The 71049-nt window shown below is 39.3% G+C and overlaps 8 protein-coding genes and 1 pseudogene across 8 annotated transcripts; 4 read left to right on the forward strand and 5 right to left on the reverse strand.

Moving 5' to 3' along the window:
* Nucleotides 1–887: 887 nt before the first annotated feature.
* Nucleotides 888–1399, forward strand: LOC148103898 (histone H4). The gene has a single exon (XM_087834846.1). It carries the CDS (start codon nt 918–920, stop codon nt 1227–1229), a length of 312 nt encoding a protein of 103 aa, XP_087690972.1. The 5' UTR covers nt 888–917; the 3' UTR covers nt 1230–1399.
* Nucleotides 1400–4424: 3025 nt separating this feature from the next.
* On the reverse strand, nt 4425–4924 carry LOC148103899 (histone H3). Its single transcript, XM_087834748.1, has one exon. The coding sequence runs from the start codon at nt 4902–4904 to the stop codon at nt 4494–4496; it is 411 nt and encodes a 136-aa protein (XP_087690874.1). The 5' UTR covers nt 4905–4924; the 3' UTR covers nt 4425–4493.
* A 230-nt stretch (nt 4925–5154) lies between these two features.
* On the forward strand, nt 5155–5830 carry LOC148103900 (histone H2A). Its single transcript, XM_087834768.1, has one exon. The coding sequence runs from the start codon at nt 5230–5232 to the stop codon at nt 5614–5616; it is 387 nt and encodes a 128-aa protein (XP_087690894.1). The 5' UTR covers nt 5155–5229; the 3' UTR covers nt 5617–5830.
* Nucleotides 5831–7352: 1522 nt separating this feature from the next.
* On the reverse strand, nt 7353–8259 carry LOC148103901 (histone H1 pseudogene; annotated as a pseudogene).
* Nucleotides 8260–9915: 1656 nt separating this feature from the next.
* LOC148103902 (histone H2B 1/2) lies at nt 9916–10597 on the reverse strand. The gene has a single exon (XM_087834791.1). The coding sequence runs from the start codon at nt 10582–10584 to the stop codon at nt 10210–10212; it is 375 nt and encodes a 124-aa protein (XP_087690917.1). The 5' UTR covers nt 10585–10597; the 3' UTR covers nt 9916–10209.
* A 4820-nt stretch (nt 10598–15417) lies between these two features.
* On the forward strand, nt 15418–18237 carry LOC148103903 (uncharacterized). The gene is made up of 6 exons (XM_087834571.1): nt 15418–15466; nt 15574–15933; nt 16376–16514; nt 16638–16695; nt 17446–17505; nt 18009–18237. The coding sequence occupies exons 1-5, from the start codon at nt 15418–15420 to the stop codon at nt 17491–17493; spliced, it is 654 nt and encodes a 217-aa protein (XP_087690697.1). The 3' UTR covers nt 17494–17505; nt 18009–18237.
* An 8323-nt stretch (nt 18238–26560) lies between these two features.
* Nucleotides 26561–29285, reverse strand: LOC148103904 (polymeric immunoglobulin receptor-like). The gene is made up of 5 exons (XM_087834462.1): nt 29180–29285; nt 28720–29055; nt 27656–27976; nt 26856–27121; nt 26561–26647 (listed from the first exon to the last, which is right to left on the reverse strand). Exons 1-5 carry the CDS (start codon nt 29217–29219, stop codon nt 26561–26563), a joined length of 1050 nt encoding a protein of 349 aa, XP_087690588.1. The 5' UTR covers nt 29220–29285.
* A 34087-nt stretch (nt 29286–63372) lies between these two features.
* On the forward strand, nt 63373–65999 carry LOC148103905 (tripartite motif-containing protein 16-like). Its single transcript, XM_087834121.1, has one exon. It carries the CDS (start codon nt 63475–63477, stop codon nt 65146–65148), a length of 1674 nt encoding a protein of 557 aa, XP_087690247.1. The 5' UTR covers nt 63373–63474; the 3' UTR covers nt 65149–65999.
* Nucleotides 66000–67955: 1956 nt separating this feature from the next.
* Nucleotides 67956–68862, reverse strand: LOC118455170 (uncharacterized). The gene is made up of 3 exons (XM_035913224.2): nt 68814–68862; nt 68347–68706; nt 67956–68176 (listed from the first exon to the last, which is right to left on the reverse strand). The coding sequence occupies exons 1-3, from the start codon at nt 68860–68862 to the stop codon at nt 67956–67958; spliced, it is 630 nt and encodes a 209-aa protein (XP_035769117.2).
* Nucleotides 68863–71049: the final 2187 nt, after the last annotated feature.

Here is a 71049-nt window from a genome sequence, read left to right on the forward strand (position 1 = left end):
ACACTTTATTAAAGTGGATGGAACAGAAATACACAAAACAACACTGCGGGACAGTCAATCAGTGAACTTGATTATGAATGCAATGCGAGGGGCTTTACAAAATCAACTGTGTACAAAAAGTCAAAAGTGCCTGTCAGCTATGTCTTTGTGAACAAAAGACTTAACTCTTCCACTCACTTTTGCTGTTAGGAAATGAATCTGAAGGGTTGCTTGATGGACTCCTAAATGTACATCTCATGTAAAAGAAGACATAAAAGAAAACAGGAGCGGCTAAAACTACCGCCATCTACTGGCCTTTGGCGGAAATGAGGAACAGCATGACTGTGACTGCGGGTGGAGTAGCTCTGGTTGTCCCCATCGCATTTTACTGTACACTGAATAAATACACTTGTAGATTTCTCAGAAATAAAATGACATGTGAAGAACAGCTTATAGCGCTCATCCTGGTGAAGCAAATATTTGGCTTCACATTACAATTCTGACTGTAAAGGACAGGCTTACAAATACAATAAATAAACGGGATTTGTTTTTGTACTTTTAGCCTTTAGTTTCATGTTTAATATTAATAATACATTTTAATTTAGCTTGAAAAGTTATGCTAGACTCTGGGTAAAACGTTAAGAGGGTGTCTGGTTTTTGTTACTAATGTGGACACTTGGGTTTAGTTTCAATTGATTAATTATGTGAAATAAAAATATGAACTCGACTCGATTTGGTGAGAGCCTCCCTTTGGTTAGACTTAATTTGTCATTAACAAAATACATTATTTCCACATAGAGAATAGAAGAGAGGGCGGAGCCACTGAGCTTCGAGCCGTCCCGCTGTTTTCTTTTACGTCCGCCGAGCACACATAATAAGATGGCTCCGTCGGGTTGAGGTTCATTCAACTTTGCTCGTACAAAGAAGAAACTGTAACCATGAGTGGACGAGGCAAGGGTGGCAAAGGACTCGGTAAAGGAGGCGCCAAGCGTCACCGTAAAGTTCTCCGTGATAACATCCAGGGAATCACCAAACCCGCCATCCGCCGTCTGGCTCGCCGTGGCGGAGTGAAGCGTATCTCCGGTCTCATCTACGAGGAGACCCGCGGTGTGCTCAAGGTGTTCCTGGAAAACGTCATCCGTGACGCCGTCACCTACACTGAGCACGCCAAGAGGAAGACTGTGACTGCCATGGATGTGGTGTACGCTCTGAAGAGGCAGGGCCGCACTCTGTACGGCTTCGGCGGTTAAACTCATTCACCCTAATCAACAAACGGCTCTTTTAAGAGCCACACACACCTCACTTAGAGCTTTGTTCTGCGATCTTGTTGGTTTGAGGGAAGTCCTGAAAAAATTGATAAAATGCATGCCAGTATCTCCCCAGCAACTTTTGAACTACTATGTTATAACTTTTATAACAAAGAATTACCTAACAAATTATTGGCTCTGCGTTTTTCTAAAGTGTATAAAATTAATCTGTTTGTCATGTGTGCTTTTCTTTCTTCTGAACTTGTGAGGTTACAGACCTATTCAATACCACTGTTTAATTGAACTCGCCTATAGGAGTGTGAACAGTAAGACCAAAAGAAAACTGAAAGATTTCACTGATTTATCTGTTTATTTGTAAATGTCTTCCTGTCACATATCTGCTTAAAGCAGACAAGAAGATGGGATTTCTGGCTCTTTTTAGAGAATCAGCTTGGCTCACTAAATAGAGCCAGGTCTTCAGGTTATTTTGTTGCTTTAATTAATTTATTATTAACCGTATAAAATTATGTACAAAAGGAATTACCAATGCAAAATAAAGTGTTTTTATCTATGTTTATATATAAATATATGCGGTGGCCCCTAGAGACAAAGCAGACAAACTCAAAACCACGTACAAACTCCAAAGCACATTTCTAGCGTTAACTGAACTTCCAAACCAGAGCTACCTAGATCACTTAAATTACACAATTGAAAGCATTTGTGTATTTATACACAAGCACTCATATATATATTCAAATAATTTAAAATGTTCATTCTCAGTAACAAAAGCTTAACACTGCGCCCTAGCATCCTGGAGCACTTCTGTTGTGTTTGTACGTGTTTTGGAGTTCGTACGTGCTTCCGAGTTTTTACGTGTTTTGGAGTTTGTACGTGCTTTGGGGTTTGTACGTGCTTTGTCTCTTGTGTCCACCGTAAATATACTTTTATTTATTCGCTCCACATAAAATGTAATAAATAAATCATATATTACAAAAACCAAGTATTCACAGTTCTGCTTTTAACTATTTACATTTTCATCTTTTTCCTTTTAAACAAATTTAAAGTGAAACAACACAAAACACTGCCAACCACAACACAATTAAATATAAATTAAAATATGAAAACAAAAAGAAGATGTACATTATCTGTCATATGGGCCTGCATGAATAAACTTTCTGAATCCTTTATCATCCGCAACTGAAAATAGTTGTAGAGAAAGAAAAAAAAACAACAACCCACGGCTCGCGATAATGAGCCGGCTCGCATCGTTCACGTCAAAGACTCGGCTCTAAGAGCCATTTCGTTTGCGACTGACACATCACTAGTGGTTATGTAGTAGGTCTAGATCTAGTACAGCGGAGGTCCCCAATCCCAGTCCATGAGGGCTGGTGTCCCTGCAGGTTTTAGATCTCGCCCTGGATCAACACACCTGAATCACATGATTAGTTCATTACCAGGCCTCTGGAGAACTTCAAGACATTTTGAGAAGGTAATGTATCCATTTAAATCAGCTGTGATAGATCAAGGACACATCTAAAACCTGCAGGGACACCGGCCCTCGTGAACTGGGATTGGGGACCGCTGTAGTAGAGGGTGGACATGAGTGGATGAAGCCCTATGAAGCTTTTGAAGCCTCTTCCTGCAACATGTCTGTTTAAACTGCAAACAAAGTATCAAAGGCAACTGTTAATGCTCTGTGATGAAATGACCTACATCGCAAACAAGAAGTTTTGCCAGGTTGTCTACGTTGACATGCTTCCAGGTAAAAAGAAAAAAATAGCTCCTTTGAGGGAGCAGATCAGAATTACAGAAAATACACCACACACAAAGTGTGTTTGCATGTAGCTCACAGCTGTGGCTCGCTGTCGGTCTAAATGAATCTCAGACCTAAATGAGAGTTTGTAGTGATTTATAATTATTATAAGTCTGAACCTCTTTAATCTGTTCAGCTGTCTTTTTTCTTAAGTTTTAGTGCAAGTACTTTAAGGAAAAAACAATGAGACAATGTTCATGTTCTTACTACACAGATTTCTGTTTTTACAACAAGTTTTTAAAAAGAAAAGTCTGGGTAATAACTTTACAATTTAACTCAGTCAGATTTTTATTCTTGCAGTAAAACAACTAAATGTGTTGCACATACTGATAGACTAACAGGGCTGGGCCACTTCAGTTCTAGTGTGAACATGAGTTTGACACCTATGGATTAAAGATTTAGTTTCATTACTTTAATCAAGTGTACTCTCAGAGGTTGTGAGTGGCTCTTACAAGAGCCGGTAGTTGGTTGAGGACAGTCGCAGGACTTTATTTAGCTTTCTCAGTCTTCTTGACCTGGATGTTGTGCAGCACACCACCCTGAGCGATCGTCACTCGGCCCAGCAGCTTGTTCAGCTCTTCGTCGTTTCGGACGGCCAGCTGCAGGTGGTGGGGGATGATCCTGACAAGGGCGTAGATTTGGTTTTGGCATTGGTGGGGACGGAAGATTCAACCACCGAACCCTGCCCTGCTTTTGTCTTTGTTTCTTGATAAAAAAAAAAAAAAAAAAAAAAAAAGGAGAAATATACTTGCCTACATATGCTATTCTACATGCTTTTAAACCATTTAAAATTAAAATTTATACAGTCATGAACCACCAAGTCATCATCCAACTTCACCTGTGATCTTGTATCACCATTACTCTGAGCTTTGTGTTGGTTCTTCTGTCACCTGACAATAGGACATACATGACAACAAGAATTAAATGTGTAGCTGCTTCAGGGTTTCTGTCAATTTGTGCAGATCTTGATATTTGTCTCAAAAATTAACCCTATGAATATGTCATTACCATTAGGATGAAATTGTGTCACCAACATGTTAACGTTAGATAACATTTTAACAGCCTCCGCAAACTAATATTAACATGTTTGCCTTACTGTCATGTCTATGGTATTTTATAGCACATTTAAACAATAGGAGTCTACGCTGGGTACTTCAGAGCACTTAGTCTATCATATTGTCTAGTGCAAAGCACTGAAATGTGATGAGGGAGCCATTTTAGCATACAACAATTTATGCTAAAAAAAAAAAAAAAAAAAAATGAATGAAGCAGTTTTGTAACGGAAGTTAGTGAATTCCATGCTCATGCCGACTATAGTTTCTAGAATAGAAAGAGCATGAAGATTTAAGTGAGAGTATGAGATTGATATAATACTACTGCTACCAAAGAAGCGAGCTCTTGGTGTGAGTGAGGTGGCTCTTAAAAGAGCCGTTGTTGGTAGGAGAGTGTGCAGCTTAAGCTCTCTCTCCGCGGATGCGGCGAGCCAGCTGTATGTCTTTGGGCATGATGGTGACCCTTTTGGCGTGGATGGCGCACAGGTTGGTGTCCTCGAAGAGTCCGACCAGGTAAGCCTCGCTGGCCTCCTGCAGAGCCATGACGGCAGAGCTCTGGAAGCGCAGGTCGGTCTTGAAGTCCTGAGCGATCTCGCGGACCAGGCGCTGGAAGGGCAGCTTGCGGATGAGCAGCTCGGTGGATTTCTGGTAACGGCGGATCTCTCGCAGAGCCACGGTACCGGGCCTATAACGGTGAGGCTTCTTGACGCCTCCGGTGGCCGGAGCGCTCTTGCGAGCAGCCTTGGTGGCCAGCTGCTTCCTGGGGGCTTTGCCGCCGGTGGACTTGCGAGCGGTCTGCTTGGTTCTTGCCATTTTTTTCTCAGTTTTCTTTCCCTGTGATAAGAGCAGAAAATGTAGCAAACAGGCGAGACTTGCCGCTCTTAAAGTGTGTGACTGGCTGTGACGCGGTGCCGCTCCGGCTCGTGATTGGTGACGGGCTCCACGTGGAGCACGGCCCCGCCTCGGTGTGTGCTGCTCATTGGAGAAACGTCCATTGATGTGCGCGCTGCCGCAAGCCTCTCTGCGATTGGTGCGTGACGAAGCTGCGCGCGCTCTGCGGAAATATAAGCGAAGCTTTCAGCTGATCGGGCCACATTTTTTCTTAGTCTTGATACTACGAAGAAAAGAACCTGTCAAAATGAGCGGCCGCGGCAAAACCGGAGGTAAAGCCAGAGCTAAGGCTAAGACCCGCTCATCCCGTGCCGGGCTTCAGTTCCCCGTGGGTCGTGTCCATAGACTGCTGCGCAAAGGCAACTATGCGGAGCGTGTGGGAGCCGGCGCCCCCGTTTACCTGGCAGCTGTGCTTGAGTACCTGACCGCTGAGATCCTGGAGCTGGCTGGCAACGCAGCCCGCGACAACAAGAAGACTCGTATCATCCCACGTCACCTGCAGCTGGCTGTGCGCAACGACGAGGAGCTCAACAAGCTCCTGGGGGGAGTCACCATCGCTCAGGGTGGTGTGCTGCCCAACATCCAGGCTGTGCTGCTGCCCAAGAAGACCGAGAAGCCCGCCAAGGCCAAGTAAGCGCAAAGCGCTCGGCTTCAACAAAAACAAAGGCTCTTTTAAGAGCCACACACTTCTCTCAAAGCAAACATTCCTGTCTGATACTGTGTTTGTAACAACTTGTGTACAGGGAAATGTAGATTATGCATCTTGATTTATTTTCAAATGTACGTTCATTCATGTCATCTTACATAGTCAGGGACTAAAATCCACCTTCAAAAAAACTACTTTTATTAACTCCAAAACTGTGTGTTTAGTCTATTCTTGTCTTGTGAATAAAGCAAACTTCAGGTCTTGATATAAAACGAGAGGTAAAAGCTCTCAGTCTCTCCTGCTTTATGGTAAGGCTCGTGCCTTGCTCATCTTACTAATTAAGAATAAATTGGATATCACTAATAGCTTAACTATGACTGTAGACACTCATCACGGTTCACTCACTTTATAATTAAAGTGGTTTCTAAACTCATGGAAACATGCTGTTCATGACACGTGGCAAGATCAAACCTTGTAAAACACAATAGGAAATCATAACCGAGAGGGACAGGTGGAGCTGCTTGCGACGTGTTTATTTATTTTATTTTTAGAAAGAGGGGCAATACATCTTAATGAACCTTTTCACAAATGTAAATATGCCAGATTATCGCCTTGGGCTAATTTCCATCTGCAGACCCTTTAGCAGGTTGGTGTTAAACACAAGTTAGTAAAAACATACAGAGACACTATTTACAGGTCATGTGACAAGGACAAAAACAGTGATCACATTATACTAGAACAAACAATGACAAGGAGAGTGTTCAGCACTGCTGCTGAATTTGGGACATTTTGCGTCTGTCGTGAGTAGAGTAAAACAATTCGAAGAATAGATGGAGTTTAGGTTTGCTTAGATAATAGGGGGCAGCTGGAAATCAGAACAACGGGAAATGATTCCTAAGTGTGGGTTTTGTTAGAATGACTTTGTCAACCCCTGTTTTAAAGACAATAGTGGATTTGTGTTCTCAAAGCATTTTATGCGACCTTAAAGTTCTCAAGAATGACATTAAGTTGCTGAACCCTGACCTCTGACATGCCAAATCAGTTGGTTCAGCTATAAGCTTTGGTGTGTAACTGTATAGTATGAAAAATGCATTGACAGTGGGGGTCTGCCTGTTATAAAATGAGTAAAACTCTGGGAAGAGGACAGCCCCCCCAGACTGAACAATAGAATTAGTGGAAAACTGTTGAGGAGGGGGACACAGGGCAGCCCCGGACTCTTCTTCAGCTGGGATATCCAAAGAATTGTTGAGGGCAAGAAGAAGTAAACCTCAAGACTATATTTTGAAATAATTTAATTCCCCTCATCCTTAACGCTACAGAACTCCATGGTAAAATAAATAGCAGTACGGGCTCAGCTTGGAGTAAAATGTGTGTCCTTGAAATCACACAATATCAATTCAACTGGACTAGATTTAGTCAGGTAAGGTTGTAGATTAGAGCATTTCAAGTGGATAATATTGGCTAGGTATCATTAAAATATACAGTGTACTTCCACTACAACAGCCAGTGTAGGCTTTCAAAAAATAGAACTCAATATTTCATACATGAATAATAACATGCATCTATGAATGCATTATGTGTTGTTTAATATAATATTTTAAAATGTAGATGATAACTTTTAACAGTTTATTCTTGTATGATAATGTTTCACAGTAAAAGAAGTGGTGTGATGGCTTGTATTACAAAGGTCTGATTGTAAATATTGAGTTAATATTTGCATTGTTGTCTTTTTCTGGAGTTGTAGACTTGCTTAGAGAGCACTAATGTGCACCATGATAGTAATTCAAGTTGTAATTGTAATGAGTAAAATGGGGGGAGTGGGGTTTTTAATAATAAGGACATTATTGTGAATGACAGAGTGGTGAGTGAGTGAGAGGAAGGAGCTCTTGTGTGTTGCTGTGGTGGCTCTGAGAAGAGCCGTTGTTGAGTGTGAGAGTGGTGTCAGCTCACTTCTTCTTGGCTGCTGTGGCCGCCTTCTTGACTTTGGGCTTTTGGGCCTTCTTGGCGGGGGACTTCTTTGCTGCTGCCGCCTTCTTAAGCACCTTCTTGGTGCTCTTTGCCGCCTTCTTGGGGCTTTTGGGCGCTTTCTTGGCCGCCGCTGCGGGCTTCTTGGCCTTCTTGGGCGACTTCTTAGCGGCTGCAGGCTTCTTGGCTGCTGCCTTCTTGGGCGACTTCTTAGCAGCTGCTGCCGGTTTCTTGGCTTTGGCCGCGGCGGGCTTCTTGGTTTTAGGAGCGGCTTTCTTTGCGGGCTTCTTGGCTTTGCTCTCAGTAACCTTCTTGTTCATCTTGAAGGATCCGGAGGCGCCGGTGCCCTTGGTCTGAACCAGAGTGCCCTTCGCCACCAGGCTCTTGATGGCGGTCTTGACGCGGGCCTTGTTCTTGTCCACATCGTAGCCTCCGGCAGCCAGAGCCTTCTTGAGCGCGGCTGCGGACACGCCGCTGCGCTCCTTGGAAGCGGCCACGGTTTTCACAATCAGCTCGCCCACGCTGGGGCCGACCTTCTTGGGCTTGGAAGCCGTCGTCTTCTTCTTCTTGGCCGCCTTGGCCGGGACGGCAGCAGGTGCGGGAGCTTCCTCGGACATTTTCCTCTTTCCTGTCTGATCGAGATTCACAGTACAGTGATGGCAAGTCGGAAGCGCCACGCTGCACTTAAACGCATCATGAGAACCGTTGAGAGTGAAGGCAGCGCGCGCAGCTCTCGCGTGTTGCGCAAAGCTTCATTTTGTGTTTTGTGTCTCGGGATCAAAGAGCTCAAAGTGAGTGTGTGAGCAGCACTGCAGGTCGACAGTGGAGCCGTCCACAGCGGGCTCGTGTCTCCTCGTGCAGGCCTCGTGTCGGGCTCTCGTGCTCTCTGCTCTCGGTTCGTGGAGCTTCCAAAGCTCAGCGACTCTGTGCGGAGCTCAGCGCTGCTCGGCGGCTTCTTGCACTCTTTTCTCTGCTAAAACCGATGGAGCCGCAGCAGAGCTCCGTAAAAAGCCTTTTCCAGCTAATACACATGTTTGTTCACGCACTCCGAGTTAAAAGCAGCATCTGGTGAGCGCAGCTGTGGGACAAAGTGATGCTGCGAGCTCCCAGCAAACACACCGATGCTGCTGGAGGCCCACGGAGCAGCGAGACTTGTGCGACAGCTGCTCACTTCTAACCAAAGCACAGTTTCACTCACATTGTTGTACATCAGAAGCTTCATTAGTGACCTTACAGCAGCTAGCTTCCACACTTTGGCTCTGATCTCTTAGTCTGCATTGACTCAGTTTCCTTCTACAGTTACTGACTCTACAATAAACAACAGCAGTGAATGAACACGTGATTACACACATCCACAAACTGAGTATCTCAATGTGTAATACTCAATACCTGCAAAACATCCAGTTTATCTCCCTGTTAAACCTCGTCTTGTTGACTCTACTAGTCAAACATGTTTAATCCTTCTATTCATAGTAATATTGTTGTAATTATTTTATCCTGCTCTGCCCATGTTGGTGAATTTCCCAGCTGTGGGACTAATAAAGCTTATTTCATGTCCTGGATAGCGACCTCAGTTTAATCTAGTGTCTTTAGTTATGCCCAGTATATCTCTGCTCTTCTTTCTGGAGGATTCTGTTATTCTTCCACCTACTGAAAAATGTGTAATCATAGATTTCTGTCCATGATAAGTAAAATGCTGAACAATACCTCCGACCCACTCCATATGCTGACCAGTCACAGGAGTGAGAGACTGAACCAAAATTCACCTCTGAACACCACAGGAAATCATTCCTACCGACATCCTGTACAACTCCATCTTATGCACAGCATTTACTACAATAGTTACATTATATAAAGGCAGATAAAAAGGTGGCTACGGAGCCATCAAATTAGGAGTTAGATTGAAGATAGCTTTGATGGAAATTCCTCTTCGGTTATAGCTAGAAAAACTTGACGTGAAGGACACAGCAGGGCCTGTGGCATAGGGAATATAGGCAAATGCTAAAGGTGTCATCCATTCAAGGTTGCCATGGGGGAATTACGAAAAAACTGATAACAATTTCTCTTTTTTTTTTTTTTTTTTTTTTTTTACATCTTTGCCTGTTGATAGTCCAACAAATCAGCCCTTTATGTATTAAAGTTGTTAGTCTAGTTTTGTTTGTAATGTTAGTGCGCATCATCAAGACAAGTGGGTTTGTCATTTCAACCATGTGCAGTGCTACAATACACAGTGAAGCGAGACAGCATTCCTCCAAGACCATGGTGCTCCATATAACAGACACATGACCACATCAATGTGCATGTGTGGGAGAAAAAAAAAAAAAAAAAAAACCTGCAACAAAAGACAGACGACCGAAAACGATACAGACACAAGACAGTGTAATAAAAGCAACCAGTGTCACAAAGTCATATCAATGCTGGATTTTTAGGGAGTTTCTTCCTAGAATCTAAAAAGTAAGGAAACATTTAAACAGCCTCAGTCAGTACAACAGATTATACCACTCAGTGAAACAAAGGTCCACAACATAGTAACGGTATGTATAGTAGGAAATATGCTCGTCAGTATGAAATGTGTGGCTCTGAAAAGAGCCGTTGTGTTGACGTCTGATAGCCAGTTTATTTGGAGCTCGTGTACTTGGTGACGGCCTTGGTGCCCTCAGACACGGCGTGCTTTGCCAGCTCACCGGGGAGGAGCAGGCGCACTGCGGTCTGGATCTCCCTGGAGGTGATGGTGGAGCGTTTGTTGTAGTGCGCCAGGCGAGATGCCTCAGCAGCGATGCGCTCGAAGATGTCGTTGACAAACGAGTTCATGATGCTCATGGCTTTGGAGGAGATGCCGGTGTCGGGGTGGACCTGCTTCAGCACCTTGTACACGTAGATGGCGTAGCTCTCCTTCCTGGTCTTTCTCTTCTTCTTGCCGCCCTTGCCGGCAGTCTTAGTCACGGCTTTTTTGGAGCCCTTCTTGGGCGCGGACTTGGCGGGTTCAGGCATTTTCTCTCCTCGATACTTTGCAGCAACGAATGAGCTCAGTCACTGAGAGCAGCGCTTTTTATACAGGCTGTATGCTAATACCACTGCGCGGGCCCTCGGATCTCATTGGTGGAGCCGCACAGTGGGCCGGACGTTGTGTTGGAGGGAGTTTGTGAATTTTGCTGAAACAGGCGCACATCTAACAAAGACAGTGGACTGTGTGATTTTGGCCTCGTTTGCTGAGACCGTCATTTGTTCTAAATGAGCAGTAAATGCAGAGCTCTGTGTGGCAGATATGGATGTGTTAGTATCAGTATTATCTTCAGCCAAAAATGAAATCATTTTAACTACAATTCCGCCTGATTTTGTGTCTCTGTGTTTCTGTAGTGTCCATGTAACGTGGTGATAGTCAGCACACAGCTTTAAAGCTTCACTGAGTTTTAGCTCTCAGTGGAGGTTAAACACTGGGCATAATTAGCTTCTGTCTGTCGGGTCACGTTTACTGCACTCTTATTTACAACTAAGCAAATCGCTTTGGCTCAGATTAAAGTTATGTTTCATAATTGCATAGTTTTAGTGAAGTTTAATGTCTCACTACAGCACACATTGGACTAAACCATTCACTTTTTTTAATTACAGGAGTGGGCCTCTCCAGGCCTCGAGAACCGATGTCCCGCAGGCTTCAGATCTCACGCTGGGTTAACACACCTGAATCAAATGATTACTTCATTACCAGGCCTCTGGAGAACTTCAATACATTTTGAGGAGGTAATTTAGCCATTTAAATCAGCTGTGTTGGATCAAGGACACATCTAAATCCTGCAGGTCACCGGCTCACGAGGCCTGGAGTTCCCCACTCCTGCTTTATTATCTAGTGTTCATATATATTTTTATGTACCGTCTATTTTGAATTTAAACTAACATTAAAAGTCTGTTTTATACAAGGATGAAAGAGAAGGTGCATTTCCACCGGGAGGATCAGTGTCTGAAGCAGCTTGTTGTTTGTGTATACTGAAAACTCCAGCCTCCAGAAATGATTACACCATCCATTTTTTTATATGTATTCAACTCGGGGTGTATATCCAGATTTCCGAGGACACAGCCACATCAGACAATTCTTTTGTAATGAAAAACATAAGCAATCATATCGCCGGTAAGTCATCGCAGTGCCAGCTGTTTAATTCACTGCACCTTCCACAGTAGCTTCGGTAACCGCGGCCCTGAGCAGATGGAGACGCAGTATAGTGAATAAATGTCCTGGTGGGGATTTGCTCCTACGTGATAGATACAATAAATCACAGGTTTACATGTACAGTATTACAAATACAGGAAATTACAGGATGTACGATTAATTAAATTGAGATGAACAAAGTTTCTTTTTTAGAAATTCTACATGTACATATTTTATTCCTGTTGGCAACTAAAGTTCCCGTCTTGCCCAGATGGCGGTGAAGCTTTTGAACAAACTGAGGATATATACTGTCTCTCTCCCTCTCAGCATACATATTAACTTCTACTGAATCAACTTACCAGTGACACTGACTTTAGAGCTGCCAGAGCTGAATCAGTGTTCACTACGAATCTGTTGTTGAGCTTTTGATTTACTCTCAAAACAGTGCACATGTTAAAGTCTTCACAGTTTTCATTGTGGTTTGTAAAAAAAAAAGTTTTCACGGCACACTCTGCACAGAAAGCGGCCAAAGCAGCCTTTGTCCCCAGTTTGACCTCTTAACGGATCATAGCTGACATCACCTTTGTAACATAAATACTTCACCTCAGTAAGTGTTAAAAACTAAAACAAATGTAGATGCACAGAATTGACCAAAAAACGTGCTGTTTGCACTTTAGTGATTTTAGTTACCGCCTAAACACCAAAAGTTTGAGAAGCTGTTTCGTCTTTGATGGTGCAGAAATGTTTACGTCACACGATGGCGCCACTTCATCAGATAAACTAAAGGGAAAACCCTGATGTTGGTTAAACCACATTGTTTTAAAAGCATTTATAACTATTATCATGTTTACAGCGTGTAGAAGATTAGTTAGTTAAAATGCTATGATAATATTTCATAACTTTATTAATATATTAAGTTAATATATTAACAAAGTCTCTGTCCTGGGCATTGTGTCCTTGGGCAAGACACTTTACCCTACCGCCTACTGGTGTTGGCCAGAGAAGAAGCCTCTGCCCCAGAGCAGCTGTTGCTACAACCATAACTTGCCTCCACCAGTGTGTGAATGTAAAGTGCTTTGGGTGCCTTGAAAAGCGCTATATAAGTCCAATCCATTGTTATTATTATTATCAGGTGAGGAGACTTGCAACCAAGGAGGATCATGTAAGGAAAACTGGAGCTGTCTGATAAGTCTTATGTCAAAAATGTGTTCACGATGAAGGGTGGAACATTGGAGATGATGACTTTCTTTGTAGGATTTCCCAGCGAGAGAACAGTAGTTGGAGTGCTCTTAGTCACTACTCACTCAGCTGATGCACCTTATGCTGTTAACAAAGATGTACCCGCATGGTTCACAACCATGCTGGTAGAGGTTAGTTAACCCCAACCTTTAACAGAAACCCTAATACCAAACAGAAAACAGTTTGAAACTATTCATTCATTCATCCACCACAAACGCTCAGACAGAGAGTTTGTGCACATATCATTGGTCATCGTTGCTGCCATAAAACAGCTGGATGAAGAAAGTCAGTCATCTGCCAACTAAGTGAGAAGAGACAATAGCAGTATGTATTTGATCTTTCTTATATTTTCTCCATTATAAAAACGATCCACAGAGTTAAAGTCAGCTCTAACATTTCAGACACAGTCTATGGTATTACTATATAAAAGTTGTTTGGTAAACACTTCTAGCTGCCCTGTCAGAGGACATGACCTATCTTTTCACTTGAATACCGAGAAAGCCCTGGCATGCCAGGGACTGGGACTTCCTGGAATCACTAAGAGGAGGGACGTGCCACAGAGAAGGTGCCTGGCTTTCTACGAGTTTTAAATCCAAATGAAAACCCCTCCTTCTCTAGCTTCATGTCTGCCAGTTAAAAGTAGAAATAACAACAGTAAGTATTTTAACAGTTTTTATGGCTTACTGCATGCATGTGTTGCTTTGCATTTTTAAGTAAACTGTAAATGGTCTGAGTGTTTTTAAAAATAAAATATATGGCCGAATTATCATTAGCTGTGATATTTTTATTTAATAATTGTACCAGATAATGTTAATATTCAATCCAGACTGTTGGCTTTGTTTGATTTCAGAAAGATAGTCCTACTCCTTTTCTCTTGTCTTTTTACTGTTATTTTATACAAAGCTGTGATTATGTCATTTCTGATTTCACTGTAATGTGAGAACTCAGAGGCACATTTTATGAGTTGCACTTTATATTTTGCTGTCACCAATGGAGAAAACTTGTGTTTCCCTTTGTCAGTCTCTGCATTCTTGAAATGAAACTTCTGCAGCAGAAAAGTGGCATGATTTTTTTTTTTTACTCCATTAACAAATCACAAGGTTATTATAACAACTGTACCGTCTGAAGACTTTGTTTACAATACAAAACACCAACACGTTAGCATGAAGGAATTGACTGGGGAGCAGCTCTCAGTTGAGCTGGTCACCATAGACTCTGTAAACACTCAGTGCCCAGAACATAAAATCTAACTAAATACAAGTTAATGTCCGGTTATTCTTCAAAGACTCTGTTTTATTCATTGCTCTGTTTAATGATTTGTATGAAACAAAGGGGTGTCATAGTTTCTGGGATGATCTGACCAAGTCTTGATGTGGAGGACCCAAATGAAGACACTTGGAGACAGTTTTATGTTCTTGGAGATAATTTTAAGCATGAAATACAAAAAGAACCAAAATCCACAACTTCCACAAAAAAAACTGTGAAAGGCACAAGAAGCTTTATAACACTGGGGACATGAGATGGACAGAAAAAGGACAAAGCAACACTGGCACAATATATAGACAGGAGGAAGATTTAGGGGAGTGGAGACAGCTGGGAAACAGAGCATGAACAAATGAAACATGATGAGACAGGGGAAGGCAACCCAACCATATTCCATGAGACAAAGGACTATCAAAATAAAACAGTAAGCTATTAACACAGAGAGTAGTAAGTAATAGGCTAAACAGACATGGGCCCAAGACAGAGTGGGAAGAGAAAACGATGAAACAGATGAATATATTGACAGGAAGAGAGACAACACATAGAGCAAGTAGTACAAACATATTAACTTCAATCAGACAGCCACAGAGACAAAATTCGGACAGACTGGAGACGAAGGGAGCCAACATAAATAGAAAGGAACAAAGAACCATAAATAAAAAACTCAGGAAACAGACCATAAATCTTCTTATCATTTTACTTTTAAAGAAATATATAAACTCCAATGTCACGGGTTACATGTATCCCACCTAGTTAACTGAACATAAATGTATACTTCTTCCTCTTCCTCGCTATGTACAGAAGCCAGATACATATGCTGACTCTGACTATATGTCTATAGCTGGGAATGTGTCTTTTTATGTGTGTAGGCATGTGGATTTGGGTGAGTGTGTGTGTGTGTGTGTTTGTGTGTGTGTTTCTGTTTGAAAAGAAAAGCCTTCAAACACATACAAAAAAATCACCGTTTCCCTCTGGTGGACAAACTCTGTAACTACAACATGTTTCTAAAAGACTTCAAGCCTTCTTTGATATTTTTACAGTTCCTCATTATGTCTGTTCGTAGATGCTGTGATGAGCGAATGAAGTCAGACTGTAGATTTTCCTTCTTCTAGCTGTACTGACTGACCTTTGACCTCATGTGTTGATGACTCTTCACCTCTGTCTCCTCTCACAGGGAGAAGATGATCTGCAGGATCCTGCTGCTCATCATCCTCACCTCATGTGTCTCTGGTTAGTTTACAGCTTCACTTTATGAACTCCAAATAAAGCTCAACAACAGATTTGTTCCAGTTCTCAGTGTGTCTGCTCCTCTCTTTCCCTCTCTGTCTCCTCAACAGGATCATTTGTAGTCAATGTGACACAGACCTGCTATCAGGCAGAGGAGAACCACAACATCACACTGGAGTGGACGTTCACCACCAAACCTGACAGATCCACCAAAACTCTAAACATCCTCTGTGAACTCTTCATCAATGATAAACTCTCAATCCTGTATCATGTTCATGAAGGTGTTGAGGTGTCAGAGTCTCAGGATGCAAAGTTTTCAGGACGAGTCCAGAGTGACAAAGACGCCCTCAGAGAAGGACGAATCAGACTTCAACTGTCCAGACTCAGGACTGATGACTCGGGTCTGTACCTGTGTGAGGTGAACACTGATTATGGCTTCAGTGTTGGAAGATGTCGACTCAACGTCACTGGTCAGTTATAGAATCCAGATTTTTTTTTAAGGTATTATTATCACTGTGAGACTGACAAAATTTCATTTCAGATCCAGATCCAGAGAAGGCCATTATTTTTCCGATGATTTTCTTTTTGTGTTACAGAATGTTATAAAACATTTGCTCTGCAAACAATTCGCTTACAAAGTTGATTTACTGTTGTTCTTCCGTTTTGGTCCTGGCTCAAAATTAGTTCCAACGTTAGAGTGTTGTGGTCCCTCTGTGTTTCTCTTTTCTTAAGGTTTTGTTTAGTCTTCCTTCTCCAGCCTTTCACAGTTTATGACTGAAAGTTGTGTTGTATAGCCTGTTACACTATAGCAAGAGAGAGTTTGTGCACAGAAACTGTTTTATATTTGTTAGTAGTTTTAAAAAAACAAAACGAATAATGTAAAGTTCAGTTTGAGTTTTGGTCATTTTGCAGGAGCCAAAAATTCAAAGGAAAAGTACTGGAAGACAGTTAAAACTGCTTTGGCAGGTGGACAGATTGCAGTTATAATACTTGCTGGTTTGATTGTCGGAATAGGTGAAATAGTTGACCCTAAATTCTTCATTAGCAAAGGGTAAGTTAGTGTTTCCTGTCATTTTTAAAAACAAACTACATTTTTAAAACCCTGTTTTCTGATTTATGTCATTGTTTTATGTTTATTTTTTTTTCGTTTACTTTACTTTTGCTTACTCTCCAGAGAAAGAGAAGAGACTGCATCAGATGCAGATGAAACAACAGTTCCTCTTCAACTATTGGTGTGAAGTATTTTCTTACACTTTACTGATTCCACTGAATAAAACTTGCTGATACTTAAAATTCACTCAAGGAGATCTCCCTCACAATTAGATAACTTTTTCATGTTACTTGTCAAGGAAAATTGTTTTATTTTTATTAAAATGATAGCTTGGTAAAATCAACCAGACCAGTGCACCAATTATCATTCAAGTTCTTCAATCTGATTTTTAAAAGATTTATAAAAATGTTAAAATAATTTTGGCTTACAGATATACAAACAAACCGTGCTACACAACATGTTTAGTGACTGAGAATGTGTTAAGGATTTGTATGAGTTTGGCAAATTGTGTCTAAGTACATGAACAGTGTTTAAAGGTTTGGCCATACGAGTGCTTGATTCAAGACACTGAGAATTTAGCTTAAAAAACTGGAGTTTATTTTTTCAGCAATTTAGAAAAACTCTAACATCCACTCTTTCGAGTAGTAGACTACTATACTAAATCCAGCTATATTCCACATGCACAGATCTAGAGGAGAGCTGCTGAAACAAGTGTGACTGGTAAGATAAGTTCTGCAAAGCTACTCAGGTCCCCAGTATTTATCATGCAAAGACTGACAGATTCTGGGAAATACTTCAAATGATCACTGACTTAGGTTAACAATAAATATATATAATAATAATATAATATAATAATATAAGCAGGTATAATATATAATCAGGTTTTGGATCAGGTTGCATTGAGTCTGTGACTTTTCTCTGTTGAAAACAGGCAGACGACGGCTCAGAGGGCTGTGAAGTTACGCATCTAGAAGCATAAGGCCTGCTGATGGTGTGTAAAGCCTCTACGTACCTTCTACACTGTTTTGTTACTAATTTATTAATAGGTTTTACATTGTTTGCTGTTGTTTATCAGTGACACAGATTACAGAGGAGCAAAGAGACACATGTTGCTTCATCGACTTACAGTTGTCACATAATTGTCATTTATATAGTGGTCTTGAATTCGTTAGACATTTTACACAATGATATTTGGCATTTTTTATAATGAAATTCATTTATCAGTGTGGGACTGCTGTGTCACCTGAAAAACTTGTTTCATTCATCCTCTAAGCAATGTTCAATTTCAGGGAAACTGATTTCTCTATCAAGGATGAACTAGTATGTTTCCATAGATTGCCTTTGTATAAATGTATAAATGAAGTGTTTGTCATTTTTTGTTCCTTAAGTACAGTAAATGATATTAAAGGCAGATGCTTAACATTAGAAGAAGACATGAAGTGTGTCTTCCCATGGTTTCTCCAAAGGTTGCTAATCTGCCATCTCCCCATGCAGTAGCCGGGATGTTCTGCAGCAAGAGTGTTTGAGTGTGAAAGAAAGCCGTGGAGGAGAATCTGGATTTACTAATGGATCGACTTCCCTTAAGGCTCTTTTTAAATAGAGGCAGTCAATCATCCCCTATTTGCAAAACCTGTAAATACTTCTGAGGGCACTGTAAATAAACTCTCTAAACCTGCTTTACTGAGTCCAGCCTGCCTTTTGACCATGAAAGATTTTGATCTCATAAGAAAAGAATACAGTCAATGTTTTTACTTTGCTGTTTCCACTTTTGCTCAGTTTTCATCTTAGTTAATTATTATTCTACAATTCCATTCTGAAGGACTTTTCATTTTAATTTGCTCAATTTATTTGCAGGTAAATGTATAAATTCTGCTTTCTCCTCTCACATACATTTAAACAAGCACTCCTGTCATGACTACTTATACTTCCTGTGAAAATTATATGTAAGAAAAAAAAAACCTTTTCACTCATACTTCTTTGCAAAAAAGACTTTTGTGAATTCTACCTAAGAAATATTGCATTAGTCAATTATTTTATTTTGTTATAATAAATTTCATTTAATTATAAACATGTATCCTTCATTCTGTTAGCACTTTAGCTGGGTATGGAAACAGGGTCATTACTCATTTGGTGTCCACGTGCCAGAATAAATGAACCTATGTCTCTGTCCGCACTCTTTATCCTATGTATTAACACAAAAAATGTCATGGTCAGTGCTGTGTGGCAGGTAGGGTGTAGGACCCAAACACAGAACACTCAGAGGAATAAACTCAAAACGTAGCTTTAATGCTCAACAAACTTTTCATAATAAAGTAAACTTCATGAAAAGCAAACTAACCCAGGCCCACACAGGGAAAACAACAGCACAGTAAGAGTACTGCAGGACATACAGCAAAGAAAACACAGAGTTTATATGCACACTGGAGTAATTAGGGAATGGGAGACAGGATGGGAACACAGCTGGGATTAATTAGACATAACAAAACAAAGGAAGCAAAACTAGATACATTGACATGAGACAAGGGACCGTCAAAGTTAAATAGGAAGCATAACACAGAGACCTGACTGACCGGGGAGACAGAGGGAACAAGGAGACAAGACATGCCATGACGAGGAACATGAGAATAAGCAAAATAACCGACAGATGAGTCAGTGAAACAAATTGATCAGTCGTCTTATTGTTTCATGTGATACAACGTACATCATCTTTATTGCACAAGGGTGTAACCATCGGTGTCCTTGCATCTGTCCATTTTCAGTCATTTCACTTTGTACAAATCAAGCCAACTCTTACAAGTTTATTTTTTATTTTGTCTGAGATCACGGGGTCGGCAGCCTTAGCAGAGAAACTCAGACCTTTAAAACAAAATAACTGATGAGACTCTGACACTCAAATACAACTGTGCACAGTTTTGTCAGCTGATCAGAACCAGTTTCACTGGTGTGTCTACAAGTTCATCTGAGTGTTGGACGTTTACCTCAAAATAAAAGTGAAAGAAAAAACAAACCATAAACAAAGAAAGACATGAATGAATCCTGTGTGCACATTATGTTATTGTGTTTTAAAACTGAAGCCAAACACAGCCGTCTGCCAGAGTCGACGTGTTAAAGAGGATAAAAAGCTACCAACTGAAAGAAGAACAGACAACAGCAGTGTGTATTCCTATTTCTCTTAAAGAAATTTACTTGTTTTGTGTGTAGTGTTTATTTGTGAAGCTGAGTGTGGGACTAATGATTAAACACTCTGTATATTGTGTCTTAACAGACATGTTGAAGAGTGAGCTGGAGCTATTTTTTCATTAGAAATATTCAGGCTGTTGTTTGTTCTTCCAGCTGATCATTAAATCAATCAGACAGTGACACAAAGCTTGCAGCTCTCTCTCCAACAAACAAGTAGACTTTGACCATCCTGTATGACTGTTTGTGTTGCTGTACTGCAAAAGATGGAATTACAGAAATTATAAGCAAACACCTTTTACGTATCGCAAGGAGTCTTTAAAAGCTGAGCGCCACTCAGCCAATAAAATCACTCTACCTGTAACTTCATGATTGCAGAATGTCAGAGAAAAGATGAGGAAACAACTGTATCTTTAACTCTGTTTTTTATGGACTCCTGCGTTCTACCTCTTTACTGTTTTTGTCAGGTTACAAGATCTTACAGCTAACTAAAATTTTCTTTGCATGATGATGTCATTTCTGATATCATTGTAATGTTAGAGCTCAAAGGCACATCTTATGAGTTACATTTTATATTTTGCTGTCAGCTTGGAGAAACCTTGTGTTTCTTTCATTAGTCTCTGCATTCCAGATGAGAAGCTTCTTCAGCAGAAAAGCAGCATGAAAAAACAAACAAACAATTTACTCCATAAAAACTAGTTCTTATCACAAGATTATTAAAATACTGGATACCTCAGCATCCTACTACTCCTTAGCATGAGAAAATGAGGTGTTCAGGTGCAGTGGGGCTGTTGGGGACCGTAAACTTGGCAAGAAGTCAGAACCCAGAAGTAAACATGATCATTTCTATGAGTCAAAGGAGTATCAAAGAGTTATGTTGTTTTATCTAAACAAGGCAGTAATCACAGAAAATTCCCTTTAAATATTTATTTGAAGATTTTTGTTTCTTTCTGTTTCTACACATTATTTATAAGCTAAGATTGATCTATATCTACAGATAGGTCCATATATACTTGAAAACTAAGACAAGTTTTGTTTTTGTGACCTGTTTACTGAAACATAAGCCAGTTGTAGTTATAAAATGGACATGGGAACAAATATGTTACTGTGATAATTAGATGAAGGGTTTAGGAGTTTCAGATCCTTAACCTGTGCCACATTTTTTAGAGGGACCAAAAGTATTGCAAAATGTATTCAAAGGCTATTTCATGGGCAGGTGTGGCAGTCCCTTTTTTATGCCATTATCAATTAAGCAGATAAAAGGCTTGGAGTTGATTTGTGGTGTGGTGCTGGCATTTGGCATGTTTTGCTGTGAAAAGACAACATGGAGATGCAGAAGAATGCAGAGAAAAAGCCACCGTTAAGTTCTAAAAACAAAATAAACCCATCAAAGAAATTTCTTGATGCATTCTCAATCATCCAGGAAAGTAAATCTCCAAAAGTTGATTCTGTTTATCTGGACGTAGCGTTTTGTGGGAGAAACATTTCGTCACTCATCCAAGTGACTTATTCAGTCTCAGCTGACTGCAGGTTTCCCCAATCTTATAAACAATACATTGTACATGACTGAAACCAGCCCACTGAAGGAACAATAGGCTGGGAGGTCAGTTCCTTAATCTTAATTATGCAAATTTTCATGACCATTGATCATTAATTATGATACTGTGGAAAAATCAGGTAACATCAAGTTGAACAGTGTGGCAAAGCCATGAAGATCCACTTGGAAAAATAAATCTGTTGGACATTTTTCTTGGTCTTCAGACAGCAATTCTGATTGCTACAGTGTCGAAAGGAACTGAACTTTAAAAATAAGAAACACAAAGTTGTTGTTTTTTTTGTTTTTTTTCCCCAGAGATAGAATTAGAAGAGATAGTTCAGAGATAGAAAAGTTTTCTGACTGTTATAAAAATTGTTCATCTTATCTTCACTTCCCTCTGGTGGTGAAGACGGTATGGTTAAAGAACTTTGATAATCCCCTCTTTTCACTAAATGTCACTGAGAAAGTCACACTGACAGCATGAATCAACAACACTCACTGAGACCTGCAACAACAGACAGAAAATAAGTGACACAAACTCACTTCCATGTTTGTGTCATTCTCTCTGGTGTTCAGTCCAAAGTTCCTCCCTGTCTTACTAATGTAGCAGAGCATGAGGAAAACAGCCATCAGCAAAACACCATCCAAGGACTGTAAACTGTACTTAGTTTACAGTATTGATATAATTACCTGGTTAAACAGGCAACCCATATACTGAAGGTTCGAGTTCTCAATGTAGGACATGGATTTGAATCTGCCTTAGACAATTTCCTGTGTGTCATTTCCCTTCTCACCCTCCCCACCCTCATGTCTCCTATCTGTATGTACATAGCTTAAAAACTTAGATCAAACAGATAAGAAACACTTTACTTGGATTGAGACTGTTTTGTGTGGTTTTTGTAGCTTTTACACATCTTCTCCATTTTCAAAATACTAAATATTCATAACAGTCTCATTTAGATAATCAACAGCGGAGCTAGTTCAAATTTACAATCTTGATTTTGTTATTTTTTATGATAAACCAAAGACGTCTGTACAACATAAAGACACTGGACAGTTTCCACTGTCTAGAAAGCTCCATCCCTGAGAGTGATTTTGTGATTTTTAGTAAAACATAAAGCTGTTGTTTGCAGATTAAGAACTCGAATCTATCAGGACTTCACAGCATACCACATTTATTTCTAAACTATGTCAGAGAAATGAAAAGATGCTAACAAGATAGCAATTTGCTCAAGACACCAAACATTTTGGGTTTCACTGACACGTAATCTATGATGTTGTGCAACCACGTATTTTATCTACAAGCTGCTTCGTTTACTTGGGAACAGGAAATTAAGTAAGCACGGCTGTTAGAAGCTGTAAGAAAAGTCTGGTGGAGAGAAAAAAGTCTGTTTTGCGTCAGTCAGTGTGATACAGGAAAAAATAACCTGCAATGTTTCTTACTCAAAGGTGTGAGTGATGTATGAGTGTTATGTGGTTAGTAGCTTGTACAGTAATTTCAATCTCAAAGTGACAAAACAATTCAGAAAAAATAAAAAATATTTTACATTAAATTGCAGTTTTGTGTTTTCTGGATTATTCTGTTCTCTGAGGAAATGATGTGATACTAGGTTCTTCAAAATAACATGCTGTTTTTAATGAACACAGAAGTAGGTTGTCAGATTTGTAACATTAGTTCCACTGTCTGTTTGAGGAATGCAAGAATTTTCCAATTTCTCATTAATACTATAAAACATCACAGTTTGTGCTCATGTAAAATTAACTATTTAAAAGAGAAATATGCAGACTGCATTTCAATTCAGTTAAATTCAATTATATTTATATATCGCCAAATCACAACAACAGTCAACCCCTTTATATTGTAAGGTAGACCCTACTATAATACATACAGAGAAAACCAGACAATCAAATGAACCCCTATGAGCCAAGATGGGCAGTAATGCGTTACAAGTAACACGTTAGTGTAATCTGATTACTATTTTCAAATAATGAGTAAAGTAAAGGATTACTATTGCAAAAAAGGTAATTACATCACTGTTATTTTCCCGTAAGCACGCTGTGTTACTGCGTTACAAAACCGTGATTTTGTTTGCGAGAGTGTCTGATGACAATGACGTAAGCGAGTGCGATGTACACTTCACATGAAGACCAAAATAGTTCCAAAGGCCAGATATGAATTAGGGTGGGGGAGGTTCAATTTGCCATGTTGCAACGAGATTAGCTTCTGTCTGCTAGCTTGCCCTGCGGTCAGTGAATCTGCGTTCGACTACTCCGCCTAGGCTGCACTGTCGAGCGCAGATCCACTGAGCGCTCAACACAGACAGCACCGTCAGAAGGAAAGTTGATAAAATAAATTAAAAATTTTGTATTGTTCGATACATATGCGTACCGAACTGAAAGCACTGTATCGAACGGTTATTCCTTTATTGGGTGAGAAAATCAGACCATGTCATAACTGCTTTAAGTCATACAGAATAGATATCAGAGCCTTAAACAGGCTGACTTCTGCTAAATGGGTCAAACTGGGCACAAAGTATACAAACACATAGCATCATTATAGAATATGATGTAACACTATAGATCAACTTACCTCAGAATATATAAAGCATATAAACAATTACAGCAATATGATGCAACAAACACAGCAGTACTACTAATCCAAAATACTCAAAGCTTCATAGAACTGAAACAAACAATTATTTTTAGCTCCATTCTGCTGCTGATACATACTTTAGGTTTCTGAATATTAAACTTGTTGCTGCCTTTCATAGTGTTTAACTTGAAGGCCCTGAGTACTTTCTCCCACACTGAAAACACTGGAATGATCAAATTATTTGAACATTACCTAATAAGACTGATTCAGGTCAGACAATTAGTTATGTTAAACTTTCCTAGCAGTCCTTCACAAACAGGGAACAGTCTGTCTATTCTCTCCATCTGTCAGCTGCTGCTGGCTCTTCCTCCTCCTCTTCCTCACACACTGCTGAGTCCGTCCTGGTGGATCATCAGGGGTGCAAAGCCTCACAGATGATGTGCAGCAGTGGGTCCCTCAGTCTGTCCTCACTCTGGACACTTGCAGTTGTCACACATGGAAATCAAATGTGTGATAAGCTGCAGGATTCAAACACAAGTGTAACTTATAAACACATGCTCATACTTTTATTCCACAATCAGAGAGAAAGAAACAGAGAGAGAGAGTGCAGGACAGACAGACAGGTGACTGTCTCAGGTGTATACACTGCTACACAACACCAGAGAAGGAGGATTTAGTGTTTGTGTTATTACGAGTGCTAAACAAGAAGAGTTCCCAGCTGGTACAGTGGACACATGTGTGACTCCTGTGATTAAAGCATCTTTCTTTCAGCTTAACGAGTGAACCGTCAGCTCGTTCAAACACACGTTAAAGTCCGTTTGGCTCGACACCACCGAACAGAAGCAGCAATATAACATAGCTAACATTAACAGTGCAGTGAATCCTGCTTGTGCCGTGATATTCAGGACTGCAAACCGAGCAGCATCACTGACTTTCAGCTTGTTGTGTTTGTGGATATATGACTCACTTTAATTATCCACAAAATCGTCACATTCTCTGTAAGATTAAGGTCGACTATTGAATGGCGTATATTTTTAAAGTAAAGGCTTTAAAACCAAGTTAGTACAAACATCACTAATGTCACACAACTTTGCCGACATATGGCCAACAGCAATGTTTTAATGTTCTTCATTATTAAACATTCGCACATAAATAAGTGACATAATATTCAGTACTTACTTTTGACAGTTCACTCTTCAAAATTATCCACACCCACCGCTGCGTTATGGATTGTGGGATATATGGGACCACGAAGCGTGCACCGGACCACGCTTGATATTTGGTGAAATCAACGGCGCATTTGAAGTACACTTTGAATTGGGACAGCCGTAGTCGCGTGGCGGTGACATAATCGCCCTCAAAATGCGTACTTCAAACGTGCGGTCTAGTGATGGTAAATTTGATTCTTTTTACTGAATCGAGTTTCAATGAGTCACTCACCAAAGTGAATCGGGTTTTTTGAGTCATTTGATTCACTGAGTCAGTTGACCAGAGAGTGCAAAAAATTTACATTTTCACTCAAACTTAATTTGTTTCTCTTTTCATGTAAATCCCACTGCTAAGATGAATGATTCTAAAAAAAACAACTATTTTATAGAGCAAGAAAGAGCGAAAACATTTCTAAAATTAAGCAATTTCCTATCAGAATTGCTTAAAAAACATTTATTTTGTTTATTTGTATTTATTAGTATTTTCCTTAAATGTGTCAAATATTTTCTCATCTAAATGTCCACTGAGCTGTGAGCCAGGGGGCGGTAATGCGCCTTAACATTGGTTTCCAACCAAGAAGAAGAAGAAGAAGCTGTGAGCCAGGAGGGAGGGGGTGAGTGAGTGAGTGAGTGAGTGATTCGTTCGCTCTATGATTCAGCACAGGAGGGAGGGGGTGACTAGCTCAAATGTGCTGTTAGCATGTTAGCAGAGCGATGGTACTGTGAACCGAGGAGCTATTTTCTTGATGTGAGCTTCTACTCAGGGTTTTTTCTTCCAGTTCAGAGCAGAAATGCTTTTGTTAAGAAACTGGCTGTTGTCCCCCCCACCCCCACACAATTTTAATTATAAGCTAGATATATTTCTACTATTGGAATTAATTTGCTAACAGCAACAGGGATGAGTCAGTGAGTCAGTTGGGCTTGTGAATCATGATTCACGAGTCAGTAAAGTGACTCTCGAGTATTGAACGATTCGTTCACGAATCGAACATCACTAGTGCGGTCTCTGAATTGGGACACAGCCTCATTATTGTAGAGAACTCTGTATATTTCTAATTCATTTAAGGAAACATCACATTATTTTGCAGATTTTTATTTTTTTTGTATAAGTGATTAAAAGAAAACATGGCTGTTCAACTTAATACGTATGACAATATCTTTATTTTTCTTTGATTGTATATACCTTGTAAGAAAAGCTAGTAGTTTCAAACACATTGCATAAGTAAGCACATAAATTTCTAAATCACAGAGTACACAAATACATAAGGTAAAACCAAATGTGCACAACCTCTCCAAGTTAAAAGTTACAATGTTGCTTGATTACATGATTCGGTAGCCAAGCTTTGAACTTCCTCCAAAGTCTCCTTATTAATTATGCTGATACAGATATAGAACAACGGAACAACAATAAAACATAGTGAAGCAGCAAATCTCAGAAACATGCTCAAAAACATCAAAACTAAACAGATATGAGAGAGAAGATAACCAAATTTTAAATCATGGGATTTTTTTACTTTTTAGATTTTGGTCTTTAATAATGCAGAGTAGGTTTGGTCCCGCTGCGTTTGGGCTCTTTATGTTCTGAGGTTGGATCCAAGTTGTCATGTGCAGCAAATAACTGAAAATAAAGCAAACAACATAAAACATGAGAAGTACAACAGATTTTCAACAACCATATTACCACATTACCGTTTCATGGACATTGAAGTTTAAAAATAAGAAGCACAGAGTGTTTGTTTTTTTTCAGAGACAGGAAAAAAATGATGCAACATTCAAAATATCAAAAGAAGTTCACCAGATGAGTGACACAAGTGACACAAACTCACCTCCACGTTTGTGTCATTTTCTCTGGTGTTCAGTCCAAAGTTCCTCCTTGTCTTACTAATGTAGCAGAGCATGAGGAAAACAGCCATCAGCAAAACACCATCCAAGGACGCACGCACAACCAGAAGCCAGGAGGAGTCAGGACAATGTGTAGAGACTCCTGCAGTGACACTTTCACTCTGTGTTGCTTCCGTCTGTAGAGTGAAAGCAGGTGGGTTTGAAGCCATTTGTGTTGCTGTTTGTAGTGGGGAGGCAGTTGTGTTTAAAGCTGTGAATGATATACATAAACAATTAATAAAAAATCAATAGTGATACACACTAATACACCATAATAATAATACTGTCATACAGGTAAATACAAACATGTATCAAAAACAAAAGAAAATGAATTTTGGAGATATGTGCAGTGATTAAAAGAAAACGTGGCTGTGAAACTTAATACGTATGACAATATCTTAATTTTTTTTTTTTAATTAAAGCATCATAAGAGAAATGGTTTTGCAGATGAACAGATTATTAAATTTACCTGCACAAAAAGAAAATAATACTCTGAGATTGGTCATCCAGCCTTTTTTTAAATGTCAAACCCTCTATTTCAATTTAGACTGTTTTAGGACAGCTTAATGATGTCTCAGCCAGTGTATCAGCTGATCTCGGGCAATAACATCAATCTCACGGTGATTGTATTTATTCTTATACTTATAGTTATAATTAGTTTACTTTATTTTTGTTTTTGGTTCCTGTTTGAGTTGTGATCTTAATAATAATAATAATGTTTTTACTATTTTGAAAAGAAACTTACCATCTATGACAAGAACATTTACACTGCTGTATGAATCTGGAGACAGAGGGTTTCCATAACCACAGATGTACTTTCCTGTGTCTGACTTGGTCAGCTGTGTGATGGTCACATACAGTCCAAACAGAGATCCTGCTGTGTATTCAATGCTGTATCTGCCACTCACAGATTTATCATTGCTTGTGTCAATGAGGATCTCCCCTTCATTCTTACACTCATTCTTGCAAAAGAACTTCCTCTGTCCGTACACAGTATTGGAACATCCCAATGTGATGTTTTCTCCCTCAGTTTGTGTGCGATAAAAACCAACCCATTTGCCCAGATCTGTGAAATACAAGAACATTCAGTTGGATTGGAGTAAGAACTGAAACTGTAAGCTGATCAACATCAACACTTTTTGTTGTACAGTATATAATGAAGCCACACAAAATGTTACCTTCATACTGTGAAGTTGAAGGGCAGAGATACGGACCCTTGAAGTTATTTTTTTCTTTCATTTGGCTTATTTTGTGAAACATTTTTCAGGACTTGCAGCTAGAAGATCCTGGTATCAAAACTTATAATAAAAGGTGACTAACTTGTTTTTAGCATGATGAGACTTTTGGAAGATATTCATCTTTTTTAAGGTTTCTCAAATGACACAAAAATGGCTTCTGTTACTTATAAATAATACATTAATAGAATTTTGCTATTGAAATCATGATATAACCCATCATACTTACACTCAAAATCAGTCAAATATGTGAACAAGAGACAGATTTGGCTTTAGACTGTAATAGTTGGATTCGTTGTAAAACTGCGTTGGTTTTAGCAGAGCTGAAATTTGACTCCAAAAATGATTTTATATTGTTGTAGGCTTTACACTGAGGTGCTAGAATTTCAATTCAACTTATGACACTACAGTTTTTACATGCTGTGTAAAATGTACACCTACATAGTATATCACATTAAAGTTACATTTATTAATTAATTAAACACCTTGATATAAACATGCTCTGTATTGCTAAATAAGAGTTAGTGGGGTTCTTTACATTTTTTTATTTCAGGGAATTTTTGTAAAAACTCACCATTTGAAACACTAATCTCAAAGTCATGGAATGAATCTGGAACAGAAGGTCTTCCCAAACCACACCTGTACATTCCTGAGTCCGACTTGACCATATGTGTGAAGGTCGCAGACACAATTCCTCTTCCTGGAGATCCATCTTTATAATTAATGCTGTATCGCCCACTCTGAGCTGTGCTTCCATCTGTTTTAATGAGGATATCTTCTGATCGCTTACATTTTTCCTTACAGAAGAACTTTGTGCTTCCAGATAAAGTTAAGTAGCAGAAAAATGATGCATTTCCTCCTTCAGCTGCAGACCAGATATTATGTTTTGCCTCGACTTGCACAGCTGCATCTGTCAGATGAAAAAAACTATAAATATCACAAGATGAAAATATGTGTATTTTATGAAATGATTCATAAAGATGACTTCCATTTTTTTTTTATTAAAGAGAAACATTAAGATCATCAGTCCCCACCTGATAAGAAGCAGAAGAAAAGAAAATGGAGGATTTTCATTCTGACTTTGATCCTGATGCAGAAAAGTTGTTAAACTTCAGAAGAACAGCGTCTGACTCTTCACTCCGTCTGTGTCTGTCAGATCATCAGAAAACTGAAGTTACTCAATAAGTTGTTTCCTTTTTATCACTTCCTTCAATTTTTTTAGATACATTCATCACATGCTAATGACGATGATGATGATGTGATAATGAAACGTATGTGTGTATAAAACATCGTATATCTAACATTATGAATCCGCCTGTTTGCAGATCAGTAGTGTGAAGCTTCTCTGATGCTCTAAATGTGAATAAAAAGGTTTCAGACTAAATGTGACTTTGAAATGCTGACGACAGGTGGTTCAGGCTCTGAGAGGAACACATGAAACATTTGTTTCTTTGTTTTGTAGCCATGTAACCATTTTATAATTAATGCAATGTTCTTGTTGTGAACAGTAAAATGAAATGCAAAAAAACATAGGAGTAAGGAAGAATAATAATGTATTTATTTATAAATCACTATGTTCTTTTGATTTTGCATTTTGAAATTATTCAATATCAAATAATTAAAATTAATGGCACAGTGCGCCAAATGGTGCCAAGTGTAAAATGGAATTAAAGAATTTCTTGAATGTGAATCAGTTTGTAATGTCTGACAAGGAAAACACATATCATGTGTGTCAGTGTGTTGTGAAGGTTACTTTTAAAATGTATTCCACTACAGATTACAGAATACATGCCCCAAAATGCATTTTGTAACGTATTCCGTTACGTTACTCAATGAGAGTAACATATTTTACAACTACATGAATGTACTATTGCTGTGTGATTTATTACTTTTACTGGAGGTTATTCGCCATACCAATACCAACTAGATGGCTGCAGTGGTTATTATTATATTTGCATGCTTCTGTCTCCAATTTCTGGTTGGTGACTTTTCGAATCTCCTTTCTCCCAGTCCATTCTCCCTGCTGCACGGACTACACTGTCCATGATGCTACATTCATTAGGGCTATGCCTGTAACTCTCTGCCTGTTGCCTTGATATTAAATACGTTTTTGAATAATAACTTTAAAAAATATTTCTTTACATCATTATGCGGCTGCAAGTAGCGGTGACATGGGGCGCAAGATTGAGACCCAGACATTAGAGCCTCTTAATGCGTGTTTTGTTTGGGTTTCCACCGGCGTGGAATTACCAAAAATAGAGAGGGCATAACCTAATATATGAAACAGGAAAAAAACAAAGTGTAATCCATTTATTTCAACAAAGTAACTGTATTCTGAATATCACCTTTTTAAACAGTAACTGTAACAGACTACAGTTACTCATATTTTGTATTTTAAATATGTGGTACATGTATTATTTTACTCCTCAACACTGTCTGTCAGTGAGGGCAGCAGCCAATAGTATACCATAAAAATATAAAATAAAAAATATCTGATCAAATCATTTCATGTAGGAATCTTACAAAACAGATTCATAAGTAACAACAACAACCTCTCACCAGCTTGGAAGATGGAACAAATTACAGTGGAGGTAAAAGTAGGCACTTCTGTTGTCTCCTTCCTGGAAGTTTGGGAGTTGTTTTGGACTTCTGTGAAATTTACCAGACTGAATGGTGAGTTTACCAGACTGAGTTTACAGTATTGATATAATTAACCTGGTTAAACAGGCGACCCATATACTGAAGGTTCGAGTTCTCAATGCAGGAAATGGATTTCAATCCGCCTTAGACCATTTCCTGTGTGTCATTTCCCCTCTCACCCTCCCCACCCTCATGTCTCCTATCTGTATGTACATAACTTAAAAACTTAGATGAAACAGATAAGAAACACTTTACTTGGATTGAGACTGTTTTGTGTGGTTTTTGTAGCTTTTACACATCCTCTGCATTTTTGAAATACTAACTATTCATAACAGTCTCATTTAGATAATCAACAGCGGAGCTAGTTCAAATTTACAATCTTGATTTTGTTATTTTTTATGATAAACCAAAGACGTCTGTACAACATAAAGACACTGGACAGTTTCCACTGCCTAGAAAGCTCCATCCCTGAGTGATTTTGTGATTTTTAGTAAAACATAAAGCTGTTGTTTGCAGATTAAAAACTCGAATCTATCAGGACTTCACAGCATACCACGTTTATTTATAAATGCTAACAAGATAGTAATTTGCTCAAGACACCAAACATTTTGGGTTGCACTGACATGCAATCTATGATGTTGTGCAACCACGTATTTTATCTTCATACAAGCTGCTTTGTTTACTTGGGAACAGGAAATTAAGTAAGCACGGCTGTTAGAAGCTGTAAGAAAAGTCTGGTGGAGAGAAAAAAGTCTGTTTTGCGTCAGTCAGTGTGATACAGGAAAAAATAACCTGAAATGCTTCTTACGCAAAGGTGTGAGTGATGTATGAGTGTTATGTGGTTAGTTGCTTGTAGTACAGTAATTTCATTCTCAAAGTGAAAAAACAATTCTGAAAAAAAAAAAAAAAAAAAAAAAAATATATATATATATATATATATATATATATATATATATATATTACGTTGAATTTCAGGTTTTTGTTTTCTGGATTAATCTGTATCTCTTAGGTAATATGATGCCATAGCATGTTATTTTGAAGAACACAGAAGTAGATTTGTAACATTAGTTCCACTATATAATACTATAAAACATCACAGTTTTTTGTTTATTTTCAATGTGCAAATTTATTCCATGAGTTATCTGAGCTTTTGTGCTTTTGTGCTCATGTAAAATTAACTATTTAAAAGGGAACTATGCAGACTGCATTTCAATTAAATTGAATTCAATTTTATTTATTTAACGCCAAATCACAACGACAGTCACCTCAAGGTGCTTTATATTGTAAGGTAGACCCTACTATAATACATACAGAGAAAAACCCAACAATCATATGACCCCCTATGAGCAAGCACTTCGGTGACAGTGTGAAGAAAAAACCTTTTAACAGGAAGAAACCTCCACCCATAACTAAGGGAGGATTCAGGGTCACCTGTTCCAGCCCTAACTATATGCTTTAGCAAAAAGGAAAGTTTTAAGTCTAATCTTAAAAGTAGAGATAGTGTCTGTTTCTCAAATCCAAACTGAAGCTGGTTCCACAGAAGAGGGGCCTGAAAACTGAAGCATAGATAGAAGCGTAGAATTACGTGAAGTATAGGTTTCAATTCGCAATGACAAGTTGATTTAGTATAACCAAGAAGGAACTCACTGAGAAAAAACAGCATTACAGGAACCAAGACAGGAAGCAACATTCAGGTTTAGATAACAGAAAAACTGAGTCATACAGACAGAGCTTTAGCAAGCTCTCAATAGTCAGTATACAGTACTTAGTTTAAACAGTGGTAGTAATTATTTTGTCCTATTTAATACTGACTCTGCTGACTGTTTGTCTGTGTTGATCAGCAGAAATGTGTCATATAAATCTGAATTTTCAGAAGAAAAAACACACCAAAGGAAACAGCCTGATATACTTCACTGTTTTAAAGTTTATTTGGACATTTTTAGTTTATGTTTGAAGTTAAATAATCAGTATTAGTTCTGAAACCAAGTTGCTTGCATATCAACACTGGGACAGGGACAGTGTGGCTGTTCTCAGAACAGCAACTGTGATCTTAATCACATGACATCCTACAGAATATAGTTTAAATAATTTAAATTTCAGTTAATCAGTCAGAAACAAAACAAAACTCAGAGATAAACAAGAAGACGCAAACAGTTTCAGAGTTGACAAAAATTTCAATCTGCACAGGCTGTACAGACAGCACATGATGTAATGGTTTACACCCACACACCAACAGACTAGAAGTCCTGTTTAACATTTGTAGACCTACTGATTTTGATCAGATTGACAGTTTGACCTATAAGTCACAATGGTTTTACGTATTTTGAGTTAAAAATTACATTTATAAAGATCTGACAACAGCTTTGATGAACTGCAGTTTAGTTTAGTACCATTGTCAGAGTTTTCATCAGTTATTTAGATTTAGAAGATGGAGTTGGATCAACTCAGGCGAAGAGAGTGTTTCTGGATCCAGGAACTGTTTAAAGAGCAGAATTTGTGTTTAACTGTAAACTTTAACCCTTTAAAGCCGGTCGGAGCGGGCACGGTCTGTTTTGCATAACTATTTTTAAATCCCGGTAGCACTGCAACCACTTAAGCTAGCACAATTTTTTTTTTTTGCATATGAAACCGGAGGAGTTGTACTTACATCTTATGCCATCAGCTTGTCCTAGGTCACAGTTTCCTTCCACATATAGCTTTGCAAAAACTGTATAAAAAGCACTTGCAGCAACAAAAACATAATATTCCAGAAACAGTCTTTGCTGATCCGATCAGTTGTTTGTAACACTTCCTACGTCCATCAGCGTGAACGATGCATGTCCTCCATGTCCTGCCCGAAACCGGAAGTGACGTCATTTTGCGGAAATTTAGTTTTTTACCATCAGGGCCTTATGAGCCTATACTGGTGTTTTTAAAAGTTATGTTTAAGTTTTGATTTTCTGTGTCGTTTCTGGGATGCTTAGGACTCATATTGCACTGCTGGAAATAGTTTATTTTGATGCATATGCTGCTTTATAGATTATTCTATTCGCTGTCCCTAGGCTTGTGCGTGTTCTGGGCCCTTCTCTCTGAGTGCTCTGTCTGTAGAGCCAGGATGTGTTGGTTGTCTTATACTAGACCTCTGTGGGGGTGTCGGACACTGATGCAGACTTTCATGCATGTTTCTCAGACAGCACACTGGTGTTCTAAGCTTCATGGAAGTTATACTGTTGGTCATTCTGACAGATGTAGTGTTACATTTGGCATTGTCTCCTGGTCTTCAACAGCTGCTGATGGCTAACTCATTCTCCTGTCCAGTACAGAATGCGTTCAACTTGTGAAATTTACAGAAATCTCCGATTGCTAGCAGCGTGACTCTGAAGTTGTGTACTGTATTTTTGCAAGTTTTCTCCTTAACAAACACAACAATGTCGAAGAAACGTTTTGCACAGTCAAAGGCAACCGCGGGTGCCTTTGGTTTCATTCTATGATACTGGACATATTTTTCTACAAAGGTTTGAACTTTGAGAGTGCTTACACAAGAGAGAAAAGTATGAAAATGCACATGCCTGTCTCAGAAAAGTGTAGTGAGGGGTTTTACAGCCTTAACATCTAATTGCAAAATAGTGAATTCAGAAACCTCTCAGATAAAATTACATTAGCAGAAACATGAAATATTTTTTTATGCTATCTGTTCCCCTTTGAGCATAAAGCACCATCCGCAGTATGTTAAAGTAGCAACGTCAAATTTAATCTGAAACTATTTTCATTCACAATCACAGCATCAAAGATGTTTCATGATGAAATACTCCACATATACATTGTATCATCGTATCACTATCATCATTAGCATGTTTTGATTGTAGCTGAACAATTTGAAGGAAGTGAAAAGAAGGGAAGCTTCTGAAGTTTAACAACTTTTCTATCAGGATCAAAACCAAAATGAAAATCCTCCAAGTTCTCGTCTTCTGCTTCTTCTCAGGTGAGGACTGATTACCTCATTGTTTCAATAATGCTGTGCTTTGTTTATTTTTATTTTTAAGGGAACTTTATTAAATGCACATATTTACATTTGATATTCTTCTAGTTATTCTTATCTGACAGATCCAGCTGTGCTCGTCAAGGCAAAGCCCAATATTTGGTCTGCAGCTGAAGGAGGAAATGCTTCACTTAACTGCTACATAACTTTATTTGGAAGCACAAAGTTCTTCTGCAAGGACAAATGTGAGCAAGCAGAAGAAATTGTCATTAAAACAGATGGAAACACAGCTCAGAGTGGGAGATGCAGCATTAAATATGAAAATGGATCTTCAGGAATAGGAATTATGTCTGTGACCTTCACACACATGAACAAGTCTGACACAGGCATGTACAGGTGTTGTCTGGGAAAATCTTCTGCTCCAGATATGCAGACTTTGAGGTCAGAGTTTCAAATGGTGAGTTTGTACTAATAGTCACTTCACTCCCGAAACCCCACACCCACACCCCACTATTATGTGTGTGTTTGTGTCCATGCATGTACTAAAGGTCAATGAAGTCAGAAGTGTAGAGACACAGAACTTCAAATCATTTGATGTGTCACGGTATATGCTAATATCTCTGATCAAGAATAATAGAAGCAAGAAGTGTGCTCTGTTTATGAAAATGGAAAAGCGGGGACATTTTTGATATTATGGGTAAATTAAGTTATAACAGATGAAAGGTCACTCCTCTGTAATTCTAAATCTTCATTATGTGAATTTACAATTTTGAATGGCTTAATCTATAAAACTATGAAGACAATCAAAATAAATTTCCTGTGGTGGGAAAATATTTTGTGCAACTTTTTTGTATTTACAGTTTTGAGGGATAAGCATCTTACATTTCTCTAACTAGAAATATATTTAAAAAACAAAACAAAACGATTTTAAATTTTTTTGTAGTTTATTGCACTTTTTTGCAATTTATGTAATTACTATGCACTCAATGCACAAAGGACTGCAGTGGACAGGTCGAATCTGGGAAACATGGAAAACTGGATGTATCTGTAGAGATGCCGGTAGGGTGAGTTTGACTGCGCTGGGAGAAACAATGGAGTGAATGGTGTATGAACCGAGGTGCCAGTTTACGGGATGACACTTTGAGAGCAATGTCCTTAGCTGCCAACCATACCTTCTGCCCCGGGGCTTATCTGGGTGCTGGAGTTCGACGGCGGTCCGCGTATTGGCGATGGCGGGCGGCCGCTCTTTTCAAGGCTTCACGGGTTCGGGTCGACACATTCCAGCAACGCTGGAGATGGTGTTGGACTGAGGGCACAGCCAACTCAGCCTCTTCCGTAGGAAACAGTGGAGGTTGATAACCTAGGGAAGCCTCGAAAGGGGAAAGACCCGTTGAAGCTGAGATGTGCAGACCAGGTAGCCGGGTTATGGTTGGTGACACAGCGAAGGGCAGCCTCCAGTTCTTGGTTGAGTCTTCTGTTTGACAATTTGTTGGAGGGTGGTAACCAGAGCTGACATTGACTTGAGAACCCATGGCAGAGCAAAAAGATCTCCAGACCTGAGAGGTGAACTGGGGTCCTTTGTCTGATGTGATTTCTGCAGGGATTCCATGGAGCCGGAAAACATGATCAACCATTAGCTTAGCAGTTTCTGTGGCGGTGGGAAGTTTGTCCAGAGCAATGAAGTGCGCGGCTTACCTTCCATAGTGAATTGCGCGGCTTACTTTTGCTGCGAGAAGGTATGGCAAAAGAAAAAAATACAGTATTTTACAGTACAGTAAAATAACCTGCCCAGAATATAGCAATCACACTTTATTAGCACACATCTAAAGTCCTGACTGACAGTGAGGATAATGGCATTCATGAGTGTGATAAAGTGGCTAAGACTGAATTCATTTACTATTTGTCACTTGTATGTATTGTTATTTTGTTTTCTGTTATCTTATAGTCAATCAGTGTTTTAATGTAGACACTGCACATGTAACCTTGCCTCTGCATACTATCCCGGGTTTGTTTGTGGTAGCATTGGTTATATTCATTACATCTGTGTAAATACTGTTAAAGCTAAATGTCACTTCATCATTAGTTGATTTGAATCTTTCATTTATTTATGTAGTTTGGTTATACTTATCATTGTGTGTTCCTTTGTGCAGGTCCTATATGTGAAACAGGTATATGGGAAGGGCCACCCCAGGACTTTTATAGGTTATGATGTCATTGATCATGTCAATTGGGTGTAACCAAATGAAGGGGTGTTTCTTTTGTGTAAAATTGTTTATTTCCTTTAAAATAACCTAATGAGTCAGATTTTGTGAAGAGATTGACTTTTCAAACCGTTTAGTTGGGTGAATGAGTTTAAGTGGAAAAATGATTTTATTCCTGTTTCTTTGCCTAGACTGTGTTATTTAGTCTAACCTGTTTTCTCAATGGTAGAGGTTAATGAGGTTCAGATGTGAATGGAATTCTGTATAAAGCAGGTGAGATTTTGACTGCCAGGTCTTATGTTTTGTGAAACAATTGTTGAAAGGCAACACCAGAAAATAAAGAACACTTAAAAAAACTTGAACAGTCTGCAGATGCTGTCTTCCTATCACTTTCCATGCTGCTTTTGTTATGCTACCTCACAATGACGAGGTAAAACTTATTACTTTCATGTGTGGAGAAAAAAAGAAATAAACCTTTCAGAAGAAACTAGAGGAAGAGCTGTCTGTATGTATGTACTCCCTGAGTCTGTGTGTATTGGAGCCTCACTTTCCTGTTCTTAGTTGACAGGAGGGGCACCTGGTGTCGTTTTCTGCTGCTGTAGCCCATCTGTAAATCCTATAGATGGTTGTGTAGGATGTCAAAATTGGCCTTCCTAATGTTAGAGATCCTGCAACGGGCGTTTGGGCTGTGCAGGGTTCTCTCTCTTCCGGAAGATGATTGAATAAAAGAAATATAAATGTTTTAACACACTATGAGTCGGTTTTCTCTGTTCTATCATGGGGACAGAAGAATCAGGGTTAATACCAATCAGCAGTGGAAGAAAATGTCTGGCTTCAGCGTTCTTCCAGAATCTGGGAAATTGAGTCTTGCCCCACCTGCTCCCACACCTGTTGCCATAATACTAAAACTAGGGATGCACCAATACCGATACTGGTATCGGGTATCGGGGCCGATACTGTACAATGTGTGTGTACTCATACTCGTAAAAGTTAACCGACACCATGAACCGATACCAACTTATTTCATTAATCAGAGGGTGGATTGTCATTTCTGTTGTAGTTTTTTAGATTGGCCACTAGGGGGACATCCCGCGCTAAACAGGCACAGGGTTAGGCGAGTGAGACTGGCGGCTCCAGATAAAAAAGAGAAACTGGAGGCTGCTGTAGGTAGGCTAAACAAAATGTCAGCAGTGTGGAACAGCCAACTTTAACTCAGGTTTTGGAAAAGCGAAGAAAAATGTCAAGAGAAAATCCACAGGCAGTTAAAATAACAGAGGCTCTGCCTCATTTTAATGCCGGTTGTGGAAAACATAGGATTGCACCGTCTTCTCAGCATACTCGAGCTGCGATATGAAATATAATAAATAAACAGAAGTGTTTATTTATTATTCTGAAAGCTCGGGACAGTGCCAATAGTTCAGTGATATTTTGTTAAATTACAATGTGGAGACTCTGCAATAATTTAAGAGAAGTGCTTATTTTTCACTTGAATTTTTTTTGTGGTCATTTTTATTAAGATTTAATTTTTTATCGTTACAGAATAAAATAAAACATGTCTTCCAATTCATTGCATTTGTGTGTGTGTGTGTGTGGTAGAAGTATCGGTTTTTGTAATCGGCAAGTACTCAGATCCAAGTATCGGTATCGTATCGGTTTGAAAAAATTGGTATCGTTGCATCCCTAACTGAAACCAAACATTATATAGTTCAATAGTTGGAAGTCTGGAAATTCTAGACATTAGCTTCATAAAAATGGTAGTACCATATGTGATTATACACCCTGTTTACCTAAAACTGGCAAAAGTGATGATACATTCATAACATTACAGATTTATTTGAAATTTTGTTCAAATTTAGACATATACCACATGTATGTAGTGAGTCATCCTTGTGTTATATCTAAAAACAAAATACTACCGCAGTGGTAGTTAACAATATATTTGATATTACCATTATATAGCAATCCGGAAAGACATGTCACATACTTGCTTAAATTTTGAGTCTACAAATGGTGAAAATATGATTTTGTTTAATGACCTTATAGCAGTTTTATTTTTATTTTCATTTAATTACATACATTGCTTTCTTCTACTGCTAAATTTGTTTATTAATTCAATGTTTTTGTTTGAATATATGATAAAATTACATTTAAGAAAACAAAACAAAACAAATGGGTACCACTAGCAGTTGTAATGCTATTCTTTACATCATTTTTTTCTTTTCAGTAGATTTTCAATTTATTGGTGCTGTTGTCTTTCACAGCTGGCTTCAAACATGTACTCTCTTTTATTTTTGAGCATCTACTCAACTCTTTCATAGAAGCCAGCCCACAAAGTACATTGCCATAGAATAGTACATTCTATATTTGGATGTATATACATGTTCAATTCAGTGAATGAGCCTAAATCTTTGAAGGCAAATATAAATGTTAAGTCACAGTATCTTATTTGAGATTATTACCACCTTACAGAGTTGCCAGAAAGCTCATTTTGTTCATCTGGACATTGCAGTTTCAGTCTTGGAACTCAAGAAGTCACATGGATGAGTGAAGCACTTCTCCCACTGAAGACACAATGGCCCAATCTACAGAATCAGCTTTCTGGGACTTGGATGATCAGCATACATCAGGAAACCTTCATTAAGCATTATGAAGAAGATGCCTCTGACTAGACTTTGATGTGTTAAATTTGTGGGAAGTGACAGTGTCAGTCAAGAAAATATTAATAAGAAGTGATGGATCGGCTGCGGTCCATCTGATAAGTTAATACTGGGTGCACAGAAGTATTCATTTATTCATTTAAGGTTATACATGTTTTCACCTACATTTTATATACACAATTTTTAATGTTTATTCTAAAAGGGGGGCAGCTATGTTCACTTCACTGACCTTCATTTGTAAGATAAAAAGTAAACATTGTGAAAAAAGTCAAAAACAAACAAACAAACAAAAAGCCTTGATGCATGCTCAATCAGCCAGGTAAGTAAGTCCCAAATGGTTGATTCTGTTTATCTGGACATAATGCAATAGAGAAAAACTTTACCTTTCATTTTTATATAGTTTAAAACAGATGTTTAACAGATTCATGACTGTAAATCATGAATCTGTTAAACCTTGATAGAAATTAGGACTAACAGCATCACAATTCCTTCCACAAGAAGTCTCTCCCACATCTCATCCAATTTTACAAAAAATCACCCAAATAACACAGACAATAAGAGCCACGGCACTTGCTGCGGGTATCCCAATTAGCAGTAACACTCCAGCAGAAAAGTTGATCCTTCTCCCTCTCGCTGGTCGAGGAGTCAAAAGACGTTGATCAGCTGCTATTTCAAAAGACCCAAACACACTTTTTGACAATCATTTACTGCCATTGAAAGCACATCATACTGTATGTTTCGGTTATAAATGACAATCGAGCAAATAATGTGCTTCTGAACAGTGAAATCATATTTAAATAACAAAAAAGAAAATAGACTCTTCTTAATAACATACCTGTGACGTTGAGGTGACAGCTCTTATATCCAGAACCATGACCAGTGCTCACCTTACACAGGTACAGACCCGAGTCCTCAGTCCTGAGTCTGGACAGTTGAAGTCTGATTCGTCCTTCACCCAGGGCGTCTTTGTCACTAGACAGTCTTCCTGTAAAGTCTTTGTCCTGAGAATCTGTGACCTCTACACCACGATCCACATGATACAAGGTTTTGTTCGGGGTTAAAATTTCTGGGATTACAAGGTCCGGTAATATTTCATGCAATTTGTAAGACAAGCTACAAAGGATAAAAAGACTTTTGTTTGATCTGTCAGGTTTGGTGGTGAACGTCCACTCCAGTGTGATGTTGTGGTTCTCCTCTGCCTGATAGCAGGTCTGTGTCACATTGACTACAAATGATCCTGTTGAGGAGACAGAGAGGGAAAGAGAGGAGCAGACACACTGAGAAACTGCATTTACTGAGGTTTCATGAGGCTCCAGCCAACAGAGGATGTATTCTTAAAACAAAAAGTAATAAATAAAGACCTTTCAAAAAAAAGGAGGTGAGGTCATGAGGTGATCATACTTTTAAAGTTGCAGTTCCTAAACTTTGGAAAATACATCGTCAGCCAACTGTGAAGATGAATTTATAGTTGATTTGAGAAACTTGGTTTCAAAGGCATTTTAAATGCTGTGTACTTGTTTGGTTATTTTGCTTATGTGGCATTTAAAGTTGACCATTTGTGGACCTTACAAGACAAATAAAATTGTTAACGTTTTAATAAACACAATTCCAGCACCAGTTTTATTTAGGATGCCTCAAAGTGCTAAAATTGCCAAAATAAATCATTATAAATAAATGATTAATATGAAATGGTCTTAATGTTCCAATAAATACACCAAAAATAAATGCAGATGTTAATTTCCTTCTTTCTTCTTGCTTAATTTTTGTGCTAATCTTTGGTTTCCAAATGTGTTTAGCGGTTACATATGTTTAATCTGCACCTCAGGAAATAGCGGTGCATTGAAACACAGCAAATGGCGACCTTTATAAATAAATTAGTGGACAGTTGAAGTACTTATTAATGAAGTGTAAAGCATGCTGCTTAATTGCTGTTTTCATAATCAGTTCAATAATTGCTTAACACCTATATTGTTTTGTATTACTTCAAGAATTGTATGCAATTGATGTGCATTTCATAGCAATATAATTTATTAACAGTTACATTTCTTAATCCGACAACTGCTCTGACCGTCAAATTTTCTCTTGGAATTGAAGCTGTAAACTAACCAGAGACACATGAGGTGAGAATGGTGAGCAGCAGGATCCTGCAGATCATCTTCTCCCTGTGAGAGGAGACAGAGCAAAACAAGTAAAGAAAAAGAGATGAGGTGGACGGTATGAGAGCATGACAAAACTTGTAAATGTAAATAAAAGATCTATAACTTTACATCTAAAACAATAGTGATTAAGAAATTAAGGCTGTATTTAATAGCAATTTGTATCACGAGATGGTGCAGAATGATGTGGTGTTAAGATTTTTTTTAACCAGGTATTCAAAAACAGAATCACACACCTGAAAATATTTTATACAATGTCAGTCTTAATTTTACAGTTTTAAACTATTTTTCCTTGTCTTCGTTTTTTTAATCATTGGTGTAAATATAAAAGTTCCTAGTGACGATAGTAGCATGAATTGTACGCAAATAATGAGCTAATGAGCTGCAATAATGCCATTAGGTTTCCTGTTGGAGTCTGAGCTGACTGGATGCTGCAGTGCTTAGAATAAATTGATCAATCTGTCTATGTAAAATGGTTCGAGTGAGGTTGATTTGATCGGTTAAATGTGCTCTAAACTCATGAATGCATCTGAAGCACATTAGACACTGATGTGATCTTAATGCATCCTCACATCCATTACATTAATGCGATTGCTGTCCACCATTGACGATGATTGGAGTTGGTGATTTCTTTCTAAGGAAAGCCAGTGTGACTTCATCTTGTACTGGACCAGCACGCCTACCTGTGGCTGTAGTTCAAAGAACAGACAAGAACGATTCTACAGCTGATGCAACTTCTAGTCTTTTTTCAAGGAAATCCTTAAAGCAAATTTCTTATTTTACAATCTGCAACTTTTTTTCCTTTAATGGGGATGTGCTGGTTTTTGTAAAGTCCCATGAAATGACTCTGCTGTACAAATAAAACTGAAATTGGATTAAACAGACCAGCTGGTCCTTCAAATTTAAAAACTGTGTCTCTGGCTCAGTTTCAATAGGGCTGTGGAAGCCTTCAGTATAAAACATAACATTTATTAATAGTATACAAAGAGTACAAAGCTGTAGAGCTGTAGCTTCAATAAAATACATAGTTCAGTCATCTTCACTAAAGAACATGACTAAACATCTCATGGAAATGAAACATTATTGTGGCTTAAAGCTGCAGCACAGTGATGGAGCTGTTGGCTTTAACCTTCTGTCTGAGGTGCTACTCATAACAAAAAAAAAAAAAACCCTACAAAAAACCTAAACCAACCAAACAAATAAAAAACATATACTTACAGGAAGAAGATACTGTCTTTGTCTGCGTCTTTGGTGCCGCTGCAACCACAAGTACTTCCCACACAAACCACTGGTGTCCAGTTTAAAACTCACTGAGAGCTCCAGAGACACAGTGGGCAGAGTCAGAGTTACCAGCACAGCCTAATGACGTCATATATACAGTGTTGGGAAGGTTACTTTTAAAATGTATTCCATTACAGATTACATGCCCCAAAATGTATTCCGTTACGTTACTCAATGAGAGTAACGTATTCTGAATACTTTGGATTACTTAATATATTATCATGCTGTTTACAACTACATGAATGTACTATTGCTGTGATTTATTACTGTTACTGAAGGTCCGCGGCTCCGAACCGTAAAAGGGACCTCTGGCTAATACGTCGGGTTCGTGTCGGGCTCGTAGCCGAAAAACTAGCTTTACTTTGTTGTCTGGGTCACTTTGCTTGCGAGAGACAGAGAGAGGCGTTGAAAGGCTGCTCCAACAGAACGTATTGTTTTTGGAGGAAAACACGAACACGGTGTACAGTCGAGTCTTAATAGCTTACTTACAACTGGGCTCGTCAGGCACTCTTCTAGGCTGCAGTGGTTATTATTATATTTACATGCTTCCAGCTCCCGTTTTTGCTCGATGACAGCTCGTACTTTTCCTTTTTCTCCCTCCCTCGCTCACAGACACATAACGGGTATGGCAGACCATTCTCCCTGCAGCACGGACTACACTGCCTATGATGCTACATTCTTTAGAGCTATACCTGTAGCATTCTGCCTATTAGCTTAGCACAACAATAACAAAAAGGCCCCTCTCACCCAGGAAAGAGCGCGTCACCCTGTAACCATGGCAACCGTAACGCTGCCACCTGGAACAACAGAACGTAGCTGTCAAACAAACCCAAACAGTCATGACCCGCGACAATATGAAACAGGAAAGTACCGCCGTGTAATCCATTTATTTCAACAAAGTAACTGTATTCTAAATACCACCTTTTTAAACGGTAACTGTAACGGAATACAGTTACTCATATTTTGTATTTTAAATACGTAACGGCGGTACATGTATTCCGTTACTCCCCAACACTGCATATATATATATATATATACATATATATATATATATATATATATATATATATATATATATATATATATATATATATATATATGCTTACTGTGGATTAATTTTATTTAATCACAATTAAATATCTTTCATTTTTAATCTATGTTAATCGCATTTCATTTTGCACAAGCAAACAGACTTGAGAAAAAAGGGAAAATATGTGCACTTAACGCTTATTGGACACCTTGCACATTCTTGTTAACAAAAAACTTTCTCTGTCACTCTTGGGGAGGCACTTCAAGTCCGTGAAACGAGGAACCAAAGCTATGTAAAGTGCATGCTCTCAATCAGGGGCGATTCTAGAATCAGAGCTTTGGGGGTGCTGAGCACCCAGAGAGCTGCCCAGCCAGGCAAGATAAACCTGTCTCTGTCAGTCCCTGCATCCTTAAATGTTGTCCCGAGTTCTCTCTGACTGTCACTTTGGTGCATTTAAACCCCTGTTCCTCCCTGTCCTCATCGTCTGTTGTATTCATCTCCATTATCAGTCATCATAATTTTACCATCTCTGTGTAAGTCTGCAAATTTCTTTATTAAATCATAAGATTCTTAAATTCATCAAGTCTCTCTGTGCCTGGGTCCTCGTCACAAAACATGACATCACTGTTTTGTACATTTTAACATAATTTAATCCCACATTTGTGAAAGAAAAGAAAACACTTTTTTGAAAAGTCTGTAGCAAAACCATCAAATCTGATCAAGGTTATTTAAATGCTGCTAAAGAAGAATGAATTGGAATAAAAAAAAAAATACATATCCTAACCTTAATTACTGGGGGAGAATAATGAATGATGCTCATAGTGAGTAAGAAGTAAACTGAGTGCATTTTTTGGACAGAGATTCACATTTAATGTGTATGTATACACATACATAAAAACACTCCCGAAACAGAATAAATTGTTACAAATAAATTATTACATAATATTAATAAAAACTATAAAAATGGAGGCAACTTTGCCTGTGGTAGAATGTATACAATGTGTACAATGTATGCAGATACTAATTTTACTAATTTAATAATACTAATTTTCTGTTGTAAGATTTATGAGTTTCATGCTTTCATTGTGGTACTTAGGAGAGCTTGACATTTTATCAGGTGGTACACACTGTAAAAGGTTTGAGAAACACTGAGAAGTGTATGTGTGCTTTTGGAAAACATTTAAAGCTGCTGTAATCTTTGAAACAAGCTTAAAACATTTTTAGAATATAAACAGAGCACTCTGCTTCTCTTTACAGCTCCTCACTCCACCAGGGCTGTTTGGCACTTTCTGATAGTGTGCAAATGTAATGTACGTACTGCGGCAGTCATACAGACAACTGGACGGTCCAAAAGCTGGCCTACCTATTACTGGCTGAGGTTTTAGAAGAGTTGTGGCTGAACCACATAAAAATATATCATTAATTTTAATCTCCCCAATCAATTATAATGTTATGTTGGAATGTTGTTAAAGAGGGTCAAAATGTTTCAACCCAGTTTGTTTTGCAGATTCTGTATAGCAGCTTTAATATAGGGAGGACACAACTTCCAGATTGTGTGAGTTTCTGTTGTGCCTGTCACTGTTCCCTGTCTGTTTTCTTACCTGGTTCTTCCTGACCTTGCCCTTTCTCCTCACATTCCCCTCTTTCCTCTCTCCCTCTTTGGACTGACAATCATACACAAATAGATTGTATTAAATTAGATGAAAATTAAATTAATATGAAAAAATACTATTAAGATCACTAATAAAAAGTCCTCTCTCAGTGTACTTTCAACCAAAAGGCAAATAACCAAACCACATGAACATCTAATAAAAGATATAAACATTGAAACACTGATCCAACATTATTCTTGATTGACGGATCATTTGATTTTACACTTTTACCTGAATGTGGCTCCTTTTTTTTTTGAAAAAACTTCCTCATATCCATTATGAACCTGGCTGTCTCTCTGTACGCACACAGGCACACACACACACACAACAGGAGTTATAAGGTTAATGGGCATTCAGTCAGTTAGCTAGTTAGTATCCATTTAAAACAGGACAGTGGTAACAACTTTAGGCGATGGAAAATTTAAAGTTTTAGATTTTTAAATAGGCTGTATACATTTCAATGGGAGGAACAGGACGGTGAAATGTCGCTGAATTTACTACAGAGCAGGACGGATTGTAGGGTAGCAAACATTGTCGGAAAACACGTTTTCAACACTGCAGGTTACCTGGGTGTAATGTTTTTCAGTTCAAAAGAAACATGGTCTGACTCCTACCTAACTATATAAAGAGTAACTGAAGGTTAAATGCAGCTAATATGTCCTGTTTTAAGCCAGGCACTTACACCTCCGCTCCGCTGTGTCTCAGCCACCATCGCTCTGGCAGCAAGAGCGCTAGAGCCAGAGCAGGAGAGAGCTGGAACAAACCATTTTGGGAGGGGGGGTTATCTATACTTTTGTTGTTAAAATAGTACGTCTCAAACAAGTACAGTACTGTATGCTTTTAATATTTTTAGTAGTGTGTCACACAAACAGCAAATATTGTCAAAAAAAGTAAGAAATCTTTGGGGGTGCTTTAATTCATTTTGGGGCTGAAGCACCCCCAAAAATGGGCTAAAATCGCCCCTGCGCTCAATGATATTAATAGGTCTGCAGTTTGTTGCAATCCACTTGGCATTGTGTCAGTCAATATGTCCAAGGTAGACTTACTGAGTCCCCAATGCACCATGAGTTGTTTGTCACAAGCTGGGTGACGCGTTAGCGAAAGTGCTAGCAGCATCCCCGGCTAACGTATATTTTGTCTCAATGTGATATTTTAAGCTGGAAGTGCTTCGGTGAAAATTCGGAAAATTCCTTCTTGCACAATGTGCGTAACACTTTATGTCAGTCACTGTTCTATCTTGTTATTTTTTTAATACTCAAATTTCCCATCAAGAGGGCCAAAGCATGTTTATCATCTTCCAGATTGAGTTGATTGGTTCAGCTGCCCGTCACTACCAGATCAACTGCCCATTTGCGCAGGTGCAAAGGTCACTACTTGGACAAACTGCCTGAAATACACTGACAGAAACATTTCAGGGATTTGGAGTCAATCTGCGCTCCAGATGCGTTAATATCATTAATCTATATATATATATATATATATATATATATATATATAGGGGATCCCGCAGGCGAATGGGAACCATAAAGAGGCTGCTAGAAAAGCTGCAACCACCAAGTACCTGCAGAGGGTCAGGCAAGTCCTGAGGAGTCAGTTGAACGGTAAGAGCAAGATCCGGGCCATCAACACGTACGCCCTGCCCGTGATCAGGTACCCTGCTGGGGTAATAGGCTGGCCAAAGGAGGAGATAGAAGCCACTGACATAAAGACAAGAAAGCTGGAGGGTTTCACCCCAAGTCCAGTACCCTGAGGCTGTACGCTAAGCGGAAGGAAGGGGGCCGGGGACTGGTGAGTGTCAGCACCACAGTCCAGGATGAGACAACGAACATCCAAGAATACATCACGAAGATGGCCCCAACTGACAGCGTGCTCAGTGAATACCTCAGGCAGCAGAAACCCAAGAAAGAGGAGGAAGGCGAGGAACCATCATGGAAGGACAGGCCCCTGCACGGTATGTACCACCGGCAGATAGAGGAGGTGGCTGATATCCAGAAATCCTACCAGTGGCTGGACAAAGCTGGACTGAAAGACAGCACAGAGGCACTACTCATGGCAGCACAAGAACAAGCTCTGAGTACAAGATCCATAGAGGCTGGGGTCTATCACACCAGGCAAGACCCCAGGTGCAGGCTGTGTAAAGATGCCCCAGAGACAATCCAGCACATAACAGCAGGGTGCAAGATGCTAGCAGGCAAGGCATACATGGAACGCCATAACCAAGTGGCCGGCATAGTGTACAGGAACATCTGTGCCGAGTATAACCTGGAAGTGCCGAGGTCAAAATGGGAAATGCCCCCAAGGGTGGTGGAGAATGACCGCGCTAAGATCCTGTGGGACTTCCAGATACAGACAGACAAAATGGTGGTGGCTAACCAACCGGACATAGTGGTGGTAGACAAACAGAAGAAGACGGCCGTAGTGATGGATGTAGCAGTTCCGAATGACAGCAATATCAGGAAGAAGGAACACGAGAAGCTGGAGAAATACCAAGGGCTCAGAGAAGAACTCGAGAGGATGTGGAGGGTGAAGGTAACGATGGTCCCCGTGGTAATCGGAGCACTAGGTGCGGTGACTCCCAAGCTAGGCGAGTAGCTCCAGCAGATCCCGGGAATAACATCGGAGATCTCTGTCCAGAAGAGCGCAGTCTTGGGAACAGCTAAGATACTGCGCAGGACCCTCAAGCTCCCAGGCCTCTGGTAGAGGACCCGAGCTTGAAGGATAAACCGCCCGCAGGGGCGTGCTGGGTGTGTGTGTTATACACAGTGGCTTGCAAAAGTATTCGGGCCCCTTGAACTTTTCCACATTTTGTCACATTACAGCCAAAAACATGAATCAATTTTATTGGAATTCCACGTGAAAGACCAATACAAAGTGGTGTACATGTGAGAACTGGAACGAAAATCATACATGATTCCAAACATTTTTTACAAATAACTGAAAAGTGGGGTGTGCATAATTATTCAGCCCCCTTTGGTCTGAGTGCAGTCAGTTGCCCATAGACATTGCCTGATGAGTGCTAATGACTAAATAGAGTGCGCTTGTGAGTAGTCTAATGTCAGTACAAATACAGCTGCTCTGTGACGGCCTCAGAGGTTGTCTAAGAGAATATTGGGAGCAACAACACCATGAAGTCCAAAGAAGACACCAGACAGGTCAGGGATAAAGTTATTGAGAAATTTAAAGCAGGCTTAGGCAACAAAAAGATTTCCCAAGCCTTGAACATCCCACGGAGCACTGTTCAAGCAAACATTAAGAAATGGAAGGAGTATGGCACAACTGTAAACCTACCAAGACAAGGCCGTCCACCTAAACTCACAGGCCGAACAAGGAAAACGCTGATCAGAAATGCAGCCAAGAGGCCCATGGTGACTCTGGACGAGCTGCAGAGATCTACAGCTCAGGTGGGGGAATCTGTCCATAGGACAACTATTAGTCGTGCACTGCACAAAGTTGACCTTTATGGAAGAGTGGCAAGAAGAAAGTTGTTAACAGAAAACCATAAGAAATCCCGTTTGCAGTTTGCCACAAGCCATGTGGGGGACATAGCAAACATGTGGAAGAAGGTGCTCTGGTCAGATAAGACCAAAATGGAACTTTTTGGCCAAAATGCAAAACGCTATGTGTGGCGGAAAACTAACACTGCACATCACTCTAAACACACCATCCCCACTGTCAAATATGGTGATGGCAGCATCATGCTCTGGGGGTGCTTCTCTTCAGCAGGGACAGGGAAGCTGGTCAGAGTTGATGGGAAGATGAATGGAGCCAAATACAGGGCAATCTTGGAAGAAAACCTCTTGGAGTCTGCAAAAGACTTGAGACTGGGGCGGAGGTTCACCTTCCAGCAGGACAACGACCCTAAACATAAAGCCAGGGCAACAATGGAATGGTTTAAAACAAAACATATCCATGTTAGAATGGCCCAGTCAAAGTCCAGATCTAAATCCAATCGAGAATCTGTGGCAAGATCTGGAAACTGCTGTTCACAAATGCTGTCAATCTAATTTGACTGAGCTGGAGCTGTTTTGCAAAGAAGAATGGGCAAGAATTTCAGTCTGTAGATGTGCAAAGCTGGTAGAGACATACCCTAAAAGACTGGCAGCTGTAATTGCAGCAAAAGGTGGTTCTACAAAGTATTGACTCAGGGGGCTGAATAATTACGCACACCCCACTTTTCAGTTATTTATTTGTAAAAAATGTTTGGAATCATGTATGATTTTCGTTCCACTTCTCACGTGTACACCACTTTGTATTGGCCACATGTTTCATGTGGAATTCCAATAAAATTGATTCATGTTTGTGGCTGTAATGTGATAAAATGTGGAAAAGTTCAAGGGGGGGTGAATACTTGCAAGCCACTGTATATAGATATATAAATATACACACACGACACAGTGACCAGACTGTCGAACGACAGCGATATCATTTAAGCAACAACAGGCAAGCACATAGAGAGTGCTAAGGTCTCTTCATTTATAAACAGATTATTTGTCAAAATCACTGTTGGTCACTAGTGGACATCCCAGGCTTTAGTATATTTACCACTCTGTCAATCAATGTGTCCTGTAATCAATTCAATATATCCTCCCCTCTCATTGGTCCTGAGTCAGTCTTTTCCTTCAAATTTGAGAGAACTTAAAGTTTGGACTCATCCACTTTTATTGCCAGCAGTTAATTTTCCCATCAACTTCTGAAGATGTTTAATGTAGCTGAGTTTCACATTTTAACACTGAAGTTTATGGGGAGCCAGCCTCCTACTTTCTTCCCTCACTTGTGTTTCTCTACTTATTTACTCCATGCAGACAGAGAAGTGGGCTGAAGTTTCTCCTGGGCCTGCATTGACTACCATTCACAGCTATTGTGAATGTCCTTATTATCCCAAGTTTTTAGAGGCTGAAAGAATGGCAGATCTCCTGCATATCTATATGCCTGCCTACCAGACCCCCACTCCCTCACAATTCATACTAGGGAGTAAGATAACATCCGGCATTCTTTTAAGTGCTGGAATACCATTAAGTACTTGGCCTGCATTAACCCCACCCCTCCTGAGCCACTCTCCAGTCCCCTGTGCAACTGCAGCCAGTTCAATAAACATTTGAAAACTGCCATCAGTGTATCATCTCTGTCCATGGAGACTGGCCTCTGTGTAAATTATGAAAAGCCTCTGACGAAACAGTCAGTAATAGGAAACTGTAGAGATTTACTAACAGCTAACAGACTGTAAAGAGCATTCATGTTTGCACACTATGTCAGTTAAAGTTCACTCATACGTTTCCTCTGCTTGCTAACATCAGTGACTCAGTTTATACATAGTTTATGGCTGTTCTATTAGTTAACAGCAATCACCAACAATAGCTTTCCATTAGTTTAGCTACATTGTAATGAAAAAAGGAAAAACATTCCATAAAAAGACAAACATTAGTATGTTTTTTGTTTGTTTGTTTCTGCATTTATTTTTTTAATTTTTTTTAACAGAAGTTTTTGTCAGTGGTAAATGGTTATATTTCAGTGTGTTTAAAAACATTTAAAACACATAAGAAATTCCTTATGTTAAAGAAAAAGTCTTACTGAAGGTTTTACTAAAGGTTTTACAGATTTATTTATTTTTTTAATTTTTTTTATTATGGGTGGATGGAGGTTTTTTTTTTATTTTCTGTAGCTACTATACATGCAGCTATTAAAATGTGCCATTTGGTTATAGAGTTGTTGGAACTCATGCAGGATATTAAACATTTACATAAATATTCAATACCGTGTGGTAGCTATTTCCTAAAATAATTTAGCAAATCAATGTATTATTTATTAATTGATTTGCTCAAATGCAAAAAAAAAAAAAGATTATGGATTATTAAACAGATGGTGTTTAATAATTGGTTGTTGGTTTTTGTTTACCTTGAAAAATATGTGCCTTAAATAGTTAAAAAAAAAAAAAGTTGTAGTGTAATGGAAGCAAACTATTTAACTCATTCAGTCATAGCACCAACCAGTTATGGTTTCCATACCTGCTACTTAAAGGAATAGTCTAGCTTCATTTGTTTTTGTATCAATTCAGTAGAAAAGATTGTCAGAGCACATTCTTAAAAATCCCACACTCTATTATTAGACTTAAAGGCTTAATAAGGGTGTTAGTAATACTATTATTTTTGTTCTTTCCACACCCACAGAAAACCAGTATGGAATCATCAGACCTGTCACAGCCCAGCAGACCAGCCTGAAGATTATTCAGCTTTCAGCTTTCAACAAGGCTTTGCTGTTGTTTTGCTTTCTCTCTCTCTCTCTCTCTCTCTCGCCTGGGGGAACTCTTTATGGGTTCCTGCCTTTGGCCTACACACCTGTGGGAGAGTGAACACCTGCGTCTCATTATCCTGCCACTACTTAAGTGGAAGAAGCGAGGCTATTCATCGCTGGATTGTTGTGTGAATCGCATCAGTGTAGCCCCGGCTCTGAGATTGTTCATAGCTCTTGTGGGGTTTTTCCTTCGTTCTAATCTGCATTCTCTTTGCATGTAGACTCCCTGGTCCTGTTTCTGTTTCCTTGTGGGGATTTTTTTGTGACGAGTGGAGAGTGACTGGCGGAGCGCAGTGTGTGGCAGAAGAGGAGTGAGAGTGATTTTCCCCGTTTCCTTCCCTTGGATTCCTTGGAACTAAAAATTTTAGCTCCAAGTACCCATATCATATTTCATTTATTTAAGGTGTTCAAAAAAATTAAATATCTTGTTATTTTGCTGTAAATTAAAAATGGTAAATAAATGGTAAATGGCCTGTATTTGTATAGCGCTTTACCAGTCCCTAAGGACCCCAAAGCGCTTTACACATCCAGTCATCCACCCATTCACACACTTAATATAAATCATCAGAAGTGTAAAAAAATGCCATGAGTGGTTTTACATCTTAGATCACAAAATACAGCTGCAGCTAGATTATAATATAACAGTGTTTATAACCACTGGGACCTTGTAGAGCTGAGTTTCTACATCTGATGACGTAGAAACTTTTGTTGCTGGACTGTGAAGAAATGTGTAGCTTATTTGAGAGTTTAGAAATGTGTTAGGTAGGATGTAGAATTATTGTAGAGACACTGACACTGCCCTGGATGCAACAAAGACCTGAGTGTGTCATGAATTTAGGAGTAGATTTTTAGGAGACCCTCTCCCACCTGAACTGCGAAAGTAAGACAAAGAGAAGTTAATGCTGAGTGGAAATTCCCTAGGGGAGACCTGGGTGGGGGTCTCAGTGTTTGTAATATGTTAACTCTGTTTTCTCTGTTGTGTAGAGGAATTTGGTGTAGCTTGGGTGAGGAGATTACTTTTATGACCAGCAGGAAGTCACGTACACAGAGACACACACACAGTGCTTTGACTGTTATGACGCACCCACACCTACATGCACAGTCACTCACGTGCACTCACACATACACACAGGTACGCGCATACAGTCACTCACGTGCACTTACATAGACACATTGACTGTAACAAACAAAGGAGTGGAAAAATTGCAGAGGGACACCGGCCTTGCACATCTCCCCTTCTAGAAGATGCATGCTTAACAAGATGAATAAAAGTTTTTGTAAAAATGACTACTGAGTTCCGGTGCCGTCTCTGGATGACGGAGGAATAAAAGAACCGGGGTGAAACTGATTTCGTAACAACTGTAGATTGCAACAGAGTTGCTATCAGGTCACAGTAGGGAAAGCAGTGTCATGCATGCAAAAAGTGGAATCATTTAAAAAAAAAAAAACGGTCCAGAGCCATTCAGCCTACTCATAACGTAGCAAGACACAGAAAGTCAGTTCATCATGTGGAACCGGACCAAGCTGATGATAGCGGAGATGACACATTCTACATTGATGGAATAAACCTGCAATATGCAATCCATGCGACTGATGTGCATGTGGAACACAAAGAGGAAGTTTTTGTCACCGTGCAGATTAATGGGATTCCTGTTGAGATGAAAGTGAACACAGGTGCTAAATGTAATGTGCTTTACAAGAAAACAGTTAACATTGTAAGAGCAGATAAACAAATAAAAGCGCACCCCAAGTCTGTTAACTTAGTAGCATTTGGAGGCAGCAAGATTCAAACCTCAGGTGTAATTAAGCTGCAGTGTTTTCTGCATGGACAGTCACATGTGCTATCATTCTTTGTTATTAATGAAGATGTTCAGCCAATACTGGGACAATGTGCATGCAGAGAAATGGGACTTGTATCATTCAGCAATGACGTCCACCAATTGACCACGTCTGCAGATGACCTGTCACAACAGCTTTTCACAGAATACAGCGACTTATTTTCTGATGAGCTTGGAAAGTTGCCAGTCACCTATTGCATGACACTGAACCCAGATGTGAAACTAGTTGTTCGCCCAGCACATCGCATCCCTTTGGCCATGAAAGACAGAGTCAAGGCAGAGCTGGACAGGATGGAGAAATTAGGCGTCATTACTCCCATCTCCGAGCCGACAGACTGGGTGTCTTTTATGGTAGCCACAAACAAGAAGGGCAAAGATGAAGTCAGGATATGCATAAATCCTCGAGTTTTAAACACAGCTCTGAAAAGACCACACCATCCCATGCGCACAGTAGAAGAAGTGGCTGCATTAATGTCAAATGCTACTGTGTTCTCTGTGTTGGATGCTAAGAACTCTTTTTGGCAGGTGTCATTGGATCAGAAATCATCCATGCTAACCGCCTTCAGCACTTGTTTTGGTCATTACAGGTTCCTCAGAATGCCTTTTGGTCTCAACGCCGCCAGCGAGGTGTTTCAGCAAGCCATGGAGCAGATATTCACTGGGCATCCATGTGCCATCATTGTTGATGATATACTCATTGGCGGAAGAACCATGAAAGAACATGACGACAACCTGAGAAAAGTCCTTGATCGTGCCAGAGAAGTAAACCTACGACTAAACCTGTTAAGGTGAATTGTTAAATATTGTCATTTTTATGTTTACCATTTGTACATTGTTTTAAGGAATTCTTAAAGCAGACCCTGCTTTAAGTCCCTCGCTTGTGCAATCAAAGCCGCAAGATTACAGAGGATGTTGTTGAGGCTCCAAAAATACAACATCACGCTCACATATAAATGTGGAAAACAAATGTATCTGGCTGACACGCTGTGTCATGCTCCAAGCAGATCCACTTTCCAGCAGTCTGAAGAAGAGGACAACTTTGATGTCATGATGGTGAGCTGCATCTCTTCTTCACACCTGGAGAAACTTAAAGGACACAGCTGAGGATGAGACACTGCAAGCGCTCAGCTTGTTAATCAAACATGGTAGGCCACAACGACTCCACAACCTTCCCACGGCAGTTCGTCCATATTTTCCTTTCAGGGAAGAGCTGACTGTGGATGATGGCATCATTCTTAAAGGTTCCAAAGCTGTGATCCCAAGATCACTGCAAGGAGTGATCACCATCACCATCATGCACAGAGGACATCCCGGCATAGAAGCTACCAACCGGAGAGCACGGGGGATCGTCTTCTGGCCGTTCATGTCAAGAGATATTGAACAAACAGTCACTTCCTGCTCGGTGTCTAACAGCACTAAACCTCATCAACAAAAAGAGCCCCTTCATCTGCATGAAGTTCCAACTGTGGCTACAGATATCTTTGAGTGGCACTGTCAGCACCAGTTTTGGTCAAGTTACTTGAAAAAAGTAATCAGTAACTAATTACCTATTACTTCCCCCAAAAAGTAATCCCGTTACTTTACTGATTACTTATTTTTAAAAGTAATTAATTACTTAGTTACTTAGTTACTTTTTAAAAACACGATTTACAACCTGAATAGGTGATAAAGGGTTTTTATCGGTTTTCAGCGTTATTTTATTATCGTTATGATCGTTAACTCTGTTTTCCTGGGTCTTTTCACATGTGTTATGAATAAATCTTCTTTTTTTCGGTACCGGTACTAGTTTTATTTTGTTGTATTTATCCGCGACACATTAATGGCCAGTCCGTGAAAAATATTGTCGGGCATAAACCGGTCCGTGACGCAAAAAAGGTTGGGGACCGCTGTAGATAACCTGCTGTCAGTTAGGTATTTTGTCCTAATCCGCTTGCTATACCTCCATGTAGGTCTGTATATGTTTTGAGTGGTGTATGTGCATTCGGTTATTGAATCCAAGCATGTAAGTTCTGTGCTGCTCTGCTGGTTAATAAAACCACGTTAACTGAATCTACTGCTTCATCATTATCATACTGGTGAACATAGAACAAATAGCATTACTAGTATTGGTTTGGATCGATCTGCCCAGTTCTACTGGCAGCCACCTGGCTTCTCCTTGTCTCCCAACAAAGAGGCAGCTAGTTGTTTGCACTTCTGAGCATTTATGTGAGAATCATGAGCTGCAGTTTTTTCGAAAAGTGTGAGCTATTTTTAATTAAGATATATTTGTGTTGCGCTAAGACATTTTTATACATAGTTGTTGTAAATGTTCCTTGTAAATTATATTGAGCACTGCAGCAGTTCAGTAGGAGTGAGAAGCCCTCTTTGTTGAAACCCTTTATCTCATGTTTTTTTGGTAGAAGTTTAGGTTAGAAAATTGTCTTTTGTTTGCTTTTACTTTCTGATAGGGAAGAATAGTCTTTGGGTCTGCCTTAAATGAGTCTTTTTTTAGTATATTTTGCTGCATGTGCATGTGCTCTGGGAGGGAGGGTGTAAGCTGCTGATGTGGAAAGAACTTGATTAGGAACCACCATGTTTTTATATAAAACTGAGCTCAGGAAGCACATGTATTGTTTACTGACAGATGGCTGACTTTTGTTGAATTCCGGTGTTGCTGCCTAAAGACACCTTCAAAAAAACATGAGTGCCTAGTCTTCGCTGTCTTTGGCCTTCGCCACTTAGCTTGTACAGTTAATCACAAATGCTCAAGTAATACCAAAACATATGTATGTCACCCCGGGCCCTAACTAAAACAGAAGGTGGTGTAGTCCTTTTCAAAGACTCCCCTTAATCTGTAACCATCCAAAATACCTCATCATTTTTGACTACCCAACTTTATTTGTTTCATTTTTTATGTTATTTTCTGTGTTTATAATCATTTCTCGACTTAAGAAATTGTGAGTTAAAACTGGGTTATTGTCATCCTGATCTACTCTGATCAGTCAAGCCCATATATATTTAAATACTGACACAAGGTGTTTTTTTTTTTACCTGTTTATTGAAAGATATTATAATTATAGTTAAATAATGGCCTTTAATTTGAGGGTATCCACATTCGAATTGGATGAAGGGTTTAGTGGTTTCAGCTCCTTAACATGTGCCACACCTTTTTTTTACGAGGGACCTAAAGTAATTGGACATTTATAAAAGGGTATTTCATGGGCAGGTGTGTGCAGTTCCTTCCTTATGTCATTATCAATTAAGCAAATAAATTGGCTGGAGTTGACCTGAGGTGTGGTGGTTGCATTTGGAAGTTTGCTGTGAACAGACAACTTGGAGTTCTCCATGAAGGTGAAACAAGATCTCCTTAAGCTGTGAAAACAGAAAAAAAAACACCCGTGAAATTTCTGCAAGATCAGGAGCGGTAAAATCTACTGCGAGCACTTAAGTACTGGCAGCTCAATTGCCAACAGGTGTGGACTTCCTGTAGGAATGCACCGACTCTGCCCAGAAGTGGACCCACCGGCTCTATGGAAAAAACTCTGCACTCACCCTAACAATGACAGTTTCTTGGATCTAAATAATTATTAATAATTTTACACTATTAGAAAATCTGGTACAGATTTTCTAAAAGTTAGGAAACTCTGCTTAGTTTGAAAACTCTGCTTACATCAAGGTCACGTCTTTTTTGTTGAAAATAACGTTTGACTCTGTTTTGAATAAATATTACCCAATATTTAAACCCAAACATTTTTCACATTTTCCCTAAACATATCATATGTGATTGAAAGGGAAAATGAAAGGGTAATAGTCAGAAAGAGAAGAATGTTGGAACTCACAGGAAAGATAAGAAGCTGATCACACCTTGACAGGCTGACTTCTCTATAAAGTCCTCATCCTCGTGAGTTTTGTTTATTTTATCAATATTCATTTATTTATTAATTTGTTACACAGCATATTGTCATGTAGTGTAGGTCGGTTAGTGTAATAATCAGGATCATGAACAGGATCAGATGTTGTAATAAGTGAATGAATTCAGACTGTAGATTTTCCTTCTTCTACCTGTACTGACTGACCTTTGACCTCAAGTGTTGATGGCTCTTCACCTCTGTCTCCTCTCACATAGAGAAGATGATCTGCAGGATCCTGCTGCTCATCATCCTCACCTCATGTGTCTCTGGTTAGTTTACAGCTTCACTTTATGAACTCCAAATAAAGCTCAACAACAGATTTGTTCCAGTTCTCAGTGTGTCTGCTCCTCTCTTTCCCTCTCTGTCTCCTCAACAGGATCATTTGTAGTCAATGTGACACAGAGCTCCTATCAGGCAGAGGAGAACCACAACATCACACTGGAGTGGACGTTCACCACCAAACATGACAGATCCAACAAAACTCTCAACATCCTCTGTGAACTCTTCATCAGTGATAAATCCTCAGTCCTGTATCACGTTCATGAAGGTGTTGAGGTGTCAGAGTCTCAGGATGAAAAGTTTTCAGGACGAGTCCAGAGTGACAAAGACGCCCTCAGAGAAGGACGAATCAGACTTCAACTGTGCAGGCTCAGGACTGATGACTCGGGTCTGTACCTGTGTGAGGTGAACACTGATTATGGCTTCGGTGTTGGAAGATGTCGACTCAACGTCACTGGTGAGATGATTCAGGAGAACAATTTAAACATGTCTAGTTTGGCACTTTTTTGGACGAATAAGATTATTTAATGTGGTATTAGTGTAATATTTATTTATAAGTGACTCAGATGTTTGTGTCTCTACAGCAGTGAGGGATTTTCCTGAATCTGCGAGAAAACCTAAGGCATCAAACACAGAGAGTCGAGGAAGGATCGGCCTCTACTGTGGACTGACAGCAGCTCTGCTGCTTCTCTGCTGCTTTTCATTTATTTATTGTCTAAATAACAGGATTTCTACACAGAGTCGAGGGTTGGATGTCGGAAAACTTTGAGCTTATCAGATGAATAAGTGGAAACAGTTTGATCAACAATGTAAATGAAACTGTTAGAGGATTTGGTGGAAAGAGAATAATGAGCCACAATCTAGAGCTGATCCACAAAACAGTGTAGGAAACTCCTCTTCATGCTTATATTGTTCATTACTTCAAAGTAAACTTTTATCACACTGTCACTTGTGGGAAAGGTAAGTGTTCTGCTTATTTGTTTTCTTATCTCATAAAAACTGTCAGACTGCAGTTGTGAGTTCAGGACGTTTAGGATTCTTTTTTTTTTTAAACTTTTGCACACTGAACTTTAATGTTTTTAATTCTCATCCTGCAAACAATAATAAACTTTATCCATATGTTTGTATATATATCGTTTATGCCTATACAACATAGTGATTTTTTAACTAATATAGATTTATAACGTTAAATATTGTGTCACGGTGTTTATCATTCTGTATAGAATTATATAAATATTCAGAAAATAATCAAAAGCAGAAATATGGTTTGTTTCCACCATAAACCAACAGGTGGCGCTTCTTTGTCTGTTCTCTCTGTTAGAGTGTTGGATTTAAGGTAGAAAATTGAGCAGCTTCAGGTTTTTGAGCTGTCAGCATGTTTATATGTCAGTGAGTTACTTTGTTTTCTTGTGTTTACCTTTGTCGCCCTCATGTGGACATGTAATTGAATCAGCCAGTGGCAACGTTGAATTGTTGACCGATCAGTGGAACTACTGATGATGGACAAATTGCAGAAGTTTTCACTGAAAGCATCTCACCAATACAGAGACTGAGACACAAAAGCACAAGATTGACTGTCTTTACCACTTTCTCGAAGTAAAAGAAAATGGCTTGAGATAAAATAGAAAATGCTTCTTGTTGATGATAGAGAGCTCACAATATTCTGGATTTGAGTATAAAAATTCATTTTAGTTGTAACAATTTTTTTTAGTTTATGCTGATTTTTTTTTCTTCTTTTTGTTCATGATGAACTGATTCTGATACTGTGACATGATGGAGTAGGAAGCTGGGACTAATTTGCAGAAGGCTGAAATCAGTGAGGCGATATAAAGACATACAGGTGAGGTCTGTGAACTGTGAGCAGTGAACATTGAGCATAACTTTGTTCTGTCACTTCAAAAATAAAATAAACATTTGGTTCACTGTGAGGGAAAACAACATCTTTAATATGTTTCAGTCATTTTAGGTTCAGCAGAATCAGTGAGAGATCAAAACACGTTCACATTAAGGATAAAAATAAAAAGTAAATAAATAAAACAAGAACACAGAAACCATTTGTTGAGTCAGATGGATTGATATGTGCCTTTAATGTTTTGATTACAGCTGCTTTTTCACGTTTAAGGATTAAGGATTAAAGAAAGCAAAAGATCATCGTCTCCTTAAGATGAACTTTGACCTCAAGTGTCACTGTTAATAACACCTTAGTACTGTACCTTGACCTGAAACTTACTAAAGATGAAGAACAGTGAATGCTACAGAGTGTTGGTCTAAAGTTGTCTCCTGTATTTCCCAAATGTCTCCCGTATAGTGTTTTTTTTCCTCCTGCATGTCAGCCTGCTACAGAGTAATCTGCTGGAAAGGGCACTCCTGTGCACATGCTCCAGGTTTTATAGTAAATCTGAGGTCAGATCCTGAAGTTGAGCATCACAGAAAAATTTGAGCTTCTCTCATGAATCTGCTTCTTGTTAGTTTGCCTCTCTTATACAATACTGATAAATTTCATTTGATTTCATCTGAAATTTTGTTTGATGTGTAACAAGGAGTTTGCTGCTTGATTGTCATTTTAGTACAGTAGATTGTTGTATAGACCGACCAGGTTTCATACATTTATATATTTACTGGATATATGAGTGTTTCCTTCAATGCATCATTGTTTTACACACAGTGAGTTTCAGAGTTCTGTGTTCATGAAGTTTAGAGTCCACATTATAAATTATGACTCATGACTGAAGCTTTAGGTGTCACAGCTGCTGTTAACAGAGTAACAGGAACACAGAGGATCAAATGTAGACATTAGAGGAAAAGGTCAGACATGAAAGATTCAAAGATTTAAAGTATGGAGCTCAGTCAACATTTAATAGATCATTCTGAAGGGACATGTCCCCACCAATGTCCAGCGATTACTGAATTGTCCCCACCAATAATTAGATCTCTTCAAGTAAAGAAAAACGAACCCGATAGAAAGCAAAAAACGATCTGTCAGCGTCTCGTTCACCCAGCGGTGCAGAAAGAGTTAAATTAGTTCTCTACTGGACTCCTACGTCATGTGACGAATATGGCCAATGTGATTGGCTGTGCCTTTCAGGGAGCTCTGTTTCGTTTTAGCAGCGGTTAGCCTGCGCTGCGAGGAGGAGAGGACGAGAGCAAAAAGGAAGAACCTGGATATAAGAAAGTATTTTTCAAAGAAACCTGTAAGTCACTTAAAGCCAAGTAAACTCATAAAATGTGTCCGTCATAATAACGTTACAGGCTATGCTAGGCTTTTGCCCACATCAGTCTAAAATTGTATGTAACCATGAATAATGTGTTTTGGACACTACCTGCACTACAGGCAGCACTATTAGTTATCTCAGTCTCACAGTAGCATTTCTAATTTTGATTGAAACTGTCAGAGAAAACGGCAGCCCCGAGCAGGCCAGGATATTAGTTTACAGAGGCTGTTAAAATTATATGTCTAACGTTAAAATGTTGGTGACACAATAATTTCATCCTAATGGCACTGACATATTCATAGGGTTAATTTTTGAGACAAAATATCATGAGGTAGTCATGATTTTGCAAATATTCCAACCAACAATGGTGACACAAGATCACAGGTGAAGTTGGATGATGACTTGATGGTTCATGACTGTATTTGAAGCTCATGTGTGACTGCATGTATTTGAATGTCTCACTGTTATTTATCAGGTGACAGAGGCAGCTCTGCCATGTTGTAGCTCAGAGGTGAAGAGGCGAGGTCACAGGTGACTGACTGATGATTTGGTTTTATAGATTAACTAGTATGTATTATCATGACAATTGTTAGGCTGCTGATGTAAATTGATTCATTAGTGTATATTTGGTGTATTATGGTAGCACAAACTGTTCACAAGCTACTGCTGTCTGAAAAAAGAAAACTCAATTCCTCTTAGGTGTTACCATGGGTGATTTGCACCACTGTAGCTCCTCGACCAGTTGGGCAAGAGAGACATTTCAGACGGTTACTGGAAGAGGAGAAGATGTGCTTTATGAAACTTTACGGTGTATCATTAGAAAGCACGAGTAACGATGGTCCAATCACAACTAAGAATTGATGACGCACGGAGCAGAGACGCAGGTGTGGAGAAGCGGAAATGCCCCCCAAAAAGGCCTGGAGATTTAAAACCCTGAGTGGCCCAGGCTAAAAAACGTTTTTGTACGTATTTATTATAATTCATATTTAACGTTGATGTCGTGTTATATTTTGTTCCTGCTGAATATCAGTTTTTACTTAACTAAAAATCTGAAAAAAACAGAGTCCGTTTATTTCCACTTTAAGCTGTTGTTCCATTGTAATAACAATACAATAATGTAAAATGACTGACAGATATTGAAAGTTGAGTTTATTTTGACAATAGGGGCAAAAAGATTCACTTACAGTATGATTTCTGACCATTTTACAGCCAAAATTACCAAATAAGGCAGTCTGTATAATACTTGGTCAGGAAAGGGTTAATATTGACTGGTTCAAGGTTCAACGTTCTTTATTTGTCACATGCATAGATATACAAGTATAACACACAGTGAAATGTAGCCTGACACGCTCCTCGACATATGTATATATGTATATATATATGTATGTATATATATATATATATATGTATATATATGATCGTCCCATTCTATCCCATATGATTATTTATATATATATATATATATATATATATATATATATATATATATTACAGAATACACAATATAAACATATTTAAAATTAAAGGAATTTGGAATGTACATTGTGCCTGGGTTAAGAGTGTTTGGAAGAGTACTGACATACCTGTATTTAGCCACGTCCCTGCTCAAGATTATTGTAGAAGTTGTGATCATCTCGACCGCAATAACAGAAAAAATTTTTTAAAGAAGGATCAGAGTTTCTTTTTATTATTTCTGTCAAACATTTATCACATTTTTGTGGAGCTGAATGTGTTTGAAAAACCTTTAATTTGTTTACTGTCTCATATACCAACTACTACACCTGCTGCACCCTCTCACCTTTGATGGTGTTTGAGGGAGAGAAACAATTTAAAATGAACACAAACTTAAATGCAACATAAGCATCATGTCAGTGGCTGCCTTATCTGTATGTTTAGGATCATTATCCTCCTGCATTGACTGAAACTGAAGGACTGTTTGTTAACTTCAGTGAGAACTCTGACATTTCTAAACTGAAGTTTATTTATATAGAAGAAAGTGTTAACAAGATTAAAAGTCCCTCCCTCTTCTTCCTGCTCTTAAACACAGCACCTCCTCTCTGTCCACGTGTTTCCTCGTTCCCTCCCCTTCAGATCTGCACTTTGAAGATGGGTGTAACCAACATGTGGTGACGTGTAAGAGCTGACAGGCTCCATTCACTGCAGAAACATGTTGTTGAGATCAGAGCTCAGACTAGTTTCAGTTATAAGGAAGAGAAACTCACACAGTCACTGACACTGAGAGGAGAAATGGCGCAGAAAGGAGTTCAGCTGGACCGAGAAACCTTCTCTTGTTCCATCTGTTTGGATCTACTGAAGGATCCGGTGACTACAGCCTGTGGACACAGCTACTGCAGGAACTGTATTAAAGGTTTCTGGGATGAAGAGGACAGGAAGGGAATCCACAGCTGCCCTCAGTGCAGGAAGACTTTCATACCGAGGCCTGTCCTGGAGAAAAACACCATGTTAGCAGCTTTAGTGGAGCAGCTGAAGAAGACTGGACTCCAAGCTGCTCCAGCTGATCACTGCTATGCTGGACCTGAAGATGTGGCCTGTGATGTCTGCACTGGGAGGAAGCTGAAAGCCATCAAGTCCTGTTTAGTCTGTCTGGCCTCTTACTGTGAGAAACACCTCCAACCTCACTATGAATCTCAAACTTTTAAAAAGCATACGCTGGTTAAAACTTCTGTGAAGCTCCAGGAGAACATCTGCTGTCGTCATGATGAGGTGATGAAGATTTTCTGTCGTACTGATCAGCAGAGTATCTGTTATCTCTGCTTGATGGATGAACATAAAGGCCATGAAACAGTCCCAGCTGCAGCAGAAAGGACTGAGAAGCAGAAGGAGCTCGAGGTGAGACGACTAAACATCCAGCAGAGAATCCAGGAGCGAGAGAAAGATGTGAAGCTGCTTCAACAGGAGGTGGAGGCCATCAATGGCTCTGCTGATAAAGCAGTGGAGGACAGTGAGAAGATGTTCACTGAGCTGATCCGTCTCCTCCAGAAAAGAAGGTCTGATGTGAAGCAGCAGGTCAGATCCCAGCAGGAAACTGAAGTGAGTCGAGTCAAAGAGCTTCAGGAGAAGCTGGAGCAGGAGATCGCTGAGCTGAAGAGGAAAGACGGCGAGCTGGAGCAGCTCTCACACACAGAGGATCACAACCAGTTTCTACACAACTACCCCTCACTGTCAGCACTCAGTGAGTCTACACACTCATCCAGCATCAATATTCGTCCTCTGAGGTACTTTGAGGATGTGACAGCAGCTGTGTCAGAGACCAGAGATAAACTACAGGACATTCTGAGAGAGGAATGGACAAACATCTCACTGACAGTCACTGAAGTGGATGTTTTACTGTCACCACCAGAGCCAAAGACCAGAGCTGGATTCTTAAAATATTCATGTGGAATCACACTGGATCCAAACACAGCAAACAGACATCTGTTATTATCTGAGGGGAACAGAAAGGTAACAAGAATGAAACAACAACAGTCTTATTCTGATCATCCAGACAGATTCACTCAAAATCATCAGGTCCTGAGTAGAGAGAGTCTGACTGGACGTTGTTACTGGGAGGTGGAGTGGAGAGGTGGAGCAGTTTATGTAGCAGTCGCATACAAGAATATCAGCAGAGCAGGGACGGGTAATGAATGTGGATTTGGATTCAATGACAAATCTTGGGCATTATATTGTGACACAAACAGATATATATTGTTTCACAACAAAGTCCGAACTGTCCTCTCAGGTCCTCGGTCCTCCAGAGTAGGAGTGTACCTGGATCACAGAGCAGGTATTCTGTCTTTCTACAGCGTCTCTGAAACCATGACTCTCCTCCACAGAGTCCAGACCACATTCACTCAGCCGCTCTATGCTGGACTTTATCTTTATGGAGATGGAGCCACTGCAGAGTTGATTAAAGTCAAATAGAGAAGACAGGTTCATGTTGATCCCTGACCATTATATGTACTTGTGTAGTTTCTAAATGAGGCTTTACATTTTAGAAGCTGAGAAGTTCAGTGGTCCATTGATGTGTGAAAATAATATTGCACTGATTCAAACTGTACTTACATTTATATACCTTACATCAATATAAATCTGAATTTGTTCTTATGGCTGATAATCATGTGAGTTTAAATGATACTACTCTTCATATTCAGCAAATCTGTCATCAGTCTGGTTAGTGGTTTTATTCTGTAGTTGCTGTAGTGGGTTGTCAAATGCAACAATATATTGGAGCTGCAGTGATTCATCAGTTAGTCAATGGTTAGAGAATTGATTGTTTTATCATTATTTTAGTCACATTTAAAGCTGGTTCCAGTTTCTGAAATGTGAAGATTGTTGATTATCAAAACACTGGGCCTTGATTCTATATTATTGTTTATTGGGTTCTGTTTTGCTTTTCTAGATTTCTTGTCCTTCTGGGTTGTGATTTCTAGCTCTTAGGTTTAGTTCTGCCCTCATGTTCCTCCTGTTTCCTTTGTACTGTCTTAGTATTGTCTCTGAATTCTGCCTGTGGAGTTCCTGTTTTACTTTGAAGGTCTTGTCTCATTTTAGTGTATTCTGTTTTACTTCCTTGTCCTTACTAGCCTAATGAGTCCCAGCTGTGTGCCCACTTGTTCCTCATTTCCTCATGTGCCTGCCAGTGTATTTTAGTCCCTGTCAGTTAGTTCTTGTTGTTGGTCGTTAACGTCAGTTCATCCTCATGTTGTGTGGATCTTTTCCCGTGAGTCTATGTTGTTTCCCAGTTTAGTTTAGTTTGCTTTGTATGCTTGATTTCCCGTGCCAGCAAATAAAGCTGAGTATTTTGAGTTCATCCCTGGAGTATGAGTCCTGCATTTTGGGTCCACCACTCCTGCTTGCCTGCCTGCCACACAGCCAACCATGACACTTTATTCCCAGGTTTTGTGTCATTTCTTTTTTTTAAGCTTTGAAAACCTCACAATGTTTTAAAGTTCTCTGACTCTGTGAAATTATTTACTTTGTTAGAAACATAAATCTAAACGTAACCATAACTGTTATCATATTTACTGTTAAAGTTAACCTTACTAATCTTATAATTAGGGCTGGGCGATATGGCCTAAAATTCATATTGCGATATAATTTGAAGCATGTGCGGTAACGATATATATCGCGATATATTCTTTTCTTCTGTATAACGTATTTTCCACACTGTAAGGCACACTTAAAATCCTTTAATTTTCTCAAAAATCGAGAGTGTGCCTTATGTATGAATTCTGGTTGTGCTTACTGACCTCGAACCGATTTGGGCGTGCAGAAATCTGTTAAAAAAATTTTATTACAACTTTGGTAAGCTGCACTGCTTGATGGATTGTCAGAGCATTACGGCTGCCATAGTGAGGAGCTTCGCGGAGTAATCTGGGTCCAAAACTCCGTCCGCTTCAGGTCCCAAAGTCAAACGAACACTGAGAGTTAAAAACGGTCTAAATTCTTTCATCTGTAATAAAATCATCAGCGTTGCTGCTTTACCAGGTGTAACAATTAAGTTTTACATCCATGCATCCATGAAAACAGAAGTTATTAAATGTAACGGAGTTAGAAGTTAACAGGAAGTTAGCTCGCTAGTTTCCACCTAAACATGACATACCATGTTCTGACTGAGAGATTTTTGAAACTAATTAAAACGTACAGCTCTGCTACCACTTCCAACATAAATGAAGACAGAAAACTAAACAGCAGTGGCGTTTGCAGGGTTACTAAAGTTGGACTACCTGGTATATAATGTTGTGCTACGTGACTGATAGCGACACAGCTATGTTAGCATAACATTAGCACAGTGAAGCTGGAGGATGAACTTTTTTTCCACTCGATAAAAGTTAACGTGACGGATTCTGGTGGTTAGGGACAAATGCAATCACATAGCAGGATGCTACACGGGCCAAACTTCAGTCAGGAGAACAACTGAGATTATTCATCCACAATACAAGGTTAGTCATTAATATACTGCAACAACATGGGAATAGAGCAGCTGCGAGAGAATTCAACACTAATGTATCAATGTTACAGAAGTGGAGGAAGCGCAGTTTTTGGCTTTCCCCATATTTCAAAAGTGCTTCATCTCTTTGCTATGACTGTCGCCCGGCATAATTTGCAGATGATAATGGTTGTAGCCGCTGCGATGCTTTTGACCAAAACAGGCACAGCTTGATGACATCATCAACATGCGCTATCGCGATAGAGCGGTATAGTCAAAATCTCTATCGTTGGCCAAATTTATATCGTTTATATCATATATCGTTTATATCGCCCACCCCTACTTATAATAGTGTAGCTTATTGGTTAAATTTGAGCACGATGTCATCAGCATGCATTGAGAAATTCAAAGTTGCAGTTTTCTCAGAGATATACAGTGTTTAGACTTGTTGGAATTGAATCTTTCGCCTTTTACTCGGTCTGAACATGTGTGTCCTTTACAGAACTGATCCCAGTAAAGTATGTTTTTTCTTTGTTGATAGATGTTTGAAAACTTATGGTGCTTTGAAAAAAAGATTTAGACAAAGAAACTCAGAAACAATTTTCTCATAAACACAATAATTTACAAGATGAAGCAGCACAATGAAAGAAAGTCATCATTTTCAGAAGAAAAGCAGTATGTACAGCAACACTGATCATTACATTTCTATTAATTTAAACTCTGTCACATGTAAATGTTACATTTATAGCACTACCTTAACTTCTGGCTCTTGAACAGATGTTAAATGAAGAGAATCTGCTGGTTAATTATGTCTTACCAAAAAGCTCTGGAGACTCAATGTTTCTTTTCTTCGTTCTTTTCTTTTTTTGTTTTTCATTAATACAGAATGATTGACAGCAGCCAGACTGACACACATTAGAGCTGTTGCTATCAGTCCCAGTACAATATAAACTGAGGTTCTTTCCCGACTCTCTGCTCTTGAACTCAAAGTTGGTCTCTGTGGTTGGAGCTGATCAGCAGCTGCTGTAAAAAAGCATAAAATGTAATTGTTGACACTTGCTCTTGTTCATGATCTGGACTTAAAAAAAACACAGTTCTCAGCAGGACTCATTCAAGTCTGTCAGTGATATAGAAATAAATTAGTAAATAAATAATGGTAATAATAATATTAATATTAATCATGATAAACTTACCAGTGACGTTGAGTCGACATCTTCCAACACCGAAGCCATAATCAGTGTTGACCTCACACAGGTACAGACCCGAGTCATCAGTCCTGAGTCTGGACAGTTGAAGTCTGATTCGTCCTTCTCTGAGGGCGTCTTTGTCACTCTGGACTCGTCCTGAAAACTTTTCACCCTGAGACTCTGACACCTCAACACCTTCATGAACGTGATACAGGACTGACGATTTATCACTGATAAAGAGTTCACAGAGGACGTTGAGAGTTTTGTTGGATCTGTCAGGTTTGGTGGTGAACGTCCACTCCAGTGTGATGTTGTGGTTCTCCTCTGCCTGATAGCAGGTCTGTGTCACATTGACTACAAATGATCCTGTTGAGGAGACAGAGAGGGAAAGAGAGGAGCAGACACACTGAGAACTGGAACAAATCTGTTGTTGAGCTTTATTTGGAGTTCATAAAGTGAAACTGTAAACTAACCAGAGACACATGAGGTGAGGATGATGAGCAGCAGGATCCTGCAGATCATCTTCTCCCTGTGAGAGGAGACAGAGGTGAAGAGTCATCAACACGTGAAGTCAAAGGTCAGGCAGTAAAGCTAGAAGAAGGAAAATCTACAGTCTGACTTCATTCATTCATTACTGTCACGGCTGGCGGGGTGAGCCGTGTGGTGTGGAGGGAAAGGAGGACCCAAAATGCAGACAGCGACTGAGATCATACGAATGGGGTGGGAGGCAGAGAGACGCAGACAAGGAACAGGACACCATGAAACACAGACGAGCCGACAACGAACACAGACCGACACCCACTATATATACACACACACGGTAATCGGGTAATGGCAGACAGGCGGGGACACAGCTGGAACTAATGGACATAACGAGACACAACCCTACAAAGTAAAACAGGAAACACACAGACTGTTTTACATAACAACACGGGGACATGAACAAAGCACCGAGGACAGACGCAGGTAGGGAAAATAAACACTACAACCAAACCCCAACAACCAATACAAGATCAGAATAAACTAGAAAAGTGATAATAATCAACTGAAAGCGCTGGGTCACCGACCCAGGACCATGACAATTACAACATCTGATCCTGTTCATTATGCTGATTATTACACTGACTGACCAAAACTACATGAATACTTTCACCTTCGTCTATAAACACACTTCAGTGTAAATAAAATCGTTGTCTTCACAATGTATTTCCTAAAGCGCTTACATTTCTCTTATTTTTCTTTACAGAGAAATCATCTACTGAGTTTTCTGTAAATAACTCAGTTCACATCTAAAATCATGAACATATACATCCTTATAATTAAGAGGATAACATTAACAACGCTAAAGTATTTCACTTTTTTTTTAGAATTAATTTTTTCTTCTGCTTAAAAAACACAAAATATATCCTGCCACTGTTTCTGTGCAGCTAATAATCGTTATTCTGTAAACGCATTGAGCTACAGCATTTAAAACCCTCTCTTGACATCAGTGTGCAGTGTTTTTGTCTTGCATATCTTTTTAACCTGTTTTTTTTACCTTTGCCTTTTCTTGGACTTGTCTCTAACAAGATTGTATGCAAAGGTGGAGAAACATGTGAGGAGGAAGTTTTCCTGTTAAACTTACTGGGTAGATTACAGTGAGACACTGACCTGTAAAAAAAGTATCAGTGTTGTATTTTATTATCAGACATCACAGGTAACAAAGCAGAACATTGTCCAACTTAAAAATAAATCAGGTAAAACACATAGTTTTAAAAGAACATCAAGGTTACGTGCACAGTGGTCATGTTTCAAGCCTTCTTAAAATTTCACAAAAAATATATACAGTATCTCACAAAAGTGAGTACATCCCTTACAGTTTTGTCAATATTTTGTTATATCTTTTCATGGGACAACATTGAAGATATGACACTTTGATACAATGTAAAGTAGTCAGTGTACAGCTTGTGTAAATTTGATGTCACCTCAAAATAACTAAACTGCAATTTTTGCCTAAACCACTGGCAACAAAAGTGACTACAAACCTAAGTTGAAATGTCCAAATTGTGCCCAATTAGCCATTTTCCCTTTTGGTGTCATGTGACTCGTTAGTGTTACCAGGTCTCAGGTGCAAATGGGAAACAAGTGTGTTAAATTTTGTGTTATTGCTCTCAAACTCTCTAATACTGGTCACTGGAAGTTTAACATGGCGTATCGTGGTAAAGAATTCTCTGAGAACCTGAAAAAGAATTGTTGATCTACATCAGCGGTCCCCAATCTCAGTCCACGAGGGCCGGTGTCCCTGCAGGTTTTAGATATCACCTTGGGTCAACACACCTGAATCACATGATTAGTTCATGCCCAGGCCTCTGGAGAACTTCAGGACATGTCGAGAAGGTAGTTTATCCATTCAAATCAGCTGTGATGGATCAAGGGCACATCTAAAACCTGCAGGGACACCGGCCCTCTTGGACTGAGATTGGGGACTCCTGATCTACATAAAGATGGACTAGGCCAGGGGCCCCGAATCCCAAAGACAACTGTGTCTGGCCTACAGTCAAGCATGGTGGTAGGATGTCATTGTATGGGGCTGCATGAGTGCTGCTGGCACTGGGGAGGTACAGTTAATTGACGGAACCATGAATTGTAACATGTGACATACTCAAGCAAAGCATGATCCCTCCCCTTCAGAAACTGGGCCACAGGGCAGTATTCCAACATGATAGTAAC

Source organism: Neolamprologus brichardi, chromosome 3 (genome assembly GCF_056152115.1).
Source record: "Neolamprologus brichardi isolate AB-2024 chromosome 3, ASM5615211v1, whole genome shotgun sequence".
Taxonomy (NCBI): domain Eukaryota; kingdom Metazoa; phylum Chordata; class Actinopteri; order Cichliformes; family Cichlidae; genus Neolamprologus; species Neolamprologus brichardi.

Excerpts from the sequence above, each read along its gene's own strand:
- LOC148103898 (XM_087834846.1), top strand. The coding sequence starts at position 918 with ATGAGTGGACGAGGCAAGGGTGGCAAAGGACTCGGTAAAGGAGGCGCC.
- LOC148103899 (XM_087834748.1), bottom strand. The coding sequence starts at position 4,904 with ATGGCAAGAACCAAGCAGACCGCTCGCAAGTCCACCGGCGGCAAAGCC.
- LOC148103900 (XM_087834768.1), top strand. The coding sequence starts at position 5,230 with ATGAGCGGCCGCGGCAAAACCGGAGGTAAAGCCAGAGCTAAGGCTAAG.
- LOC148103902 (XM_087834791.1), bottom strand. The coding sequence starts at position 10,584 with ATGCCTGAACCCGCCAAGTCCGCGCCCAAGAAGGGCTCCAAAAAAGCC.
- LOC148103903 (XM_087834571.1), top strand. The coding sequence starts at position 15,418 with ATGATCTGCAGGATCCTGCTGCTCATCATCCTCACCTCATGTGTCTCT. Across the intron at positions 16,515-16,637 it reads AAATTCTTCATTAGCAAAGG|AGAAAGAGAAGAGACTGCAT; the intron begins GTAAGTTAGTGT and ends CTTACTCTCCAG. Across the intron at positions 16,696-17,445 it reads CAGTTCCTCTTCAACTATTG|GCAGACGACGGCTCAGAGGG; the intron begins GTGTGAAGTATT and ends TGTTGAAAACAG.
- LOC148103904 (XM_087834462.1), bottom strand. The coding sequence starts at position 29,219 with ATGAAAATCCTCCATTTTCTTTTCTTCTGCTTCTTATCAG. Across the intron at positions 27,122-27,655 it reads AAATGTTCTTGTCATAGATG|CTTTAAACACAACTGCCTCC; the intron begins GTAAGTTTCTTT and ends TATCATTCACAG. Across the intron at positions 26,648-26,855 it reads AAAATGACACAAACGTGGAG|TTATTTGCTGCACATGACAA; the intron begins GTGAGTTTGTGT and ends CTTTATTTTCAG.
- LOC148103905 (XM_087834121.1), top strand. The coding sequence starts at position 63,475 with ATGGCGCAGAAAGGAGTTCAGCTGGACCGAGAAACCTTCTCTTGTTCC.
- LOC118455170 (XM_035913224.2), bottom strand. The coding sequence starts at position 68,862 with ATGATCTGCAGGATCCTGCTGCTCATCATCCTCACCTCATGTGTCTCT. Across the intron at positions 68,707-68,813 it reads CCTCACCTCATGTGTCTCTG|GATCATTTGTAGTCAATGTG; the intron begins GTTAGTTTACAG and ends TCTCCTCAACAG. Across the intron at positions 68,177-68,346 it reads ATGTCGACTCAACGTCACTG|CAGCTGCTGATCAGCTCCAA; the intron begins GTAAGTTTATCA and ends GCTTTTTTACAG.